Source organism: Poecile atricapillus, chromosome 1 (genome assembly GCF_030490865.1).
Source record: "Poecile atricapillus isolate bPoeAtr1 chromosome 1, bPoeAtr1.hap1, whole genome shotgun sequence".
Lineage (NCBI taxonomy): Eukaryota > Metazoa > Chordata > Aves > Passeriformes > Paridae > Poecile > Poecile atricapillus.
The window spans coordinates 134,102,030-134,172,555 of NC_081249.1; the positions used below are offsets into that span (position 1 = coordinate 134,102,030).

Consider the following 70,526-nt stretch of genomic DNA (forward strand, 5'->3'; position numbering starts at 1 on the left):
CCCAGAGCAGGGCAGCTCGCCAAGTCTGTTTCCTTACATAAATCTCTCCACTTCAAGGTATGCAATTAATCCCGGCTCCAGCCTCCGTTTACCACAGACCTTCTTTGTACACATGATGTATTAATCACCAGAAAGGACTTTTGCACCTCTGCTATCATTCTCACTTTGCAGGCGGCTGCAAAGAACTTTGAGAACCCACAGAGACCAAAGGAGGTGGTGGCAAGGGCGAGTTGCTGATGGCACCTCACAGCAGCCAGCCAGAGGACGTGTGTGGGTACACACACGTGCAGGGGTGTGTACTTCTGCCATACCATGCCGTGCTGCAGCTCCTTTGACGCTGATTTTGCCAGCAAATCCCCTGCTCCACTTTCCCTGGAGACAAGGAACGTTAATCAGTAACAGCTCCCCACCCTGAGTTTTACAGGGCTGCTTACAAGGAGTGCTCATTAAAAAGCCAGGAGGACAGCAGATGCCCATCAGGAAGCCTGATCCTGCAAGAGCCTGCATGTAGTTCTTCATCCCTGGTGTACATAGGCGGCAGCAGTCCTATCTCCTACATCTCTATGGAGGGAGAAGGCATGGCTGGCCCACGGTGGAGCCTGCCCACATCAGGCTGCCAGAGCACCCCCATCCTGGCCCTGTTTTGGCAAGCCCAAAGTGTTTGTCTGCCTAGTCTGAGTTCTGCTGGAACATGACTCTGCAGCCACCAGTGTCCAGCTTGGACCAAGAGCCCAGCTAAGCCAGGCAGCAAGAGCCCTCAGTTTTCCCTTTCACTCCCTGTTTTGCCCTTCATGATGTGTGCTCAGTGTTTAACATCCATTTCAGAACCAGCAGCAACAAGAGCCCTGAAGTTACACACTCACCTGGATCCTGGCACCAGCTCTGATCCACACTTCCCCAAAATCCCTGCAGCAGAGCAGGGCATTTCTTGGAGGCACAAAGCATTAGGATGGGAGCAGATTGAAGCCAAGTAAGAGACATCCAAGTGCCAGCCTTGCTTGTCTGTTTGTCCTGCTATCCTGGCTGTCCATGCTGCCCAGGCTCCCCAGTATGCGTATCCCTCCTCTGTTCTCCTCTTCTTTACCTCCTTCCCAATTGCCTTAGGCAAGGAACCCAGGACCCTGAACTTACCTGGCTCACTGTTGGCAGGTACACCCCTATAAATGTTCACTGTGACAGCAATAGCTGCAGCTTGAATTGGGTTCACTGGGGAGGGATGTGGGGTAAAGCAGAGAGAGAGGGCAGCAGATGGCCATTGTGGTTTAACATGTACATGGAATGCTCCTATCTCCAAGGCCTCATAAAGATTACAGATGTGCTTCTTCAAAGCAACAGAGAACGAAGCATGGGACAGGCAAACACCCACCCTGCTCCCACCAGGGCCATGGGAGCCCGTGGGGATGCCTTTCCTCCCCATCTGCCTGTGAGGGGTCAAGGGCTGAGCCTTCAGCCCCCATGATAAGTGGGGTAGGAGGGAGCCATGAGCAAGGCTGGAGCTCACTGCCAGCTTCCAGCTGCCTTAGCTTGGCTTTTGGCATGGCCAGTGCCATGTCCCTGGCTGGGAATACATGTGCATGAGGAGGCTGAGTCACAGAGCTCCTGCTCCAGAGACTTTACCAAGCGCTTCTCAGCACCCATCTGAAGCCTAGCTGTCACCTGGGGGACACGGGTGGGTACTCAGCACCTATTGCTTGTGGCTCCCCAGCTGCATCCAAGGTTTTTTGGCTGTCAGCAGCCGGTGCCTGGTTTATGCTGAGGAGGCTCTGCAGCGTGCAATTAGCCCCCTTCTGCTGATCCTGTAATGCTGTGCTCCTTCAGGCCACATTGTCCCTTGTCCCAGGGTGCTACCAGCTCCTTATGTCAAGCCATGAATTATTTTATGAGCCTGACCACTCAAAACCTTTCTACTCCTTGTTTTTCTTTGGCTGTAATGTTTGTCCCTAGACGTACTCAGATTATCCACAGGAAGGTAAAAATAGCTACAAGGCTTCCCTGGCCGCTATTTCTTTGTCTGTAGCCTTACTTTCAGGTGAGAGGCAGTCTGCAAGATGCTGGTTCAGAGTCATTTGGTAGGAGCTTGAGCAAAAAAGAAACTTTCCCGTTTGCACAGTGAAGACTTGCCTGCCCCAGCCACAGAGTGTAAGGCACAGTGTGAAGGCAGAGTGCCAACAAAGTAGCCACTCACTCCAAGATAAAGCTGCTGAAGACTGATGTTAATTAAACACAGAATGTTTTTGTTTCAGCATGCTTATTAATTATTATTATGACTATTTGCAGTTTATATTGCAGTAATGCCTACAGGTCTGAATTAGCATGCTGGAGTCACTACTGTCCAGAGAGCAAGCACCCAGAGGCAGAGGCCAGGCCCTGAAAGCTTACCCACAAAGCCAGCAGGACCTCAAGCTAGCTTTTCATCCCAACAAAACTGTCCTTTTCTCCTTGAGGTGCAGCTGAACTGTGCTGTTTTAAGCAGCAGGGATCAGAGGTGTGTCCTGAGGACCATGCTGGACCACCTCCACCATGTGGCCACCAGTGGGGACTCAGGGTGGGGGAGACCTGCAGAGCTCACAGAGTGGCTGGGAACCAGGCCCAGAAAGGACACTGGGTTGCCACATTACCTGTTTTTGTTGCAGTCAGTAACAAAGGTCTCCACGGTGCAGCGTTTTCTCCCTTCAGGCTATTTTTCATTGTTCTGTGATGCAGGCACCACAGACGGGAAGAAGAAGGGAAAAAAGAAAAGAAAAATAAAAACTTAAAGAGGCATGATCTTCTAGGCCCTGGAATAATTTCAAAGTCTGGGAGTCAAGGAATCCTTTTGTCTTTCCAAGCAGGGCCAAGACAGGAGCAGAAAGTGAGAATGGATGTGAGGGCATCACAGCAGTGTGAGTGTGGTCCCCTGTAGTGCCCCATCAGCACTGGCTCCCACACAGAACAGAGCACCAAGGAGAACCTCGCAGGTGAGAAACTGGTGGTGTGGCTCCCTTGCAGAGTAGGATGCTTTTTATTTCTTCTGAGATTAGGAAGGAGAATACAGCTGTCCCTGTGCCCTGGCTTTTGGACACCCCCCCTGCAACTGGGGCACTGCTGAGGATGGAATGGATACTGCATGTATTGTTATCTGGGCTCTCCAGAGGAGGAGGAGGCCAGGCAGGAGCCCCCAGGTTTCCTGGGCACAGGGCTGCTGAGCAGCTCTGTGCTCATTCATTGCACATCCCTGCATCCCCATGTGCCCCTGTGAGACAGAGCTGATCCCAGGGAGGGGCACCCATTGAGATCTGCAGCTGGGGACCCCAGGAACGAGCAGAGTAAGATTATGCCTGTCCTTGCTTTCCTTTGTCTCCCTTTGTCATGCTTACGAGGAAATAGTTCTTTTTTTTTGAAGTCTTCCTCCTCCAGCCCCAAATAAGCTGCCTCATCACCTTGTCCCCCCTCTCCCACCACTTGAGCTTTTCAAGCATGGCTTCCTGAACCATGGCTGGCTCTGGCTCTATATCACCAGCCAGAAGCTCGAGGATCCCTCCTGCTGCTTCTTTTGCACTTCTATCAGGTTCAACCTGTTCAATTAGTGGTGCCCCAGGCGCTGTGGGTTCCAGCTTTCTCTTTCTGCTTCATTTAATTTGAACACACGAACCTCTCCCTCCCTTCTCCTCCCTGCTCACTTCAAGGCCCCAGGCTCTGCACTGTGAAAGGCACAAGGCAGGGCATCACTTACACACCTGGAATATGTTGCAACAAGCCCAACAGCCTTTTACAAGGAAGTCTTGGGCCCAGACGATGAGTTAGAAAGTCCTTTTGCAAAGCCGCCTTTCTTGGGTAACAAAATGCACAGCTAAGACCCATTCACTGATTTCCAGTGTTCCTTGGGGGATTGGTTTTCTGACCTGCTTTCTTCTTTTTTTGGGGGGGTTTAACATTGCCCTGTGCACACGTGGAGAGCCAACCAGCCGTGTACACAAGCGACATACACAATGAGGAAAGGATTAGCTGGAACTGCTCGCTGTCTTTTATTCTGCTTTCAAAAGGAAGCCGCTTTTGGAACACTTCAGTTGCTTTCCTCATCGTGGAGAGCGTTGTAATGGGCACCTCTCTAGCCCTATCCTGACACTGGCATTGCCATGCCCGAAGAAGGTGCAGGATGGCAGATCCCATGTTGTGGGCAGGGTCCCTGCTGTTGTTGCACTGTCACTTAGGGTGTGGAGGAGGCCAAGTCTCATTTTCCTCTGTGTGTGTGTGGACAATGCAGGCTCTGGCACAGGGAGGGATGCTGTGCCTGTCCACAGTGTGTTGGAGTGATGCTCTTCCTGCCAGGGGAAATGTGGTGGCAGTGGGGACAAGCTCTGGGTGCTTTGTGTGAGCAACACAACCTGACAAGCAGCACGCTGCTGCTGGGGACTTGGCTCTGCCACGAGGACCTTCAGGGGCACTGGGCTCTCCAGAGGGGGTGACTTGGAGCATCTGAGCTGTGCAGCAATCCCCCACAAAGGCACAGCCTGCAGTGCTCCAGGGTGGGTAGGAAATGAAACTCAAAGCTAAAAATAAAGAAAAAAATCTGATCCGTGAAATTGCACATTCAGGTGCTGTTGGTGTTCGCAGGGAAGAACTGCAGCTCCAGGAACCTGATGGTGGCTTTGGAGGTCCCTCACTTGCCTACAAGCCCATCTGAGAGCCTCAGCCAAGCAGAGGAGCCCTTTGTAGTCTCCAGGGCAGCTCTTTCGTGGCTGCATTGGCTGCTGGGCAGCTGCCCAGAGCTCATGGGGCATTTGCCCTCACTGCCTGGCTGCTTGGAATATCTCTGCCATGACAAATCTGCCGGAGATGTTGATCCCAGTTCTGTAGGATGAATGGGACAAAGGACTATCAAAATCAGTGCAGTTAGACTTACTTTTGTTAGCAGAAATGCTGACTGCTGTGTGAGGACCACCAGCAGCAGCAGCAGAGAAAGCAACATGACGATAACGAAGGGACAGAAAGTCATTTGGCCTGTCATTTCAAGATGAAGATTTAAACATCTCTCTTACTAAAGAACCAGCTGGAAATGTTGCACCAGTCTGTGTTAAATCTCTTATCTGCTGCCACTATGCTCAGCTGTCCCACTCACGTGTTGGCTGTATACTGCAAAGCATAAAAGCTTGTGTGTCTCATTTTGTGCTGGACAGTTTCTCCACATGGTTTCTCAAAGCCTCGGGATTTTATTCTGCAATATGCCATTTATTTTCCTGCCACCAATCAATTTAAACAGTTGGTTGTTTGCTTGTTGTACAGGCAGAGAAGTATTTGGCCGAGCTATACTGCTGCAACAGTTTAACCAGAGCATTCATCATTGTTTATCCAAACTCAGTGACTGGGTGGAACAAGAGTTCAGCCTGACCACTGCTGCTTGGGAGCCCAGAGGAGGTGCTGAGTGGATGCAGATGCCATTCAAGGTCACCTTCCTCCTCTGAGTGAATGTTAGGGATGCTCACTCAGCATTTAGTGATGGACCCTTTCAGATGGGGAGCTGCTGGAAGCCCCCCTCAGCCCTGCAGGGAGATCACAGGTGGCTGCTGAGCAGAGCCATCCCCAGCATGTGAAGGAAAATTTTGGTGGGGATGAAATCAATGGGAATTTTTATGACAGATTTCAGTTTCAGTGTCAGTTTTCATTAAAAATAAGTAAAAAATAAAAAAAATTAAAAATGAATGCACTGTTGTATTTTGTCTCAATCTTTTGCAACCTTCAAACACTGCCTCAAACCTGTTTCAGCCGCTTTCTGTTTTGAAATGGTGAGGAGAGGACCATAAAGCTCCCTATAGACTGTCTGTCTCACCGGGGTGACTCACTCCAAAATGCCACAGGTCCATGGCGGTGGCTCTGTGGTCCCTGATTTGGGATTTGGAGTGAGGACCAACCAGGGATGGATGGGAGTGTGGAGAGCCCCTGAAGCCTCACCTCCATCTGCCTCCAGCCTCATAGGGGTGATGAGTACAAATGTGCACCCAAGTGAGTGGAATCAAAAGGCAATAAAAAGGTTTAATGCAGGAACTTGTGTGATTCTTTGTTTGTAAATCCCTGGGTTTGCTGTACCTATGCCTCAGGAAGGTGATACAGCCAGCTATCTAATCTTTCATGCATTTTACCATTAAAAGGGCATGTTTTCAAGAGGGCTGGAAGAAAAGAGGCCGTGCTTACTCCATTGACCCCGTGCTATCTCTTTATAAACATGGCTGAAGGATTTCTATGGCTGAGATGGATAACAAAAGGCTCTGCAGAGCCACAGCTGGGATTTTTCATGCTCCAAGGAGAGACGAGCATCTTGCATCCCACCGAGGCCTTCGGCTGGAGCGGCCTCAATTGTTCCCACCTCTTTCACCCGGGACAACCTGCACGGGTGCTCCCGGAGCTGGAGGAGAAGGGGGAGAGGATGAGGATGCTGGGCACCGAGCGAGGGGGAGCAGGAAGGAGAGGAGAGGAGGCAGGGCAGGAGGGGCGAGGAGGGACAGGCAGCCTGAGCGCACGGCGAGGAGAAAGGTGGAAGGCGGGGGTTGGCGGCGAGGCGAGGGCACGGGAGCTGTCCCTTTCCCTTGAAAGCGGCTTTTCAGATGGAAATGGCGGGGTCAGCAGCAGCCCTTGGACAATGGCCCCCTTCGCTCCGCTCCCCGCGGGCACAAAGAAGCGGGAGGACGCTGGCGGGGGAGCCCCGCTCGGCTCCCCCCGGCCCGGGCAGAGCGAGGGGCGGCCCCGCCGGCGCTTCCGCCGCTACCCGGGCGCAGCCGGGCTGCTCGCCCAGGGCCCGCGGGGCACGAAAACTGCCTGGAAGAATGCTAACAAGGTGCGGGGAGCGGGGGGAGGAAAAGAGACGGGGAGAGAGAAAAGCTGAAAGATTTCAACACAAATAATCTTCAAGGAGTGTTCTGTAAACAGAACGGAGGGCAGGGCGCCAGGAGCACCTGCCTCTCCGCATTGACATTAATTGTTCGGGGAAGAAGGGAAAAAAGCCCTCCTGTTGCCGCGCGTGTGCTCGCTGTGTGCCTGTGCCCGAGGGGCTGGGGAGGCGGCGGCGCTGCCTGCTGCTGGCCGATGCTCGGCAGCGCTGGGTGCTGCAGGAAAGGCAGCTCTGGCACCCAAACCCCGCATCTCCCTGCCTGCCTCTACCGCTTCATTCCTGAGCGATGCCTGAGGATCCGAATGCTTGCTAAAGCCATCGGTGGTTTAAGCCTCTTAGTGTCTTATATCACCCTTGGTTCCTGCTATTGTTTTCTCTCCCTGTTCCGTGTGTAATCCCTTGCCGGGCGCTGCCAGGCTCCTGACCTCGCAGCTCCCCTGCATCGCCGAGTTCCTCAGGCACAAGTTTTGTCCTGTTCTGGAGGTGGGTATAAAGGAGCTGGAAGGCTGCTGCACCCACACAAGCAGTGGAGAAGGATTAGACCGTGCACGAACAAGTCCCTAATCATACAGTTTGGCAATCTCACGGTAAACCACCTCACCCCTCCCAGCAGGGAGTTAATCTCCGGGTCTCAAGTGAGTGGCACCTCCCGCAAAGCAGCATCCGCGCATGCAGGGGATCAGGGCAGGATGATGCTGTGGCAGCTCTGGTGCCATTCCCCTCTACCCCTTCCCAGCCTGCAGCCTGTGCCAGCCTCGGCTGAAGAGCTCTCTGCCTCTCATGAGCACAGCTGCAAGGACCTAAAGCATTGACACACAAGTACACACACATTTTAGTTTGGGATCTTAAGGGTACCCATTATGCACGGCATCTGCAAACAACAATTACCTGGGACCCCTTCTTCCCTTATAGCCATGAAGGACATCAAAGCACACAGGGTTATTCGATGGTGCTGGGGATGTGGGTGGGCTGGACACGATGCAAATGCAGATGGGACACAAGGCTGAATCCTTGTTTGGTGCTTGGAGTGTAACTGAGGCTGCCAGAGCTGCCTCCGGGGCACCTCCTGTCTCCCTGCTTAAACAAATAATGCTTGCCTGAGGCACACAGCAGGCCCAAGCAAAGCAATCCAGAAATCATCCGCCGGTGCTGATGGATTTGTTAGCTGGTGTAAAGGGTATACTGGTTTCATCTGAACACCACAAGGCTGATTGCAACTTGCTAAAGAGCTTTCCCGGCTGTTGCATGCAAAGATCTTCCTACAGATGCAGCTAATATCAGCAGAGGGCTGTCGGCTAATGTTTGTTTGCTGCTCTGCCTTGGAGCAACATGGCACGACCAAATGTTGCAGGCATTGCTCAATTACCATGAAACAGCATGTCAAAACTTCTGCATTTGCTCACTTTACCCGTGCAGAAGAGTCTGGATAGCAGTGTCACCAGAGGTGACTCTCCAGTTCAGCAACACAAGCTGGAAAATGACCAGCCAAGGCTCTGTGATGGGGAGCAGCTCTTACAGTGCTTCCTCAAGGGACAGAAATCTGCAGCAAAGTTGTGTTTGTCGTAGCATCACCCATTTTAAATGAGGGTTATGTGGGTGCAGCAGAGCACTGGGAGCAATGTGGTGCTCTGTTGGTGCTGCATTACTCCAATATTTTGGCATTGACCAGGTCTCCAAAGCTGGATGAGTTCTGCTGGAAAGCACTGGTGACGTCAAGTATCTCCTGTTCCTTGCTTTTACCTAGGTTTTGTTATTTGATGCCCAAGCTTTCATTTTTCTGTCTCCAGCTTTCTTCTCTTGATAGTCAGCATTCCTTACTTGGAGCACTCTTCTGCTCCGGCTTCAGACTGACTTTACTTTTTTTCTCTCCTGCCTAATGTCCTCCTCAGTACATCCTAGAAGTACCTCTCTGCCCCATTACTCCTCTTTTAGGGATGGCCATCCCACCTTAGATCCTGGCCCTGGATGCTTCCCAGGGAATTGCACATCCCCAAGCAGTCAGACCATGCTTGGTGTCCCCAGCTGACATCAGGCACCCAGGCAGAGTTTCAAGCCCCCACAATGCATGGGGAAACCTGCAGGTTTGGGGACAGGAAAAGAAAGAGGCTGCCCCTGGCCAATGTCTCTTTCCCCCCATCCTGCCCTCTCCCAGTTTAACCATTAACAGGCTGGTTGGCCCTGCCGAGACAATGGTCTGTTTGTTTAGCATGGGGGGAGCTCATATCGGGGGCCTGGCAGATTTATCAAAGCAGAGTGATTAGCTCTATTAGAGAAGGGATTTGTGTAAACAAAAAGACAGGTGCAAAGAGACGATTCCAGCTGGCAAGGGCTTCACAGAGCATGAAGCATTTCAGTGGCAATAAAACTTCTTCCAGGAAACAAGAGTCAGACTGGAGAGATCATGTGTGGTTTTAGCCTACCTGACTGTCTCTCCTGACCACCCCACCGACCCTCCCAACCATTCATCCTCTCTGCCCCAGGCAAGGGGGATGTGGCCTTTGGTGAGCCTGTGTCTCTCACTGCTCCCCTGAATTTTCTCCTGTGGATGGGTTGCAGTGTTGGCACGTGGTAGTGGAAGTTGTCCCTTGGGGATGTGCTACATGTAACCCCTGAGCCATATAGAGGGCTCCAATTGACAGGGGGAAAGTTAAACCCTGTCCTGCCATCCCAGTGGTCTTCCTTCCTTCAGCCTTGCCCTGCTGGAGTGATGCTGGACCACCGTGCTCCCACCAATTGTCAGCAAAGGTGTTTGTCATTTACCAACAAATGTGGCTTGGTGCAAGCCTGGTGACAGCCTCTGCAGGTAGAGACAAAGGCTGAATCCCCAAAATGGCCCAGACCTTGACCTATTTTGAGAGCTTTCTTTAGAAACAGAAGAGGAAAGCCCTATTGACAGCATTCATACCATAATCTACTCAATTTAAAACACCTTTGTTCACTGCATTTACTAATTTATCCCAATAGTTGCTTTGTGAAATTAGTATTCAGTTTAAGCTACGCCAAGACCAGAATAAGCATGATTTTCACCCCACTGCAAGTGACCAAGCTTTGTCACAACAAACACTTAAAAGCAGAGCACACAGCTCTCCCGGCCCACTTCTTCAGAGCATTGCTGAGCAGAAAGTGAAGTTTTGATTGTGAAAGGTCATGTAAGTGAAGCAAATCAAGGAAACAGGAGGAAGCTCACCATCGGCTGTGGTTTAGTTTCTCTGATTTGAGATCTCGCCAAATATGACCCAGGAAAAGAGAAATTTTTCACCCCCAGCTGCAGTTCATTGTCACAGCAGAGGACTGGTAACAATAGTCTGTCATGTTTTTCTTCTGCAATAACCTTTCCTGCAATAGCATATATGTTTTATGCTTCCCTTGCTACCTGTGTCCTTAAATGATCTCTTCAAATGAGATATACTGGATGCTGTAACATTTTACTGAATGTAACATGCATTAAACTCTTTTTTCAGACTTGCTACGTTGGCCAAGAATGTATTAGCAGTGCTGGCTGAGGGCTGGGGTTTGTAGATGATTCAGACCCATGAGGCACCTAAGCACCTACTGAGCTTTTTAGAAGCATTCTAGATTATAGTCTGCATTTCTAGATACTGACTTATTTGAGTCTTTAGGTACCTGCCAATGCTTGACTTATTTCTCTCTATTATTATTATTTTCATTTTATTACAATTTAGTATTATTATTGTTATATTTTGGTTCAATTATTAAGCTGTTCTTATTCTAACCCATGAGTTTTCTCACTTTACCCTTCCAGTTCTCTTCCTCCCATCCCACTGGTTGGGGGAGTAAGTGAGCAGCTCTGTAGTGCTCATATTCCAGCTGAGGTTAAACCACAGCAGGCACCCAGAGAAAAATCCAGTCCTCTGGGTCCTCGGTCCTGAGTCCTCTCAGTCCTGAGATCTCTTTTGTGCACAGGTCACTGGTGTACCCAAAGGCTGCAGCCAACGTGCCACTGCACACCACTGATTTCTGCACAGCCTGTGGAACTTCAATCCACCTTGCCCTTCCTTGGTTTGTTTTTTTTTTTTATTGGTCTCTGTTTGCAAAGTATGAAAGATTCCATGAGCTATTGCTCTGCTTGCAGCTGGCCATGTGTGTAACTGCATTCTTTGACTGTTTGGATGTACTGGTTATCACTGAAGGTAGCTATAAAGTTAAGCCCTGGGGCTATGTCTTCAGAAACAGGTGCCTCAAGTGTGGGCCCAAAACATGCACATCCTCAAGGAGAGCTGTGCAGCAAGCACTGGGCCCTGTGCATACACTACCCATGTTTCTTGGACAGAACATGTTTCAACTGCCCAAAGTCTGGTGCCACTTAAAGTTATCCAGCTTTGCGTAGTTTTGATGATGTTACTGTACTGAGAAATCCAACAGCTCACTCATCACATCCGTGCCTTTGCTGCTCTCGCTGTGTGTATAGCCTGTGTGTTTGGCCCCTGCATGAGGATGATTGTCATTTGTCCTGCTATGTTCCCTCCCACCCTGCAGTTGTGACCTGCTAGCGTTCTGCTCCATGCTGTTTCTCTGTGTGTGGGACATGTGGGCTAATGATGACACAGATGCTACAAACAACTCCCTAAGCCTGAGCAGTCCCAGCATGTGAGTTCCCTCTTATCAGGTTTGCAGCGGTGCCTTTTGCCCCTTCCTTCCTGCTAACACTGTTTCACCACCAGGAGCGTGCATGTCCTCTCTCCTTCTCCGTTGCTGTCTTGCTGGTTTATGACCATTTGTTGTTGTTCATCTCAGGTGAAAACAAAAGAGCAGGAAAAGATGTGTGTGTGTGTGTGTGTGTGTGTGTGTGTGTGTGTGTGTGTGTGAAATCAGAGGTTCAGTGGGAGCAGAGCTGGTGTCAAACCACAGTAGGACCTAAGCAGAGCCCTAAGCACTACACCTGATTTCTCATATTTGTGCTTTCCTCACAGCAAACAAAACTCTGTGCTGCTTAGAGCTAAAACCTTTCTGGTTGAAGTGCTCCTGTTTTACCAGTATCACATAATTTGCATTGAGGGTCAGTTCCACTTTCTCTTGGTATTTTGTAGCTTTTGAAAAGAGACATCTCAGAGGCTCTGCTCTTGCCTCAGACTTCAAGGAACAGAGCATATTTCACCCCATTAATGTGAAAGCATCAATTCCCTTGTGCATTCAAATGGCAAAATAGATCCATCAGTGTGACAGAACTGTCTGAGGGATCTTCATTTATGCCTTTTCCCCAAGGGTCAAACAGTGGACATAGGCGAGAGTGGAAAGAAAACCAGGCTCATGAAAATTCATGCAATTATTTCTTGGCAAGTCATCACTACCATTTTGCTTTTGGGTCAGGAGGGTGTAGAAATGCTGGTGGCTGGACAGAGATCCCGTGAACCTGGCCTGCCTGCTGCCTTGCACACCACAAGGAGCCTGAGCACAGCACACTGTGGTGAAGAAATAATGAACCTGTGATTTCCCTTGCTTCGTGCTCCTCCTGGGCTACGCTTTGCCAAGGGTGCCTTTTGCTGCACCGTCACTCCAATTTAGTTTGCACATAGGCAGGAAGTGAATGAGAGGAGAGGCAAATGAGACGTTCTGCCCCTGGCTTCTTAACAGAAGGGCTCCAGTCTACTTTGCCACATAATCAAATGCATGCAAATGCTGGGTGTCAGCAATGTCTAATGGTGGCTGTTTCAGAGAAGGACAAGGTAGTGGTGTTCACTGAAACCCGTGACAGCACCTGTATGTTGTGACCAACAGATGACCTGCTGACAGCCCCAAAAGGTGTACAAAAGGTGTGTTTTGGATTGCCTGGATGTCACAGATCCCGGTGCTTTGAGGAAAGGACATCGGGAGTCCTGCATGTGAGTCACGGCCGTCATTGCTTAGGGTGACCTGGGCTAGCTGAGAAGGTGCCAGTGGCCCTGTGCAGCCTGTGCCTGATACCCAGCATGTCACATACTGGTTGGTCACGTATTGGCCAGCTACAGAGACAGGGCTAGAGACCCCTCACTCTCACTGCAGTCAGAGGCCTTCCAGCTCAGGACACCCCTTGTCTCAGATAGCTCTGCTGCCATGCGTTATGCCTTTCACCCTCCCAGTGCCAGGCAGCAGCGAAGATTGGCACCGTTTCTAGGAATGAACAGTGTAAGCCTACAGATGCCTTATTTCTGGGTGCCCTATTTGTATTTTAGCCCTCCTTAGGCAAGGGCAAACAACAGAGCTGGAAATGAGCCTGATGCAGCCTCTCCTTGAAACTTGTCTCAGTGCTTCCCAACAGCACGGAAGTGCAGCAAGACTCCCAGAGCCCTGCACACCTCTTGTCTGGAATATATACTTGTGTGGAGAGGTACAAGTGCTTCCTATTTGGTAAGTGCTCTTAAGAGCTGTTTACAGCTTGCAGACACCAGCAGAAATCCCTGGGAGGATGGAAAGGGAGCTGCCACCAGAACCCCTTCTACTTGGGATTAATTCGTGCTTCACAGCATGTTTCCCTGATGGAGCAGCAGTGCCCCCAGGGATTATTCCTGTGCTAACCAACCCACTGGCTGGCCCCAGCCCCACTCCTCCTGCAGGCAGCACTGCCTCTCAACAGAAGGTCTTGCCCCGGGTTGCTCCACGGCCCCCAGATCTGGGTTTCTATCAGAAAGGATCATCTGTGATGTGTGGGCTGCGGGCAGGCAACACAGAAAATTAATACCCTTTTCTTCACTGGCTCAGAGGAGGGAGAGTTTCCTGCCATCCGAATCGTGCCATCAGGATTTGCTATAAGAAAACAAAACTAATAATACCAACAGCAACAAAAGCATATCTAAACAAGTGCATATCTAAAGGAGACTCGACAGCGAGGATCATGCGTTATGACAGCTCTCAAGAACAGCCCTAGACCTCAACCATCTCTGGGGACATTCGTGGTTCTCCTTCTGGGAGGACAGCCTGGGTACCAAAGGGCACCAGCACTGCAGTTCTGTGACAGAGAGGTGCTGGGCTGCTCTGAAACCCTCCTCCCAGGCACTCAGCACCCTTAGTGGCCATGGAAAGACATGCTCAAGCCATGACAATTAGGAAAAAAATACCTTCAAAGAAAGGCTTGAATACATGGAAGAACACAGAAGTTGCAAAGGCTTCCTTCACTATCTTTAATGTGCTGACTTATGAGTCTGGGTGGCTGTCGAGATAGTTTGAAGTGGGGGAGCATCAATGATTGCAGTGGCTGCTGCTGGCCTTGATAAAACCCCAACTTTAGATCATGAGTCTCTGTCCTTGCCTTTCAGAGAATCCCAGAATGGGTCAGGTTGGAAGGGACCACAGGGAGTCATCTGGTCCAACCTCCCTGTTCAAGCAGGGCCATCCCAGAGCACGTGGCACAGGACTGTGTCCAGATGGTTCTTGAATATCTCCAGTAAGGGAGGGTCCACAAATTCTCTGGGCAATCTGTTCCAGTGTATAGTCACCTATACAATAAAGTTCTTCTTCCTTTCCCTTTCCCTTTCCCTTTCCCTTTCCCTTTCCCTTTCCCTTTCCCTTTCCCTTTCCCTTTCCCTTTCCCTTTCCCTTTCCCTTTCCCTTTCCCTTTCCCTTTCCCTTTCCCTTTCCCTTTCCCTTTCCCTTTCCCTTTCCCTTTCCCTTCCCCTTCCCCTTTCCCTTCCCCTTTCCCCTCCCCTCCCTTCCCCCTTCCCCCTTCCCCCTTCCCTTTCCTCCTACATAGCAGCAGCAAAGCTGCAGGGAAGGATTTAAAAGAGGAGTGCTGCAGCCTGGTGAGTTAATCTGCAGTAGACTGGCAATATTCCTTATGCCTGCTGGTGCAGCAGAGCACAGCTCTTCAGAGGGGGCAGGTTCCCAAGCTCCTTTTCCATGCCAGGAAATCCCAGTTATTCCCAGTGCTTGCTGGAGGCCAGACTGGAGGGCCAGGGCTAATGAGCAGAGGCAGCAGCCCCAGGGCTGAAGGCCACCGGGGAAGAGGGTGCGCGATGGTGGTGGAGACAGTGGCCGCACAGCTCTGCCCTCGTGGCTGTAAAGGTGTCTGGCTGAAGCGCTGGCCCTCGCTGAGACAGCAGCCAGCTCCTCCTTGCTCTGCAGCCTCTGACCAGCTTCCTCATCCTCAGCGACCCTGAAACCCCTGTGTGTCCTTCCACCTCTGTCCTGCCATATGTGGCTGATAATCCTTCTCCTACACATCTGCCATTGGCTTACCAGCCTTTTTTTGGTTTTATTTTATTTTAGTTCAGTTTAGTTTTGTTTTGTTTTTGCTTTATTTATTTTATTTTATTTTATTTTATTTTAGTTTAGTTTAGTTTAGTTTAGTTTAGTTTAGTTTAGTTTAGTTTAGTTTTGTTTTGTTTTGTTTTGTTTTGTTTTGCTTTCTTTTGTTTTATTTTATTTTATTTTGGGTGTTTTTTGCTTTATTTTTGCTTTATTTATTTTATTTTGTTTTATTTATTTTATTTATTTTATTTTGTTTTATTTTATTTTATTTTATTTTATTTTATTTTATTTTATTTTATTTTATTTTATTTTATTTTATTTTATTTTATTTTATTTTATTTTATTTTATTTTATTTTATTTCATTTTATTTATTTTATTTTTTATTCCAGGTAGCTCCCCTATGGTTTGGCAGTATTTGCAGTGAACCCTGGCCCATGCTAGGGCAGGGGGCACCTGTCTGCTGCTGTCTTTGCTGGGGACCAGCGCCGTGCTGCCGGTGGAGCGCTCCTGATGCAGCCTTTGCACAGAGGTGTGCATGCCTTTTGTTGCCTGCCGGGGAAGCGGAGGAACAGGATTGCTCAATTAACATCTATGTACCTTGGCAGGGCACCAGCCCGAATCGCTGGCTCCACCCGGCCTTCCCTTCCCCGTAGCCATATCGTTTCCCCCCCTCCTCTGGCATACCATTCCTCCTCGCTATCTGGGCTAATCTTCATCAGTCATTGCCCTGATGCTCTCCTGCTCTGACATGCTCCGAGTTTCAGTACAATTCCTGCGGCAGGTCGTGTCACGTCCTGTCACGCCGGCTGCTTTACATGGATCCCCGCTGAGGCACCGCACAGCCTTGAGCAAGACTTCTTCTGCTTGCAGTAATTTAGGGTGTCTTTCTTTATTGCTGGCTGTGCAGCTCCCCGGGAGGAGGAGCCCAGGCTTTCAGCTCGCTTTGGAGAGTTGGCTAAAACGCTGCACAGGGCAGAAACCAGCCAGCGTGTTCCAGCTTGAGCTCCCGCCTGTGTGATTTAGACACTGAGGGATGCAGATTTGTTATTTCTGGAATGTCAGTGAGTTTCACTTGGGGTGGTTTTTTGTTTGTTTTCTAGTAGGGCCAGACTGATACCCTGTTTATGGCCAGCACGCTGTGCTCTTTTAAGGAAAATGGGTCTGCTTCTGCAGGGCTCTTTGCCACACCTGTGCTGCTGCAGGAGATGCACCACTTCCCTCACCAGCCCCCGTGTGTGAACACAGAAAGCAAGGTTCTAACAAGGGAAGGAGTCGGTCTGTGCCATTCATCCCCCCCTGAAATTCCTATGGCCTGTGCTTCCCTGCCCACCTCAGTGCTGTCCTTCATCTCTCCAGGCCACACGAACCCCTTTTCCCATCCCTCACTTGCACTCTCTGTTTCCGTACATCCCTCCCTGTTTGCTCCTGATTTTTGCAGGGTTGTGCTTTATAGTGTGAGATGACACCTTTTCTTTCCACCTCGCAACTCAACTGTGCAGTCCTCGGCATGGCACATAGAGGGGTGCCACTCTTTTCGGTAAGAGCTCTGTGAAATCTCCCTCCTTTGGTCCCCTTGGGCCATGTCTTGCTGCTGCAGGTGGGTTTTGCAAGGCACCAAGCAGTGCATTTCAGTGAGGACTCACTGATGGGGAAAATCTTGGTAGTTTTGATTGTGCAGATGAAGAAGAAGCATACCTGAACTACTCTAAGGATAAGCCTGGAGGAGACAGAGGTGAAACATCTCCAAGTATGGGCCACAGGAGCAAAGCAGGAGGCTCAGTGAAACCAAGGCAGTGCTCCTGTGTCCCTGATTGCCCAGCCTGCTCAGTTAACATGCAAAAGAGATCGTGCAGCTTTCGAGTTTACTTCTGGTATTGCTTCCCTGGGCAAGTCACAGGGCTGTGCAATGGGTTGTGATCCGTGGTCCCCGTGCTTTGTTAGATAGTGGTTACATGAGCTGATATTGCAGGGTACTTTGAATACTAATTAGGTGTTTGCATGTTATCTTTTGCCCTAAGTAATTGCCACAGATGAGATGTGGTGAGAGAAGGCTGTGTCAGAGAGAGGACACAAGGCATGGAGAGGGGTGAGGCCATGGAGACTGGGGCATATCCTTACATCTTGGTGAGTTCCCAAAGGAAGTTTAGAGTCAAGCTGAGAAATGCAATCAAACCAAGTTATAAATATACCTGACTATAGCAATCCCACTTTGAGTTTCCAGGCATTTCTCTCTCAGTGTTGTTACTGCTGCTGGGTAGCAAATAAACTCATGGAAATGTGAGAAATCCTCTTTCATGAAGGACTCTGGGCTTCCCAAATCTGTGTCCTTTCTAACATGGTGCTGTTCTCCCTGAGATCCTTTTAGCTTGGCTGAAACACTCCACATTTATACTCTTTAGGACTGTATCTCTCCAGTGACATGTAAAACTTCAAACTGAACAAGGTGGAGCAGCCCCTGAGCCCTGGTGTCCCTGGCTGTATCACCTTCTCCATCAGGGGAGGGAAGGACCAGAGCAAGGAGGGAGAGAACACCCACCCATGATGGGCATCATGTAGTGCCTTCCTCTCTTATTTCCATCATGGCAAACAGCTGTTGCTTTTATTTTAATTAACAATAAATAAGGAAGAAGGAAGTTCTGAATTCAAGCGTATGGAAATGCTTGGCCAAAAAGCAGAAAGCAGAGAGAAATCCATTTGAGGTACTAATTTCCTTTCACTGTGACAGTTTTATCCCCTCCTGAAAAGAAAAAGGCAGGAGTGAAACATGTCTGGTGTAACCGCTAAACCACTAAAAAGGCCAACAAAAATGGGTTGCTTAACAATTGATCTTCAAATAAAGGTGGAACAGAGCTGTGCTTATTGCAGGCCTGTTCCCGATCTTTGCTCCCCATGACTAAGACATTTACCACGTGCTGGACCAGGGCAAGTTATTGCACTGCATAAGCAGATGACACCAAATCTGGAGGCACGCTGCAGTGGTGTCTTCAGAGGTGCTGTGCCAAAGCCAGGCTGGTGTAGCTGCTCAGCTCAGGCTCACCAGACAGCCCTGAATACCTTTAGGCACCCACTCTGTCCTGGGCTGCAGTCCTGATGGCAAGGGACCAGTTGAGTCCTGCTACCCTTCGTGCCTGCTTGAGTTTTGGCCGTGCCTGGGCAGCCTGGCTCTGCCTCCAGCCCCTCTGCTCCCCCTCCTGTTCCACCAGCCACGGCCTGGCCCCCCAGAGAATGGGAAGGAGGGCATTAGGCAAATATCCCTGGCTTCTTAAGATTCCTGCTTAATGAGCACACTTGCTCTGTGCCACATTGCCCCTCTATCAGTAATCTTATCAGGCTGAGCCTGCCTCTGCCACCTGCGAGCAGAGATATCAGAGTGGGGGGGGGGGGGGGGGGAGGGTGGGGGGGTGGGCGGCACAAACCAGTTTGTTTTAAGTTCCTAGACACTGAAGTCAAGAAGGAGTTCCAAAGTGAACTTATAACTTTATTTTTTGTCATAAAACAAAACAAAAAAAACCAAACCCAAAAACAAAAGAAAAAAAAAAAAGAGAAAAAGAAAAAAGAAAAAAAAAAGAAAAAAGGGAAAAGGGAAAAGGAAAAAAAGGGATAAAACTTGACCAGCTTGCTTTATGATTCACTGGTTGCAGATGTTTCCTGGTTTCCTGTCAGGTGGTGGCGGTGCTTGGCTTTCTGTTTGTTGCTTCCGAAAGGTGAAGGTGCTTGGCACCATTTGGAGCATGTGTTGAGCCACCAAGCCATACAAACTGCCTCCCCAGGAGGTGCCAGGTCCGAGGGCTTCGAGTCTCTACGTGCCTGAGCCTGTGCCAAAGGACTTTCATATCTGTTCTTGGGCTAAAAACACAATTCCAGGAGGAGGGACTTGCTGAAGAAAGCAAGGTGTGGTAATGGGTAATTGCCCACTGCCATTTCAAGTGGGTTTTAAAGTTTCTTCTGGACAACTGCTCAGACATCTTACTCATACCAGGTTCGGGTCGGGTGTTGAGCAGCAAACAGGTGGAGAATTACACCTGACCTGACCTGTGACCTTACCAAATCCTGCAGCCTGGGTGCCTGGACACTCTCCAGGGGTTCAGCACTGGCCCACTCCTGACTGCATTCACCTTGGAGCCTGGCACAGGCTTTATCACACCCAGGCACAAAGCTATACACAGCCACTATCTTCATCATTAAGGAACAGAACAAAACATAAATCCCCTATTTCTACAAATGTATTACAAATATATAGGACTTCAAGTATTTGAAAGTAGTTTTGACTATGTCAAGATGAAAATTCTGTTCTATTAAGAAAGTTTTGAAGCCTCATCATTTTTTTGAGTGAGAAGTTGCATCAAAAATCTCAGAGATCCTGAGTAGCAGAAATCCCAGAAAAGATGTGCTGGACACAGCACTGCTGCCAGGAAAAAAGTGATTTATCTCTCTTTTGACTCTTTATCTTATAGATGCCAAGAGCATGGTAGCCCACCTCCCTCATTAGCCATGCCACGACTGCACCAAGGTGTAAATACAGGGTTTATGGAAACAGTGAGCATTTCCAGGGTGTGTTTGGATGAACAGCGATGCTCAGCATCCTTCCAGTGAAGCAACAATGCGTATGCTGTGTTGCCATCGATGGCTGTCTGCTGTAAGGACATCCTTAGGGCTCTGTCTGAGGGTGAGCGGTGGCAGGGGCGTGCAAAGACAGATGATGAAGCAAGAAGGGCATTTTCCAAATCCAGCCCTGGCTGCTGGCCTGTGCCTGTGCCCAGCCAGGTGTGCTGGTGCCGAGAGCTGGGCTGTGGCTACGCCAGAGCACTCTCAGCCCTGCAGCTTTGTGTGCACAGGTTGCTGACATGGATCAGGGTGGGAGATGCCAGCCTTTTTCTGGAGATAGGGAAAGAGCCTTTTCATCTCAGGGATGGCTGTGAGCAGCCTTCACACGTGGGCTGAGGTCTGAGGGCAAAGCCCTCAGATAAACAGGGTGCTGAACACAACACTGAGCCCTCTCAGAGCCTGCATCCAAATGCCATATTGGTGCTTTTTGGAAGGGCAAAAAACCCACCCTGAGCAAAATGTAGAGGCTCTAAGAGTTATCTTCCCCCTCTTTCTCCCCTGCTGAGCCATGAGGATACAGGGTAGCCGGAGGCATAGCTTGCTCGGGGTCTGTCAGCTCCCCAGCCCTACCCTGTGCTTTAAACAGGATAAACAGGTTATGACATTAAAGTTTCAAAACCTGGGGAGGGTACCTCACAAGGGAGAGGTTAATGCAGGGGCACTCTAGGCCCCTAGAGAAGGGGAGGGGATGCTTTGAGGCTTGAAATGCAGACACAACTTTTCCAAAATTGGAGCTGGCTCAGAAGAAAACCAAGCTCACTCTCCCCTCCCACTCTCTCCTCAGGCAGCTCTGTGAAGCCTGTACCTTGGCAGGCAGAGGCTCAAAAACACATTGCCCCAGGCAAGGCTGTATCTCACTCACCCTGATCAGAGCAGCCCAGGGCCAGGATCCCTGCACTGGCTGTAGAACTCCTCAGCATCCAGTTGCCAACCAGCTGAGCACCAACTGTGCTCCCCTGCCTAAACACCAACCTGAAACAGCCCAGCCATACCCAAAGATCAATAGCCTCAAACCCAGAGCCTGTGCAGATGCTGCTGGTGAGGTCTCTGTCCCGTTTCCATCACCATGCTGGAAGTGAAGCTGGAAGAAAAAGGACACAAGTGGGTCTTGGGTTTATTACTCTAACAGGCATGTTGGCATGGGAATGCTGTGGGCAACCCATAAGATTGTGAGATGTGGGAAATTAACAGGGGAAATCTAAAAGGATCAAGGGGAAAACTTGCCCTTTGATGAAAGGGGAGGAAAGCTCTTGTCCCTGGGCATAAGATCTTTTCCCTGCCATGCCCTGAGTTCCTTGCACAACCAGCACTTTAGGGAGAGTGAAAGGAAGAAAAACTTTTTGGTTGCCCCATGGCCTGGAGACCCCCTGTGTTGTGGCCTTGCCTCCTCACTGTGTGTGCTGAAGCCCTAAAATTAGGCTGCAGCCCCCACCATCACAGTACAGAGCTGCCCAGGCAGGGTCAACAAGCAGAAGTTGGGCATCAAAGCACCTCTGTGCAGGGCCCATCCCTGTGCCCGCCCCAGCCACTCCAGAGCAGCCTACAAAAGAGACAAAATCTTGGTAAAAGGTGAGAAAAGCCTCAGAGGACTCAGAAAATTTTCTTTCGAGCTACTAACTGAACCGCAGGTTGGGCAATATACCTTAGTGTTGCTGTAGTGGGAAGGACCTCTTTGGGGTCCAAAACACTCTCTAAGGGTCACTCCAGGAATAGTGGGAGCAAGCAGCCAGCTGGTGTTAGCACAGGTTCTGGGGCTCAGGAGCTGCCTGTGCTGCCTGTGAGGGAGAAGGAGAAAAAGCAGCTTTTTGGGACAGGAGTAACCACTAAAGTATACTCAAGAAATATTTGTTATACTTCAGCAGCATCCATGCTGTCCTTTGTTTCCTCAAAACTGCTAGGAGCCCTCCCATGGGATTTAATACACCATTTTTACAAGTGGACAAGTTGCATCCACCCACTTACAGTGCAAAGGTGAGTGGCATCAGGAACGTAACTGGTGTGCCTGGTCCCAGGGCTGTTTGGTGCTCAGGCCTGGGGACTTGAGTGGGAAAACCTCCAGGGACTCATCACAGGAGCTCCAGAGGCTGACCATTGACCTGGGCTCCCTCCCAGTTCCAGCACAGCTCCATGAGGTCCCCTTCTGTGCTCTTTCCTAAGAGATGGTGTGGCAGAGAGGGAGGTGCTGTATGTGGGTGTCCCTTGGCTCAGCTGGGCTGTCCTTGTCCTTAGGGATGCACTGGCTGAGCACCCCAGCTGCTCTTTGAGTACTGTAGAGGAAGGGGCAAGCAGAGAGAAGGCTCCACACTGCTTGAGCTCCCCCCACTGCATCTGCTCCCATGATGGGCTGACGGGTCCCCAGACCCTGGGAGAGTGACACCCTGACATTTCCCTTCTCCTTCTGTCTCTGAGTGTCATTTCTCAGCACAGCCAAGCTCTGTCCCCTGCGGTGCTGTGAAGGGCACCCGCTGCAGTCGCTGCATCCAGCAGGAGGCAGGAAAAGGGAGGGGGGCAGCGGAATGCAGATGAAAACACTTGGGAACACCCCCCCATCTGCCAGAGGGTCAAGGTTTCACTCCCAGCTGTTGTGGGAACTTCCTCATGGATCCATATACTATTTTTTTTTTTTTTAAATAATTTATTCTACTTTCTGAAGCCCTCCAGTGACAAGCTGTCATTTTGCTCTTTTAATCGTATTTTGTGCCTGTGCTGCTCTCTAGGCGAGTCTCCGAGCTGCTTCCTATCTCTCCCAACACTTAACCATTTACAGCCTGAAAGACATGCAGAAATGTTTTTCCCATTTCTGGAGGATGAATCCATCCCCCCTTACACCTTCCTTTCAGCAGCTGCTGGAGCTGGTGTTGCAGTTGCAGTTTATTTGCAGTAAGATCCCTATGAAGGAGGAAGGAGAGTACTTGGAGAAGAAAAGGATGGCAGTCTTCAAGGAAACCCCTTTGTGACTCCTTGTTTAGCTCAGATCTAGGTCCAAGGGAAGTAAAAACTAAATATTCTTCATTATTTGCTATTCACCACAGCTCTTTGAAGGGAGCCAAGGGCTGAAAAATTGATGCGGAAGAGAAAGCTACTATGGGTTCAGTAATGCAATTTTCTGTTTGGCAGGCAGCACTTACCAGGAGCCCTGAGAAGAGGTGCCCAACCCCTGGTATCCCTGTGCTCCTCTGGCTGGGTTTGCTCTGGTGCAAGCTGTACATTAGCAGCAGAAATTCTTAAAGCCCAAATGTCTGCCAGATCACCTGGAAGCCTGAACCCTTCCCAACAAGCCTGGAGGCAAGGAAACAGGATGCTATTCTAACATAGAAGACACTTTTACACACAGCATCTGCTTGAGCAATCTACAGAAGTGGCACTCATCTTCCCTGGCAACTTTGCAAGTGCCAGGAAAAATCCACCAAGAGATATCCACAGAAATATTTTTAAATGGTGGAAGAATTACCTCTTTACAGATGAAAAGCAGGTAAGGAGGTGGCCCTGCTGCCCTCATCTTTTGTGCAAGTAAGTGGCTGGCAGGGCATCAGAGGACCTCTAAACCCCCTGCTTTGTGTATCCACGGGGACCCTTGTGACTGAAGAGAAGCAGGAGCTGAAGCTCCTCTGGAGCTGTTGGGAAGCAAAGCTTCCCACATCAGTGACGCCTGTGGTCACCATTTATATGCCGCAGAAAGAGGACTCTCAGGGACTTTAAGGGAACTGCTGCAGTGCCTGGGAGGGTTTTGGTGGGAATTGTACCTCCCTCACCTTCCCCCACTCTCACCCTGCCCTTTTTTCAGCTGTGGGTCCCCTCTGCAGAGCAGTGTCTGCCAAGGGGCTCCTGTGAAACAAGAAGCCTTGCTGCACCTGGCTGTCAAAGTCCCCTCCACTGGCTGTGGCAGCAGTGACATTTAGTGCTCCCCAGCCTTGCAAAGACAACACCTTCGAGATTCAGCCCACCACATGGATCGAGCAGTGGGCTTGCACTGCCATAAGCAGGGGACAGATGGTGATGACGAGCGTGTTGCTCAGGTATACACAACAGCAGGAGGTGATAAGAAAGGTTGTGTGCGGCTGCTGAGGGAAACCTGCTACAAGCTATTGTCTGTAAAAAGTCCTGTGAGACCCAGGAGGATTTTGCAAGGTTGATAGATTAATAATATTCTCCCTCATGGGACAGGAATTTGCCCCATGGCAGATCTCAGCCTCCAGCTCTGCAAGATGCACATGCATCTGGCTGTGGAAAATGTAGCTGGATCTCATCCATGCTCGGGTCAGCAGCAGGGTTGGGGCAAATTCCTGGAGCCCCTCACTGTCACACAGTCTCTGCCATGGAGCATCACTGCAGCTTCTGCTGCCTTCCCACCTCTCTTAGGTGTACCCCACATCTTCTCTGTGAACCTGAAAACTTTGCCTGCCCCTCCAACTCTGAAGTGAACAATTTATTCTTCATTTTCGTAGTTAATGCTATTCCTATTATTAAGGGCTACCATGAATCTGCCTTTGAGGGATGTATTAAAGGAGATGATGGCTAAATATGTGGGACTGGACAGGCCCTACCCTACAGGCTTGATAGCCAGTGGTGTCCATCTTGGAGATATGCCGATTGCAGTTCTGATTGATTACAGGTGCCTGTTTGGTAACAGTTACTGAACACAGCATGTTCCTCCTTTCAGATTCTGATTCCCACTTGCCTGAATAAGTCACAGATGAGATGACCTTGCCAATGCTTGCCTGACAGTTTCCAAACCTGTTTGTTCTGATCTCTTCCTGGTCATCCCAGGAAAGCGCTGCTGGGATGGAGATACTCTATGTGCAAACCCATACAACGTGAGCAGAGCAAGGGCAATGACTGCCTTTAGACCTCAGCCTCCTGTTTTCCTGTGCTGGAGCTCTTTGCTCCCCACAGAAAAGCTAAGAGAAAGGAGTGGGTGCCGGGGCAGGCGTGGGGGGATGATGGTGTGGTGGAGATCCTCAGCCACTCTTCCCTGAGGAGATGCACACTCAGCAGCTGGAGCTGATGCCAAGGGGGAAACATTTGTCCCCTCTCCCAGCTGTGTGACAAGGGACCCACAGGCAAAAAAGGACTGTGACACCTTATCATTGATGTAATTTTTCCTTCCTCAATTCCCCTCCTTCCCTCACCTACCCACCTCACCTACCTGCAAGTCACCTCAGGAGAGGGGCTGCATCCCTCCCACAGCTCAGCAGCAGAAATGCAGAGACAGAGAAGCAGCCTGCACCTGCCACAGCCTGGCGAGATTCCTACAGTCCTCCAAGCACTTAGACTGAAACTGGAAAACTACAACCAACAAGGAGTGGGAGCACATGACACAGTAACACGGGCTGAGAAATGCATCACTGAGTGAGAAAGGTTCTAATCCTGCAGTGGTAACAGTGGTGTGGGACTGACTGAGTACGTGGCTAGATCTGACTGCTGGAGTTGAAATCCAAACACTTAAGACAGCCTTGAAAACTTCTAAGCACCTCTAAAAACCCCAATATTTTTGAAGCCAGCATCATGGCAGTAAAGGTGCCCTCCCGGGCAAGTGCATCTGCTCAGCATGTTTAGAAAGCACCATACAGTTCCTCTGTGCTGGCAGAGGGAGCTCCTGCAGCCACAAAGTCACAAAGAGAGTAGAAACCATGAATATCCATGTCCCAGGCAAAGGCTTCTTTTTCTTGGTATCCAGAGGGTGAAAGAGTGGGTTGCAAAGGGCTGGAAGCACCAAGAGAGGAGAGAGGTAGCATGAGCATGGCTCATGGCTATCACTGACATGTCCTTTGGGGATGTGCCTGGTCAGAAGTGTTCTCCTGTGGCCAGTTAAGGATAAGGTCTTCCTTGGGCCAGTGCTCAACCAGTGTCAAAACAGCAGCAAAAGCAGCTTTACTTCATGGTGAGGGATGTCTGAGGTGTGGCCATGTGTGCCCACCTCCTAAAAACCTGGGCTGCTGATTGTCATGGCTCAATCCCTCAAACCTACCTGGCCCAAGAGAGAGGAGGGAGCCAATGAGATCTGTTCATTGCAAAAAAAGAATCCCATCTTCCATTTCAGGCTAAAGGAGGGGTCACTGAGCATCTAGAGAAAGGACTGCTGCAAATCATCACCCAGATGCCTTCTTGAACATCTTGTCATCTGTGTGCTCCCATGTCCCTGACAGTCTCCAATGATCAGAAGCCATCAGAGCTCAGCAATGGCATGGGGTGCCTGGGCAGGCTGGATGGGAAGCAGAAAGAAAAGAACCAAATTTTGTAGAAATTTTGGTTTAAATAATTTCAGATTAAAATTCCTCAGAGATTTTAAGGCAGATTGTCACAAAACGAAGATAATTTCAACCTCAGGAGTCTGACATAGGAATGCCAAAGCTTTGCATTATATTTTAGAAGTCTGTCACTCCTCAAGTAAGAAGCTCATTCCTTGGGTTGTTCCCCCTGCAAAATATAACTGCAAGTGCAAACCATGTCCTAGGGCATTTCACAGAATCACAGGATAGTTTGGGTTAGTCTTAAAGATCAACTAGTTCCAGCCTCTCTGCCATGGGCAAGGACACCTCCCAGTGGATGAGGTTGCTTAGAGCGAATCCAGCCTGGCCTTGAACACTTCGAGGGATGGGGAGTCCACAACTTCTCTGGGCAACCTGTTCCAGTGCCTCACCACCCTCACAGTAAAGAATATTTTCCTAATAAGTAATCCAAGCCTGCTCTCTTTTAGTTTAAAGCCATTTCCCTCCTTGTCCTCTCATTCTATGCCCTTGTGGAAAGTCCCTCTCCAGCCTTTTTGTAGGCTGCTTTGGGGACTGGGGGGCTGCTCTAGAGTCTTTCTGGAGCTTCCTCTTCTCCAGGCTGAACAATGCCAACTCTCTCAGCCTGTCTCCACTGGAGAGGCACTCCAGCTCTCTAATCATCTTCATGACCCGTTTGCAGCATGTACATTCAAAGGAAAAAAGCCAGGTCATATTTCTTGCAGTAAACCATGAAAGTCTTGGAGTGTGGGCTGCTGTGGGCCTGGAGAGGGGCTTTGCAGCTGTACCCTCCCACTGGCACAAGAGCTGCAGCCCCGAGACACGGAGACCCAGGCCGGGCTGGCACTGACCCTTGCCGCTCTTGGCAGAGGGGCTCCTGTCTGTCCTGCCCATGCTGGTGTCTGCTGCGGGCCAGCAGCGGCTCTGCCTGCAGACACACAGCCGGGGAAGGGGTGCGAGGGGGATGCCGGGGAGCGGGGGGTGCGGGGGCTGGGTGCCGGGGAGCAGGAAGGGTGCGAGGGCTGGATGCTGAGGATCGGGAAGGGTGCGAGGGGGGATGCCGGGGATCAGGAAGGGTGCGAGGGCTGGATGCCGGGGATCGGGAAGGGTGCGAGGGCTGGATGCCGGGGATCAGGAAGGGTCCGAGGGCTGGATGCCGAGGATCGGGAAGGGTGCGAGGGCTGGATGCCCTGGCTGCCGGCGGAGCCGCAGCGCCGCCCGGTGCGCTGCCGCCGCACTGCGCTGCTGCTCCCGCTCCTCACGGCCCCGCCGAGCGCCGACGCCTTCCGGAACCGCATCGCCCAAAACTCCGGCCCCTCCGCTTTCCCCGCGGTGACAGAGCAGCAGAGCAGCCCTCCTTGCCGCTGAGGCACAGCTCCCGCCGTGCCCTGTCTGTCACTGGTTTTGTCTGTGCCCCTGATTTTGTCCAGCATCACCTGGGCAAAGCGTGTGAGGTCCAGGTGGGGATCCAACACATGACGGACTACCCGCACAGCCTCCCTGTGCACACACCAGGCTGGGGATACCCGCCCAGGGAAGCAGCTCACAGGAACAAGACTGTTTTAGTGAGGGTTTCCTCGGTGCTGGGATGGCACCTTCCAACACCTGCTCCTCCTCCCGCACCTTGCAGCCCCCGTGGAAGGGGGGCTCCCCTGCGGAGAAGTCACTTCTTCATCACAGCCCACACTATCCTGATAGCCTCAGACATGCACAGATTATCCCTGTCTTGCACAGGTCATCTATTTCGTCTGTTTTACGCCTTAAAGCACTACACAGAAAACTACAGATCGCTCCACATTCACTGCATCCCTGGGTCGTTCCTATCTGTAAAGTTTATCAGCCATCACCATTTTCTTCCAGACCCATGGTTAAGAGATCAAATTAAAGGTTAAGATATCAAACTGCCTTGGTCAGAGAGGATGCTGTCCTCTCTTTTAACAAGGGTGCTTTCTTTAGGGCTAGTTTTCCATGGTTTTTAACTGCACAACTAACTCCTCTTTGCATTTTAACTGCTCATGTCCCTAAACAGAAAAGCTTTCAGTCTGTAATTTCGGGTGCTTTCAATTAAGACTACATTATTTGAGAGGGATTTACCACGGAACTGTCCCAAACCATCTTGGATGCACTGCTACCCCCCAAGGTGATGGTACCATCAAGACCTGCCTTTGCACTGGCAAAAAACCCACAACTTTTTCCCCATAAAGAGATCACGTCCTGCTATTTTCTTGTGCCTCCCAATTCCACCTGCCTCCGGAGTCACAACAAAGCACAACCAAAAATCTATACTTCTTCAATAGCCTGTGCCTTGCCGAGGACAGTGCTAATAGGAGAGGCAGACCACTTGAGAGGCCGATCAATAGCCCTGCCTGGGTTTGATGGCAGATGTCTCACGGAGCCAAGCGCTGTCTAAACCCTCAATTACCCTTCCCTCGCCTCTCCCTGCCTCCTGACAACCACAGTGGTTAAGCCCTCTTCAGCACCCACAAGTGGACTGCTGCCTAATAAAGGCTGCAAAATGCCAGCACATCTCTGAGCCACTTCAGCAGGTCACTGTTTAATGCTGAAAAGAAATGCAGTGAAACAAAACTGACCCATGCCTCCACTTAGAAGAAAAGTAGTAACAGCAGAGAAAAGAAGGGAAAAGAAGGCTTAAAAAATGCATCACAAGGGAAGGGGTTTAAGGAATTTTAGAAACAGTTTCAGATTAAGCCTGTGGCCCTGTTTTTCACAGCAGACAGATAATTTTTCAAAGGTTACCCAAGTGTCCAGCTTTTCCAAAAATCGGGCCCAGAATACTGGGGTCTGAACTGAAACCTGTTTGGGTGGCATGGGTTTTGAGTGTGGAGAATGGGAGACGGGAAGCGGCAAGCCCTGCCCTGCGGGGCCATGGAACATGCTCATCTTTGGAGCTGTTCCCTGTCTGCTGTCAGGATATATCCCCGGGCTGCAGGTGGGGCTGATGGGGAAGGAGAAGCAGATGCCCATTCCCAGAGATTATTGACAGTCACCCTGAAGTGAAGCAGGATCCCATGGGAAGTGTGAAATCGAGGGTGAAAGAGGGTGAGCAAACATGCTGTCATGAGAAGACGAGGGACAGGAGGGTTCTGTGGGCTGGGGCTGTGCGTCCAGCTGGACTCAGCATGCTTGGCTTCCTGGAAATTCAATGGGAATGAGATTTCAGGCTCCCTCATGCCCATCTCCAATCATTAAACAAATGAATGTTTACTGAAAGGCAGAAAGCTGTTCCAAGTCCCTCTTGTTTCAGGAAACCACTTCTTTAGGGACATCTCCTGAGTTGGTAAGAACCATCTGTCAGTAGAAAGGACAGGAGCATGCCTGAGTGCTGTCAAAGTTTTGCAATCTTCCTTTGATGTGTCCCCCCATCAAAGCAGAGCTTGTCTGTCTTGCCTGGCCTGAGTGCCTTCAGGAGCAGCTCCAGCTTTCTGCCTCCCAGTTCAAGCCCTGGCTGACCACCAGCAACCTGGGGCAGAAGGGAGGCTTCAGAGAGAGGGTGAGGAGAAACTTGCAACATCAGGAACATTTTTGACCAATTCCTTTTGTGGATGGTGAGTCAGGGGAGCTGAGAGGATGGTTTGGATTTCAATTCCTCCTGGATGCATCTCTGATTACATCTCCTTGAGATCTAACAGAATTTTGATAGCACTAACCAAAAGGCAGGGTGGAGATGGCTGTGGGACTTTGTATCTGATTTGCATACAGAATAAACACAGAAACATCAGATTTCGCTCCTATTTTAAGGCAAGTTGGCCCTCAGAAGGGGATTTCAGGTTTAAGACCATCTTGCAGACTTGTCCAGGTCGCCAGTTCTCAAGAAACACCAGAATGGAGTTTCTTTCAGCCATGCAGGTGGGGGTGTGAGCAGGAATTTACACACAGCACAGCTGTGTACTCTGGGAGAAGCTGGTCTGCTTTTCAGGCCTTACTAGCAAGAGTAAGGAGCCCAGGGACTGACCCACCCATGGTCAATCCTACCACCTACAGTGAGAGAGGAGAATAACAGGGATCACGAGAGCTGGTGAGGCACCACTGGGAAACTCAGCCCATTTTTCTTACCCTGTGTTGGAGGCATGACAGAACAGCCATTATGGGAGACAGAGAAGGGAGCAGTGTGTGGTGTCATGATTACAGAGGAGCCTTAGAAAGGATGTGAATATGACTTTTTATGTTACCATTGAGCAGAAATGCAACACCTTCCTGCTCTGGGAACTCCAAAGCCCTTAAAGTGATGGACAAATAACAGCCACCTTCTGAAGAATCCATGAGCCACCATTTGTCCTGGTCCCCCTGTGCTAACAGCAGCTGGAGGATGTGGGGGAAGATTCCCTGGCTGTGAGGAAGGTTCTCTGGCTGTGACTCAGTGTGGGGCCAGCCTGGAGCACTGAGTCACTCTGTGCCAGTGGAGATGGCAGCAGGCACGTCACAAGCAGCAGCCAGTCACCTGTTCCCATGCTCTGGGCCCTGCCAGGAGTCCATCTCCACAGCTCATGACCTCCCCACAGGCATCAGGGACCCAGCAGGGCTGAGTACAGAGCCCCATGGTTGATCTGGAAGAGGCTGCAATGTGCCATGGCAATCAGAAGAAGGTAGTGAGGTGTTATATTATTAACAAGGGCACTAAGTGCTCCTTACATAAAATTTTTCCCAGCAAACTGAAAAGTGTGTTGACCATCTGGAGGGAAGGAGACTTTCTATTTTCATTCTTTTATTTTGCTAGCTTTTGGGCTTTTTAAATTTTTGGGGGAGGGGTTGTTTCAGGTGAGCTTTTGAAGAAGATTTTTTTTCAAGTGCTGTTATATTCCTTGTTTTGTACCCTCTCCATTGATGATCCCACAATGGCAGAATGGTTGAAGTTGGAAGGGATGTCAAGATTGTCCTGTTCCATTCCCTGCTTAGGCAGAGCAGCTGCATGGGACTGCCAGCTGGGCCCAGCAGTACCCCTAGGGCCTTTTGTGCAAAGCTGCTTTCCAGCCAGTTGGCTCCCAGTGTGTCCTGGTGTGTGGGATTATTCCCCTGCAGGGGCAGGACTTTGCACTGTCACTTGCTGGAGCTGACCACTTCTTCAGCCTGTGAAGGTCCTTAGGAAGGGCACCACGGCCATCTGGCCATCCAGTGTGTCACATGTTACCTGGGGAATGGAGAATAACCTCATTTCAATTCTAGTTTTTAAGCCCTTCCTGGGAATGAGGAGTCCTCCAGGCCTGTAGAGGTCTGCAGAGGTGATCAAAAAGAGACCAGTGGGAACTACCCACAAAATGTTTTCCGTCTTGGAGCATGGATTTCTCTGACAGAGAAGTTCTAAACACCTTCTCACCTGACCAGCCCTGAGCATGCTCTAAGAGCTGCTTGCACAGAAGCCTTTCAAATAGATCTGGACCAGACAGAGAGGCTAATTTGTGAAAACAAGAAGTTAGGAAGGATAATCTAAGGATAACCAATCTCGTCCTAGCACTCATTATAGCACTGTGCCTGAGCTTCACTCCTGTGACTGTGGTTTGGTGTCTGCCTGCTGCTCTCTAGGTGGGAGAATAGTGCCAGGAGAGGAGGTCTTGTGCACAGCCAGTGCACAGCTATATCCCACTGCTGAGTCCCCAGGCTGGGCTGGAAGAGAAGAGCACTCCTTCTCTGGAATTTTATCCTCAAGGTGTAAACCAGGGAGCAGCATTTTATTTCAGCCATGATCTCCAGTGCCTGGAAGTTGCAAATTGCCATGGAGGCACCCCATGACTGGAAAAGGGTGCTCAAGCTGGGGGGGACCACGAGAAGGAGACCAGGTTCTGTCCATCCAAGGTGTGGCATGGAATATATTGCTCCTCCTGCCCTGGATGGTGTCCCTGAGTCCATGTGATAAAGGTCTGGCACTTGGGGAGGGGGGCACACAGGTTGGGATGGTGACCCAAAACAGGCAGTGGAGCCACACCAGCTCTTCAGCATTTTCTCATTTAAGATGCCCCAAGTTATCCTCCTGCAGCAGGGAGGCATTCCAAATAGTGCTGGTCCTGATCAAACAGAGGCTTAACAGAGGCCTCCTCCAGGAGCTGCTGGGGTAGAAAAGCAGCCCTGCATCATGAAACATGGGGAAAAGCAGGCAGCTGTCCCTGCTCCTGACCCGCACTGCTTATCGGCGGCGCAGTGGGAACAGCTCCATTTAGGGATGTTTGCTCTGTCTGACTGTGGCACTGTGATAGGGAACGTGCTGAGACATCAGGGCCCCTGCTGCTCCCCACTGCCCCTGCCAGTGCTATGGACAGCGTGTGCAAAGGCAGATCCTCGCTCCCATCCTCAGCCTCACTGGGTCCAGACCATGGCCATGTGCCCACCTCATCCATGATTTCAAACACACCTGCACTGCTTAAATTTGTCCAGTCCAGCCCACCCTAGCCTCCACAATGGGTTGTGGGGAAGCCCCCTCCCCACCTCCTAACCTCTTAATCTCTTTGATAAAGCAGAAAGGACCACTCATCTTTTGCTCAGTTATTTGCAAAACCCCCGTACAAGGGAAGGAAGCTGGTCCTGCATGTGGTGCTGAGATTGCACCCAGCTCTAGACCCCCTCTGAGCTCCCCTTGGTTCCTACTCACCTCATCCTCACCAGTTTCTCAGCCAATTTCAGGAATAAACCTCTGGCTAATGGCAGGGGACTCTGACTCAGTGTATGCCTTAATAACAGGTTATCAGCCACACTGATCCTGCTCCCATTTCTGAGTGCTGCAGAGGAAGCTGCAGCTCTCCTGCAGCTCCAAGAGAATGATCCCTGTTTCAGCCTTCTGGAGCCTGTGTAGCCCAGAGCATCCTTTAGGACATGGAGACCTTTCTTGGGATGATGGGGACTCTTGGAAGAACTTGGGCTGGCTGTGTCTTTTGTGCTGTCATGAAGGGGACCAACTTTCTACATTTCAGACACAATTTTTAAGCATCGAAATGGGGGCTGGATGGGGTATTACGTACTTGCTGTGCTGTCCCTTGCCTGCCAGGTAATTCCTGAACTGATGGAGAGCTCTCATTAGTGCATGCTCTCTCCTAGTGATGCTGCACTTGTGTCTCTCAAAAAGTGCCCTACACTTTCTTTGAGGTTCTTTTGTGGAGATGCTTCTCAGCATCCCTGTGAAATGAAATCTATTCTAGTGGACAGAAAGCTGCTATAAGTTGGAATGTTTGTGGATCTGGAGGGATGTTAGGTGCAGTTGTGCTGAAGCCAATGGGATGAGTCCTTTTACACCCAAAACTTCAGGTATGCTAAAGCAGCTCACTCTGGAGAAAAATTTGGAAAATCCAGGGAAAGATCCTTGTTTTTTATGACAGGAGCCTTTGATCATCTTAGTTATGCCAAATGAGTGACTTGGGAAGCAGAGGTTTGGTTACAGTCCTGAAGAGTATGGGATCTGTAACAGCCAAACCAACCTTAGGAAAGTGTTAAACTAACCTTCTGCCATCCCATTATCAAAAAAAGGAAAAGAATAAAAAAGGAGATAATCCTTGTTTAAATATCACAAGCAGCAGCTGAGTCAGTGGGAGCTTTAGACTGGAAATGTCAGGGAGGAATTTAGATTTTCAGAGCAGTCGCTGCTCTGCAATTATCATAAGGCACTTACAAGGACCCCTTGTCTTTTGTTGCCCTCAACACGGATCTGCAGGGAGGGGAAGCAGAGAAAAAACACATGGCCCTACGGGGGACAGATAAGGAAAACCAAACTCCATCCCACTAAAGGCACAAGGCAAATCCCTTCAGGCTATGGTCAGGCTTCTGCTGCTGTTCAGGTCAAATGTAGGTAGGGAGGAAGGGAAGGGGGAGGTGGGGGAAGGCAAACCCACAGGAGAGGCAGGGAAGCAATATGAGAAAGAGGAGAAAATCACATCCTGCCTCCTTCTATAAGATATTTATTTGCTTTTGGTGATGTTTCGGAAGTAGGAATGAGAAGGGAGAAAGAACAATGAAGATCTGGGGAGTTTTCAGCCTCTTCTCTGTAGTGCTTTTCCTCCTGGACCATCCCACCTCGTTGCCATCCAGCATGTCCCTGATGTAAATTAAATAAATGAAAGTACTATTAAACCTCCTGATGCAGGCACTGCCAGCACCAAAGGGAAAGGGGAAAGGATGAGCACTCAAACTACGTAATTTCTACCACATTAAGTGACGCAGAGAGATGAATTTTCCTAGCTGGTACACAGGGAAAGGCCAAAAACTTCCTCTGCTGAGCTGATGTATTCTTACCTGGCTTTTCTCACGAAAAAGGCAAGGTTTCTGAGACCAGTCTTGACAAGGTGGAAGGACCTCAGCCATGCAGTGCCAGTGGGTCTTGGGAGGGGTCTACCTTGCCTTCCTGGGGCTTCCTGGCTGGGGACAGTAGGTGCTCCTGTCCCAGCTTTGTGCCTTGGGGGTCATTACAGCTGGATCTCCTCCTGCACAGCACACAGGCTGTCCACTCCCATTAGTCCTACCCTGTCCTGTCTCGGACAAAACCTTCAAGTGAGATGCCTATTCTGGTTTGGACAGCTCAGGCAAGGTGGAACATGGCATTCCCAATGCCCGTTTGGCTTGCTTGCCATCACTATTAAAAACATACTGCCTACTGCTGACTTGAACCTTTCCTCTTTGCCTAACTTTCAGCTATTGATCTTTTTCTCTTCTCCACTAAGACCTGTATGAATCTAAAGATCCCTAGGGATCCATATGTGTAACCAACAGTCCCACCATTTCGGAGGATATGAAAAAAAATCTCCTAAATGCTTTTCCATGGTGTCATCCCAGCAGCTTAATGGCAGAAGTACTGAAGTCAGGCTTATTGTTCCAGACTCTTTTCTTTCTTTACTTTCCATGACTGTGAATCAATAAAACATTGTTGATACACCTTGAAGATCCAGAAGAGAAGCACAGGGCTTTGATGAGTCATCCCCTTAAGCCTGCTGGGTGGAATGAACCTTGCCATGGATGATGCATTTACATTCATCCTCTGAAAAGGAGAGGAAAATATTTTCTCATGCTCTTTTTCATGTGTTTATTTACTTGATGACTACCTGTTAGGAATAACAGATGAGATCCCAAGCAGATGTGAATCAGTAGGAAAGCACTGACTTCGCTGTGAAATGATGGTGATAGTTTTCAGTAGAGAACTGGTGGTGTCTTCGTAATAAATCTCACTGTTTTATGTTGAATGCAAAACGTTTTTCTGTGTATAAACAGAACGATGAGCAAACGTTTGTATGAAGTCAATATGGTGACATTTTCATAGGTCTGAGACCCTTTGTGCGACACATAATGCTAGAATCACATCAGACCTTTTGTTTGACAGGTGGGTGGTTTTTATCTTGCAGTGCCTGAGGAGAGAGGGAACTGACTGGGTAAGAAATGGATGATTTGCTGTTCACATGGAAGTAACACTGAGCTGCATTTCACTGGTCCACCCTGGTGACCTGAGCTGTTGCCACAGAAGATGAGAAAAGGGGTAAGTGGAGGGGGAGGAAGATGTATATATGTCAAAGGAGTTACATGTTCATGAAAATGGAGTGTGTTGGGCAAACACCAACAAAGGGCTGATGGAAAACCCTTGTCTTCTTCTAGCATCATTTGCTTCCAGAGCTGGAACAGCTGGGATGGGTGCCCAGGAAACTGAGGGGAAAACAACATTCATAGGAAAGGACCAAGAGTAGATATGGTGCCAAGACCCATCCAGCCACACCGTGCAGCCCTGCAGTCAGGTCCTAAGTCACAGGTGATCATGGCCTGAAGTCCCTTCAGGTCCCATGTCATCATGGTTTGGCCACACTCAGACCAGTCTGACACAGTAAAGGACACTGGAAAGGCAGAGGGAACTTGCCTTGGTACCTCACCAAGGCTCATCTTTCTCCTTTCTGATGCTGCTTTGAGTTACATAATTTCTGTCTTACTCCATGGCATGGGTGAATAAGCAAGAAGGTTAAATATGCCAGACACCATGGTCACCAGCCATGAAGAGACTAAATTCCCCAAAACCAGCTTCCAGGAAAGAATACAGCAGGACTGGGACTTAATGAACTTGGCAATAAAATGGGGACACGTCCTTAATTTTCTTTTTTCATCTACAGGAAGAGTTGAAGAATTGAGGTCACTGAAAACCTCTTGGTGCTGGGACTTCCAAGGGTCTGGAGGAAAATAAGCAGTAGCAGGAATCTCTTTTCCACATGTATTCATGCAAAGACCTAATGGACTATCAGACATCAGGTGAGAGGAGGTGAGAGACAAATATTTCTATTGATTTCTGCATCTCTTGCCCACCATTAACTGGTTCTTCACAGCTGAAGGTCACAGCAATTACCAGCCTGGTGGCAGAAGGCAGGAAACGAAGCAGTGAGTCAAATGACTTGCCCACGGCCATGAGTTGAGCTGTCAGAAAGGCAGCCCCTGTTTTCTGTGTTTGTGGTTGGCAATAGAATTAGCTGTGGACATTTGATTCTTCTTGTCATAATGTTTTGGATGTTTTCTGGCTGCTCTTTAGCTGCACAATCTTTTTTTTTTTTTTTTTTTTTTTTTTTTTTTTTTTTTTTTCCAAAAAACAAAATTTATTGTGAAACTCAATGTTCAAAAATTCTTTGCCAGACCTCCATATGATAATTGCTGTTGCTTGAAAGTTTTTCCACCTCTCTGAGAGCTCATAGAATTCTTTTCAGTCTTTCCTCACTTCTCAAAACAGTTGAATTTAAATTTTTTTTTGAAAAAGAAAGTAAACTCCAGGAACTGGGAGTAAAATATTTGGTGTCACAGACTTATATAAAATCAGGAGTACTGGTGGTGCAGAAAATCTGTTGCAATACACATAAACTACCTTTCTGCTCAAAGATGACATTCCCTGATGACCTTGTTAAAGAAATTATCCACAAGTTGAAATATAATGGGGCAGAGGTCTCAGCTATTAATTTTACAACACCACTAAATGGCACGTTCCAAGAGGTGTGCATTATATTCCTTCACCTGCTCCTGACTCTCTGCTTGCTGGCCACATTTCCAAAGAGAAAATTGCTCCTAAGTGCTTCCCCATTGATCTGAGACAAGACGGTTGTTTTGGATTCTGCAGTGGCAGGTGAACTATCAATACAATATTTCTGAATTTTCACTCTCCTGTTCCAGGTCCATGTGCTGAAAGAGAGAGCTGGGTTTGCTTCTGAAAACTCGGGGATAAATTCTCAGTTCCTGGGAAGAGCCTGTTTTCTCCCTCCATCCAGGTAGCCTCCAGTCCCTTTGAAAACCCTTTCCCTAAACCCTTTTCCTTTTTTCCTGGAAATCAGGTTATTTTCCTCTGAAAAGTTGATTGCTGCAAAAATCCCAGAATTCTACTTTCACTGTTTTTTAGTGAGTGGAGATTCAATGGGTTTTGAGGCAAGATTTGATCAACATGAATACAGACTTTTGTGTCTGAATGTGAAGATGAAAACAGAATTATGAAACCAGCTGGACCCATGCTTCAAAATAGGGGGCAGAAGGATATTTTGTGTGGGTTGTAGAATATTCTCAGGTTTAGCTAAAGGCTAATCTGGCTTTCTGAAATACAGAATCTCTGGCATGGATGTTTGCATTCAGCTGGCCTTGGTCCTTAAACAATTGGTTGGCATCTTTGGAGCAGATCTCACCTGTACATTGTGAAAATGTATGGGCACACACTGAGACAAAATGTCATTGGAGGAGGCTGCATAGCCCTACTCCATCATCTCTAAAAAAGTGCATGTTTTGCTTTTTGTTTGTTTTTTTGTTTTTTTTAAACATGGTTGGCTGTTTTGATTTTCCTTTGGAAGAACAACCCCTGCATGGAGACACATCGTGTCCCACAGGTTGCCCCTGCACTGGAGGGAATGGCAGAGCTTTTCTCCCAGGGTGGCACAAAGCACCTCGCTGCCCTGACTGGAGAGTTAGCACATCTCTGCTGCTTGCAGCCCCCCTTCCCCAGGGCCCATCTCTCGTGAGACAGCGTGAGCACAAAAGTCCATGTCTTCTAGATAATAGGAGGCTGCGAAGTTAAGAGGGAGGTGAGGATTTTAATTATCTCTTTTATTTTTTTTGCCTCCCAGTGCTGGCCCAGTCTTAGGGAGGATGCAATGATGTGAAGTCCTGAGGTGTCATTATGGGTTATTAAACTCCTTTGTGGCACTTGGGGATGTTGAATGGAGCTGTGAAGGGAGAAGAGGAAAAAACATCTCCTGATGGAGCTGGCTCACCCCCTATAATTGCTTCAAAATTACAGCAGACTGTAATTATTCATGCTGTGGAGGGGAAGAGGGAGAGAGAGCAGGTGGGTGGAAGGGAGAGCAGCGAGGGGGCCCGGGTGCCCCTCATGGCTTCCAGGGCTGCCTTGGCTGTGATGGGAGATGTCAGCTCGCCCTCACATCAGAGTACACCGTTGCTTTCTTTGCGCCTTGCTGAGGGACTGCCACAGCATGAACCCTGTTCCTGCAGCTCCCTGACCCACCAGAGAGACCCCCACCCTTGCCCAGTGCCTTTGCCCCTGCTTCACCCTGGGACTTTGTCCTGGATTAGGGCAAATTTGTGAGAAAACCCCCAGGGCAGACTTTCATCAAGACTATAGGTTGGTTCATGGAGATCTCTCCCGCTCCCACAATTAGAGGTGGATGATTGGCAGGTGGGGTTTCTCCTTGGCCCCCTATCCCTGAGGTGCCCAGAAATGGTGATTACTGTAAACAGTGCTTGAGGGTGCACAAACGGACTGCAGGGATCCAGCCTCAGATATGATCATCTTGTTTCTATCTCTGCACCACCAATCCTGCATTCAGTGGCAGGTGAAAAGAGCTTCGACAGCACCAGCACTGCTTTGCACATTAATGCCATTCCTGGATGGTTTTTGGGTCTGCTTCACCCTCGAGGTGAAGCACAGTGAGAGCATCCCAGCTTATGGACTTTTCTGTCTGGGGACAAGTGCAGCAAAACAGTGTCCAACTGTGTTTGCTGTAGCTGCTTTATGTCGGATTAATCCCTTGAAACACACAGCTGGATACACATGGCACCCACACACATTCAGGGATGGTCATGTGGTTGGAGTATGAGAAACAAAGCAGTGATGAAGACCCATCCATCTGTCGTATTTCCTTTGTAAAGCTTCCTAAAGGCTCCTCTTCCCTATTAGCAAATCTGGTAATTAGTCAAACATGACAAAAGCTGAGACAAACCTGTCTTGGTTTAACCAAATAGGCTTACACCCCCCCAAAAGACATGTCTGATATCAGCAGAACTTAAACATGGACCCAGGCAGGTGGTTTATGGAGATGTGGACACACAAAGAGATGAAAAATTCTAAGATGTGGCTGGTTCCCAGAAAGATGGGAATTTGCCTGTGAAGGTAAAAAGGTGGAAAATGTGTTGAACAGCTTTGCTCTGGGCTGTCTGGGAAAAAGTAATGCCTGTCCTCTTGCAGCCGTGCTGATAATTGCTCCGAAGGACATCCACCCACTTTGCTGCTCAAAAGGAGGACCTGCTGCCACATGGTTTCTCTCAGCTTCCCTCCTGTGCCAGCTCCTCCAGAACAGGAGATCCAACCTGATTTTCCACTCTTATCAGAGACTGAAGTTTTTACCATGGGAATTCCTGCGTGGCATGCTGGATGTTTTGCCCTTGGTTGCATGGAAAGCAGCTCCATGCTGGACAGCATTTCCATACAATGCAGGACTGTCATCATCAGACAGGCATGGGGCGGGCAGATTAGCAGGGTTTAAAGAAGTAGAGAGTTGTATGCCTAATTTGCCAACAGTAGCAAGACAAGGGATTAAAAATAGAGGGCTTTGCGATGAGATAACTGAGTAGAAGGATTGATCATCGTGAATAACGTACTGAATTTCACAAGGGAAGTAACAACATGTAACGAGACAAAAGGAAAACAGAAAATATATTTGGAGAAATTCCATCGAGTCATACAATAATCTTGAAAACTTGTCTGATGTTATCAGTGCATTTTAAAGCTTCTGCTTGTCAGAAGAACTTTCATATGTGATCTCTGAATAGGTTACAGTCTGCAAGAAGGCTGAGTGGCTCATTCTGTTCCCATTTTTATTATTTTGAAAATTTTCTCAATTCTTTACATGAACTGACATTTTAAGCCTATCCTCTTAGCAAATTTATTACAGATTTGGGTAACTGGAACTTGCTGTGATGGCTGATTTTAGGTTTATCAGCACAGGCAAATACTTCTTTAAAGAGACCTTTAAACTAAGTCAGTTTCCAGAAATAATAGGTCTAACAAAATTATTTCTCTTTCTGACTTTAAGGTAAGAAAACAGCATGAAGGAAAAGGGATTAAATTAATCAATTGATTTAAATTTTTTCTTTGTTCTTAAATTGAACTGAAAACTTAAAATGAATAATGTTGTAATCCCATATTCTACATGTTGTTTTAAAAGGTAGTGCAAGCCAGAATAATTCATCCACAGTTGAAACTTGATTTGGTAAATATATTCAAACGCAATTCTTGTAATCCTCCTCCTACCCAAGTCCCTTTTTCCTTTCCAAATGAAATCCCAGCAAAGCTGGTCCAGTCTTGGCAAGGCCCTTCATTGACAATGCTTCTTTTTTGACGGGGTATTTCACTAGCGAAGTCTCTGAATAGTTTTAACTAAATATTTCTGGAGTACCTAGCATAACTATAGCTTTTCATCTTCAATACCTCTGCGGGTTCATCCTAGATTTTGAGGAAGAGCCGTGTTCTCTGCCCTCTTTATATGTTAACTTTACTGCCATTAATGGTGTTACAGAATCCCCACTGAGGTCTCTTTGCTGATGCCTACCACACAAGATGCTTGAGAGTTATTTTTGTTGCCTCTTTTGGAGTGGTTTCTTTTTTCCTTACAGTCTTCAGAGCCTTGTCCCCAGCATCCCAGCCTGTCCAGCAACCTTGGTTCACCTCAGCCAGTGACACAAAAATAAGGCAACCACAGCATTGTGCTAATTTGTACCCCACAGCAGACAGCAGGTGAGTGGGCCTGCAGTACTGCTCCTTGACTACCTTCTGGGCAGTGGAATGCCTTGGAACCTGCTCCCAAAATGTTTTCCGAGAAAATCTTGCAACACCAGGTAGCATTACCCTCCATCAGTTTGGTGGGGTTTTATCTTCTGTTTTGAGCATCCAGGGTTTAGCAGAGAGCAAGTAGACACTTTAGGAGACCCAGAGGGGATTAGGGATGAAATTAAAGCAAAAGCAAGGGCTGTTGTCAGTGTGTGAGGTGATACCACATGGGAGGACACAGAAGCTGGGGATAGATGAGCCATGATAGTTGCTTAACATCTTCCTCTGGTTTTTACTGTGCTGAACAGCAGAGCACCCTCAGCACCCACAGTAGGAGAAGGTACTCCACATGACTTAAAATCAATTTTGTCTCACTACTGCACCAATCTTTAGCTGCTGCAAACTGCTTACTTCAGCTTCAGCTCCTACCAGTGAGCTTCCCAAGCTGCCTTGGTGGGGCTGGCAGTGTTGGTCACGCTGTCTGCTCCCTGGTTTTAGTAAACATCAACAGCTTTGCACCCTCAAGGAGGCCAATGGGTTGTTGGTCCTGCGCAGCTTTTGGCACTGCAGAAGTCATCAGCAGGCTGGGATGAATTCAGCTGTCCTGCAGAGTGCAGGATGGACCACTAACCCTACTAGATGCCAGTGCCATGGCCAGCAATAGGGCAATCAGCTGGTGAAAGACCACCAGCTTCCCTGCCCCAGGGATTTGTGCCTGCCAGTGGCCTGTCACCAGGATGGAGGTGGCTCACAGAAAGCATGGCCATGCTTTCCTGCAGCACCTGTTTGTGTGGCACAGCTGCTGCAAACCTAACCAGAGGAAAATGCCAGTTTTACTCACAACAGGGCAGAGACTGTGGGATGGGTCTGACCTGTCACACACTGTCACAGCCCCAGCTGTACTCGAGCATTTGGTCTCTTAGGAATTACTGCAAGAGGAGCAAAGCACTTTAGAAGGCAGGAATGAGAGGGTTTTCCCAGGTTATTTCCTCTAAAGCCTTTTTCATTTCTGAGGAGTCAGATTCTGCCCTTCTGCTGCCAGAGTGACATGGCCAAATCAAGCTCCGAGGTGGTGGGGGAGCCCTGGAAAGCACAGCGCTGTCAGTAGCCGGGCACCGGGAGATGCACACATGAGAACAGCATCCAGTCCCGCAGCTGCCTTGCGGGAATCAGTGTTATTTTCCTATTACTTTATTGCCTCCATGACAAGGCAAACAAGGGGGAAAAAAGGCTGGGGAGGGCTAAATCTCTCCCTTCCTTTTATTTCATCCTTTCACAGATCAAAATCCTTTCACGCAATTCCCAGGCTGGGGACGTAAATGTGTCGGACTGAACCATGCAATGAGAGTGAACTCCATCCAGAAGTGGGGGGGGAGGGGGAAAGGAGAGAAGGGGTAAATCTGAGAAGAAATCTTTTGGATGCAGGCAAACAGGTTGGGGATTGTCTGGTCTGTGAAGGCAGGGTGTCTGCAATCTTTGTAGCGATTAGATTTAATGGGACAGACACGTTTCTCTCCTTCATATCCCCTCCTCCTCTCAGCCCGAGGGGGAGAAAGGAGGGAGGTGGTGATGGGGAGGTGGCAGGGGAAGAGAAGATTTGAAAGAGTCTTTGACGTCAGCCCTGCCCTATAAAAAGCTGGCAAGGAGCTGAAAAGCAGACAGCAGAGCTCGTGGAAGAGCAAAGATGCCAACCCCGAACATCTCCACCTCTGCAGCCAAAGGCTTCCGCAGGGCGGTGTCAGAGCTGGACTCCAAGCAAGCCGAGGCCATCATGGTAAGACAACCCTACCCCACTTCTTTCCCTCCCCCTCCAAAAACCACAGCCTCTTCCACAGCTATAGGCAGAAGCAGGCAGGGATAGATGGAGCAACACTTTGTGGGACTTCCCCGACATGGGCACATCTGGGCTCAAGACTGGCAAAGGGAAATTACTCCAACAGTTCTCTCTACATACTGATATGTGTGAAATGAAAACATTTAAGGGGGTGAAAACTTGAAATAATGAGACCACCTCAACCAAAAGTAAGATGAATAACCCACAGGCCTAAGGCAAGAATAGCAAGGAATCACCCTGTAAAAGGCAATTTGAAGATCTTAAGGATTTACAGGTTTCAAGGCATTAAACTGCAGAGATTTCATCTGTTCTAGAATAACAAAAAAAGGGGGGCTGTCATTTCAGACAACAACAAGGCACAGGCAGTTTAACTTGTTTGTTCATGGCTGCTGTATCCAGTTTATCTCCCAGAACATCCTTCCCCCATTTCTGTTCCCAGTCTTCCTTGGTGTGTTCTCAGCCCTGTATTTAGCCCAGGGAAAGTCTCTGCACACACCAGATCTGAATGTGTCAGGAAAGGGAGAGGAAAACTTCCCCCTGAGCTGTCAAGTGTCTTTAGAAAGCCAAGCCTGGCCAACACATCAGACTTGCTGTAGGGACAGGGACATTTCAGCTCTTAACTTCAAAGCGTGCCAGGCAAGATGAGCTTGAAGACTCCCAATACTGGATGGTCCTGTGGGGCAAAGATGTGGATAGGCAGCAGGTGACAATGCAGGAGTCTGAGCAGCCAGTGGCAATGGCTGCACCAGGAGGGGACCCCTTGGGATGCTTGGCAGGAGGAAAGTTAGGAATAGAGATGGGTTAGGTAGCAGATATATTTGGCAGATCTGACTCCAACAGATCACTTCTAGACCTCCCCATTTCTCTCCCTTATACCTGTTTCCCTTTTCACCCACTCTCCTCTTTACCCTGTGCAATGCTCTGCCTTACTAAAATCAACCACTACATTGGCAGAAAGGTATTTTGGAGAATGGAGTTTGCAGAAAAGAAGGGAAACATTTGGGAAACAAAAGAGGTTGCTTTCCCTAATAAATGGAAATCAGGGGAGGCTTCCCTCTCACACAGTGCTTTTCATTCTGGCAAAATAATGAACACTTGAGTGGCCCTTGAAAACCTGAAATTTTTCAGGCAGCTTGTAAAACCAGTCTTTAAGAAGCTCAGTGTCTGAAGAAGTGAAGAGTGTTTGGTTATTACACCTTCTGGGATGCTGCTCTGTGTTTTCAGAAAAAATGGGCCACTGAGCATAGGGGCCAGGGGAGTTCAGATTCAGCAGGTGGGCTGACAGGACTGAGGCAACCTGCTTGGGGCAAGTGGCTCCTCCAGCCTGGAGGGTACATAAAACCTTATCCTGTGTTTGTTTTTGAATGAAAATTTTGAGAAAAGGGAAAACAAATAAAATTAAAACTTTGCCCTGTGAGGATCGCTCTGAGAGTTGGATGCATGAAAAGCTTTTCTTTTTGCTTTCACCTAGCACAGAAGAATTCCACAACCCTGGCTTCTACCAGGCAAGAGGCATGACTCTGCATTTGTGTGTGACATCACATGTCCCTGGCCCTCGTGCTGTGACTGTGGGGGATCTGTCACACAGCTGTCACCCACCACCACATCACCTCCAGCAGGTCTGAGGTGTTCCCTTGCCAGGGAAAACTGCAAACTGGGGGGAAAACCCAGACCTTTGCAACCCCAGAACTCCTCTACACCAGCAGGTATATTACTGTCAGCTGGGCCAGCCAAACATCAAACTCCATACAAAAATCTTTCGTTACATATTAACTTTTTCTGCTGCTAATAGTTTTTGCAGGAGACCCTGGGGCTGTAGCTGGGGCAGAGTTTGGTTACAAAGCCAGGCAAGAGACAGCAATTGGAGCCAAAAAAGCAGGAAAAAGCACCCAGGAAAGCAGGGGTGGGGCATTAATGTCCCCAGTCTTTACAACCCTTCCTGATTGCTGCAAATAATGCACCGGGGAAAAAAATCAACAAAATAGCTCCGAACACAGTATTTTTAATGACAACATGCAGGCTGGGCAGCAAACTCGAGGAAGGAAAAATGAACAAACCCTTCATAAGAGGTGCAAACTAGCCTTCAGAAGAGGTGAATGGGTCAGGCCCTGGTTAGGAAAATAAATGCTTTGCAAAATCAAATTACAGTTCTCACTGTAGCCAGATATGCACTCAGGGAGCAAGTCTGCAAAGCAATTCAGAAATACCATGTAATGGTGCCTTTGGAAGGAAGGAAGGCATTTATCATTAGGTCATTTTGGTTATTATATATGCCACATTCCTAATTTCCAGCAAATGGAGTTAATAGCCCAATGAGCATAAATGTGAGGGGCAGAGTTGAGGACAGTGAGGTGGGGCACATGCAGCCAGGCAGCCTCCACCTGGCAGAGGAGGCAGAAGGGAGGCAGACCCCTCCCAGCCCTCTTCTCACAAGCAAAATTCAGCCTTTTTCTGCTTTGTTTTGATTTTTTTTTTTTTTTCAATTTACCTGCTTAAAGTATGCCATTGTTCAGCTAAGAAACTTCCAGGACTCCTCAACAGGGACCAAAGCCCCCACTCCTGCCTGCCAGGGTCCACAGCACATGTGTGGGACTGATAGAGTCTGCTTCTCCTGGTGCAGCTTTCCAGTCACCCAGCTCTGGCATTTTAAACTCCACCCAGCTGGATTTCAACCTGATTTACAGCTTAAATAGCGAGGTCTAATTTCTCTCCTCTCCCCTTCTCCAAAGTAAAATCCTGCTGCACCTCAGGGCACAGTGTGACAAAGCACCCTTAGGTAAGGCACTGCCTGGTTTGGGATGGCTGTGGAGGTCATTTTCTGTGGCTGGCACAGGGCTGTTTGCCCTGCTTATTGCAGGCACTTTAAGGTAAACACCTGCTGAGCTAAAAACACTGCAGTGATAAAAAACACACACTTAAAGCCGAGCACATGCTCACAAGGTTTTTATAGTTCAGACTGTGGTCACTTGTTAGATGTCTGCTCTCTTTGGGCATGAAAACCAAGTTAGACAAGTCACAGCATGCACTTGTTTGTTAGAAGGTGTTTTTCTGTGCCCTGAGGAGTAAAGTGTGGATCAGGAAAAGTAATTTCAGAGGGGCATCTTTACTGAAACTGGACCAGATAGAGGTGCATGGGCTGGTGACTCGATGTGCTGAGTTCTTGAGGCTGTGTTTAAAATGTCAGCTTTACACTGCTAAAGCATCCAAGAGGATTCTCCTAGGAAACATAAATTTCTGATAGTGACTTTGAAAATCAGAGAGAAAATAAACTTAGTAGTCAATCAGGATGTCTTTTTAAAAGGAAAACACTCTTAATTTTCACAAGGTAGGGAAAGCACTGCTTAGTTAGCATGTATCCCTTTTCTAAATATCTTCAATGTAATCACAGGGAAAACTGCAGCCAGTCCCACTCTATATCCTTCTTCAGTGCTGCCCCAGGTTTCTTTTAGCAAGCTCTGGAGGTTTGTCATCTGGTTTGAACACAGAAAACCGGAACCAGATGGGTTGCCTCAAAATAGAAAACTGGTTGTAAAAAGACCAAGAACAAATAAGTTGGAATACGAGCTATTTGTATAACAAAAGAAACAGCAGTGATTGAAATAGTTTGTAGTTCACTATAAATACAAACAGGTGTCCTAACATGACCTCAGGCACAGAGTTACATTTTAGGTTCAATTCCAAGTAACAGAGATCTGCAGGAGTTTGTTGAGACAAAACAAATCTACAGATAAGTGGGAGGAATTTATTTTCTGGAGTATATGGTTGTGGTTTCAATTACACTTCAATGGATAAGCATCCACTTAATGTCAAAAGTAAATGTCATATTGGATCCTGGGAGCAGTTTTGCTAAGCTGCCCCACTAATACACCTGCAAACAGTTCATGTTTCCTGGCCAGGCCACAGCTGTGAGCTTCACCTGTCCCTCACAAAGTATCTTTTCTCAGATAACTTCAGGTTTATCTGATGTCTCTCCACTTGAGTTCATCTGACACCTGAAGACCACATAAGATTGTTTTTGGGGGGTTTTTTTGGAGGATATTGAAAATTGTTGCTAGGGGAGGTGAGGGGAGAAGCCCACTCTCCAGTTATGCTAGAAAGATATTTTACACAGGTTTGGGTTTTTTTTTTTTAACCCAAAGCCCCACATTTCTGAAAGTTCAATTCTAAAGCCTCAGTCCTCATGAGGAGATCTTCCTCTACAAAGCCAGGCGAGTCAGTCCAGCCTTTCCCTGCTTCCTCATACCACATACCAGTGGTATTTCTCATGACACATACCAGTCACATCTCATCCCAGGTACTGGGAATGCCTGTGATCTCCTACCTCTCTGTGAGAAGTGTTATTTATTTCTGTTCTGCCCTCAGTCTCCACGGTTCGTTGGAAGACGTCAAAGCCTCATTGAAGATGCCAGGAAGGAAAGAGAGGCTGCGGCTGCAGCCACTGATGCCGCAGAGTCTACAGAGACCATTGTGTTTGAGGAGAAGGATGGGAGAGCCATGCTGAACCTCTTCTTCATGCTCAAGGGAGCCAAGACTTCACCACTGTCCCGTGTCCTTAAGGTATTTGAGGTGAGTACCCAACCTGTTGTGTGGCACTCAAGGAACACACTTCAGGTTTCATGACTGGGCTGTGAGAAACATCACTTGAGTGTAATAAAGAAGACTCAGACTTGGTCTGCCTATGTCAAATTATCAGTTAATTTTCTGGTATCTCTGAAGTCAAGGTTTGCTCATGCCCCAGTGTGTTCTCACTTATCATCACTAAGAGGGAGGCATACCTCTGCCTTGCAGTGCTTTTAAGCTCTGGCCTTTATTTTTTTGCATTATTTTCAGTTTTGCACTCTAGTCCACACCTTTATGGTTTGTAGTGTACTCTGATAGCCCTCCCTGCTGCTCAGCACTTCAGGCATAGGGCTCTGATACCACATTCAAAGCAAGCTGTGTGCCCTGCCTGTCTACAGACCAAACTCACCTCATTTCTGGGTCATTACCACACTGGTCCTCAGTCAAATATTTACAGAAACAACTCTGCACTGGGTGTAAAACTGGCATGTTGATTTCAAAATTATCTCTCTACTTCAAAGATTATTCTAATTCACATGTTAAAAGTTCTGTTGGTTCCCCTCAGAGATGCATCCCATCTATGCCTTTAATACCAAGGAAAACTGGTAACTGAGTTTTTTCCCCCTGGCCACCAATGTACTGTTTCATTATATAGGATCTCAGTGCCATGAATGGAAAGACTGAGATAAGTGCTGTCTATTTAAACAGTAATTCAAGCATGACAGCTTGCATTCGTGTAGTGCGTTTTCATCCAGAATGATTCAAAAGTGTTTTGCAAACTGAGGTTTTATCTGTGGTAGTTTAATTTCATTGACTTCAGCAATGAGAGAAGAGGACAATCTGTTCCTATTAATTGGTCACGTGGTTCGTAAGGGGCCTCTGGAGGTCTCTGGTCCAGCCTGCTCAGAACAGGTCCAGTCACAGCAGGTTGTTTGGGGCTGTGTACTGTATGTAAACCTGCTGCTTAAAAACTGTAAACATACCAAAAGTGTGTTTGGGGGATAAGTATTTCCTTGAAATTGTAGGTCATTCTAGTTATTCATTGCCCATTTAGTATTACCTCTGATAATCTTATGAAAAACATTTAGATCTTCAGCAAATACAATTCCTCTACGAGGACTGTTGCAAGAAAAGCTGTTTTCTGGGGACATATAGTTTTTGTCTCAAGACTGAAAGAACCTTTATGACAAACTTTTCAGACAAAACCCATGTGTTGTGATGACTGGGGTCTCCTTCCCAGAAGCACACAGATGCCAGTCAAAGAATGGCAAATCCAGCAGTGTAACATTCAACAGCTGCTCAGTGGGTATGAAACAGATGTGTAAGCTCTTGGTAGATTTTATGTTATACTGTGTTCAAATTCTGTAATTTAAACAATTTTTAAAACATCAAATGAGAAGCTGCGGCAGCTTATGTTCAAATATTGTTTGTTTCTTCCTGGAGCTAAAAAGCTCTTTGAGCTTGCCACAGAGAGAGCTTTAAATATAATAAAAAGACAAGCATGTCAAGTCCCAACAGAGGAAGATTCATTTCCCAGATCCCTCTGGCAATGCAGGTACAAGATATGAAAGCAGACGGGCATAATGACATTTGCCTCATCATGAACCAGGCTGCAGGGAAGCTGGTTTCACTCTTCTGTATGTGTTACATGCAGCTGAAGCATAGGTAATGCAATCACGACTGTCAGATTAATGCAAAGGTATCGATTGTTGAGGGGACAATGTAATAGTGAAGTTGGTAGGTACATTAAAAAACACCGCCCTAAATTTAATTTACCTGTGGCATCACATCTGTTCCTTCTCATCTTTTTTCCTCTGATTAACAAAAGAAATCGTGTCCCTTCCTCTGTCAAAAGTCTTGCGGGAACTTTGGGAGGGTTGGGTCATTGCCTAGGGCCTTGGGCTTGCACTGCCAGTTTTCAGTGAGCTAAAGAAAATATTCACAGATTTACCAGGGCCCTTTTGGAGACTACAGGCATCGTTTTGTCTCCTTATTCCCTGGGGGGTTCAGTTCCGATAGCGAGCCCAAATGACACCGGTGCTGGTAGCGAGTCCAGAAGAGCGCTGGGGCGGGCGGGCCGCCGCAGCCCTGGCGTTCAGCACCACGGCTAGCGCCGCTCCTGCGGCCGGCCCGGGCAGGGCCAGCCCCGCGGGACCCGGCCGGACCCACGGGACCCCGCCGGACCCACGGGACCCGGCCGGACCCACGGGACCCCGCCGGACCCACGGGACCCCGCCGGACCCACGGGACCCGGTCAGACCCACGGGACCCGGCCAGACCCACGGGACCCCGCCGGACCCACGGGACCCCGCCGGACCCACGGGACCCAGTCAGACCGATGGGACCCCCCCCAGACCCCACCCATCACAGACCCCACCAACACACTCCTCGGGAGTGGCTGGGACGGGAAAACGAAACGTGGCACTGTGCCACATCGACTGCTTCTCTTGGTCTTCACCCTGGTGGAAGTCTTCTGTTGGTAGTTTTTGAGCATCCTCAGTGTTGGTGCAGGAGGAAAAAAAAAGTGGAATCAATGGGTAAGTGTGTTTTATGGGAGGGAGGTGGAGGCATGAAGAAAACAACAAGTAGGAATCCATCCCAGACTGGGATTGTTCATCCTGGAGAAGGGAAGGCTTCTTGGTGACCTAATTGCAGCCTCCTAGTAACTGAAGGGGGTCTAGGGGAAAGACAGAGAGAGACTTTCTACAAAAGCACATAGTGTCAGGACAGAGGGGATGGATTCAAACTGAAAGAGAGTAGGTTTAGGTCAGATAGTAGGAAAAAGTTCTTTACTCTGAGGGTAAAGATGAGGCACTGAAATAGGCTGTCCAGAGCTGTGGATGCCCCATCCCTGGGAGTGTTAAAGGTCTGGCTGGATGGAGCTCTGAGCAACCTGGTCTAGTGAAAGTTGTCCCTGTCCATAGCAGGGAGGTTGGAATGAGATGGGTTTAAGGTCCCTTCCAGCCCAAACCATCCCATAGTTCTGTGTCCATATAGACATCTTTGGTAGTAGCAGATGTTTCAAATGTTGCTTAATGCTTTCTTTTTTCTTCCTTTCTGTGTCTCAAAAGACATTTGAAGCTAAAATTCACCACCTGGAGACCAGGCTTAGCCGAAAGCCCCGTGAAGGGACCGCTGAACTGGAATACTTTGTGCGCTGTGAAGTCTACAGCTCTGACCTCAATACTTTCATTAGCTCCATCAAGAGGGTAGCAGAAGATGTGAGGACCACTAAGGAAGACAAATGTAAGGAACTTACAAACATTTTCACTTGAGCAGAGAGGCTGAGCTCTCCCTGTAGAAACAGAGTAGAGACTGTTAATCCCAGTAAAGGGAAAGGGCTGATGTGTGCTGAATTTGAGCAAACCAGAAGGGACTGCCTACGAGATACTTAAATCCTGAAAGTAATTTCCCTCCTTGCCCTGTTCTCAATAGATTCCATTGTTCATAGTCTATTCTTCTGGTGAAAGATTGAAAAAAAATACAAATAGGTGGTTGAATTTCATGCTTTGCTCACACCTCTCCTAATGAGTTCTCCATCCCTACTCCGGCATTTTATATTATAAATGCAAGGTAGTTTCCTATCTACATGTTAGGACCTCTGTACAGATTCCAGCACTAATCTACAAGACACTTCCTGTGCCATCCTGTTCTGAATATAGGATAATTATTGTAGAACAATATTGTAGGAAAATATCCCTAGACACCTATGAACAGCAGCTTCTCTGGGTGTTTTTTAACATGAATCATTCAGTAAAACTTAATTTTATTCTTTATTATATTCTTCTTTAATTTTGTCACAAAAAACTCTGCTGAGAGATGGGCAAGGAAGTCATGCACTGGAGATCATGTCCATAGACAGGATCTAGGGAAAGAGCCTTGAGATTGTGAAACTACTGCCTAGAATTAGCTGTGCCATTTGTATGTGTGCATTTGGTACACCAGATCGGGTGTATCTTATTCAGCCTCAGAGCCCCTTCTCTTCAGGGGATCTTCACTTCCACAGACAGACTGTCACTTTCTCTTTCCCTGTAGTTCACTGGTTTCCCAGAAAAATCTGTGAGTTGGACAAGTGCCACCATTTGGTCACCAAGTTTGACCCTGACTTGGATCTGGATCACCCGGTGAGTCAGTCTGTGTGTGCACCCTCCACGCTGAACTCCAGAGCCATCCCACAGAAGCAGGGAGCTGAGAACACCTATTAGTGCAGCTGATCAGGGGACTGGAGTGCCATTGCAGCCTTAAGAGATGTCTCTCCAGCCAGTGTTGAATTTTCCAGGGTGAGAAACTTTAGTAACTGATTAAAAGTCCTGTCTCTGTTCCCATTTGTCACCACAGGGCTACTCTGACCAAGTATATCGCCAGAGAAGGAAATCAATAGCAGAGATTGCTTTTCACTATAAGCAGTAAGTCTCCTTCCTAACATTCATGAGTCAATGAACCTGTTGGGAAGTCATTGTGCTACCTGTATGACACTTCTCTCCCTTTATGTTTTGTCTCCCCATTCAGCCTTTCCAGCTCCTTTGTGTCTCCTCCCTTTACATTCCAGTCTCTCTTGAATCAAAAAATATCTGCTGTCATTAATTCATACATTGGTAAGAGTATAGTAAGAATAAACCTCCTGCATAACAAAAGCCAGATATATATCTATCAGACCTCAAACTTCATTTGGAAATGTCGCATCTCTTTAGAATGGCATCTAGTTTTGACTTCAGTGTGTCAAGTACTGAAAAAGCTGCCCCATGCCCAGAAAATTTGTTCCAAGGGTTCATTATGCTGGTCACGAAAAAAATGTGTGTTTCATTTCTAAGCTAGACTTCAACAGCTTTAGCTATTACCCAGTGTAGCACACATGCTTTTCATCTACTAGACAAAATATTGCTATCAGACCTTTTTTTTTTTTTGTATGAGGGTATTTATAGGCTAAATGATTCACCTCCTAACTCTGCTAAATTAAATAGATTCCAGTAATGTTCTCATCATCATCTTGCATAGATTTAGCCTATGCCTTGTACTGTTACTTAATACTTCTATTCTGATATATGCAGTGATAGCACTCAGTGTGTTCACTACAACATCAGACTCTAATACTCAGTTAGGTTTGAAAAATATTCCCGAGATCTCATTCGGTGCCGCTGCCTTTTGCTGTAGAATTCTCTCTCTGAGCAGGACTTTAAGTGCTGAAAGCAGACTACAGAAATTATATGGGTCAGCTGTCCGAGTTACCCCTGCAACTGGTGTGATCCCAGAAAGGGTTTCTGCTGTTGATTTTCATGTACTCTGCCAATTTGAAGTCCAGAATATGGACACTGTTGTTTTTATCCTGTTCAAATGCTAAATGCACAGAAAGTCACAGTGTCAGAGAAGAGTCCCAAGTGACACAGGGATAAATTCTGTCCTAAGATGAGGCATCAGTTTAGGAGGTCTTGTCTAACATCTCACCTGCAGGTTAGCATTTATGAGCCACTGTGTAGCATCCTTCAGGCAACCCTTCAGGAACTGTGTTCTACAATATGTGAATATCTCATTTGTCCAAACACAAAAAAGAAAGATTCAGGAAATACAATTAATAACTATGATGAGAAAAAGCAAAATTGTCAGTCTTCTTTCATCAATGCCTATTTATATCAATTTTCCTGCCATCCTTAATCTTACTGACAATATATTTTCCTGCAGGTCAAATGTGTTTAGTTTTCCTTATTAGCTGCTTTTATTTCCCAGCCACTGGTTCATTCTCGGAGCCATCAGCTCCCTGAAGTTCAGACATATTAAATAAGTTTATTTTCACACACAAAGTTTTTTCAATTTTTCCAGTGAAAACAATTTCTTTTCCTGGTGAATATTATGCCTGCTAATAAACTCTTGCTCTTCCCTTGTTCATTCATAATCTCTGACTAGATTCATGCTTTTCTTTGTGTCTATGTATTTCTTGCACCTGTGCAAGTGGGCCGGTACTAAGGCTTTGTCTTTCCTGTCACCCCCTTGTTTGGTTTTTAAAGAAGATTGCTGAATGTCATGCAGAGCTTCTCCAAAGTGCTTCCTTCTCAGAGAGAAGAGCCTGGCTGGGGCTCTGCTCAGTAATGGTGCCTTTTCCTTGCAGTGGGGACCCGATCCCTCACGTGGAGTACACGGCGGAGGAGAGAGCTACCTGGTGAGTGCTGATTTCATTATTAGTGCTGATTTCACTATTAGTGCTTCACCACTAGAAGCTGGAAATAAACACCCAAACGTTTAAGGCACGACCTCTTGAAAAATGCAATCAAAATGCAAGTCAGGAGTGCAAGCATCCTACTCAATGGCTTGGGGTAAAAAACACTTTCATGCTGCAGCCAACAGGACTTTCCTCCAATGGAGCCTCCTGACAGAAGAAGGTAGATAATTTGGAGTCCCACCTCTCTAGGGGTCCTGACTCAGTAGCAGCCTCAAAGAGCAGTTATCATAGCTGCAGGAAGTATAAGGCCCATGATGAATATCTGTGTGGTGCCTCATGGGCCTCACTTAGGAAAGCACTCCCTTTGAACAAGAATTTTTCCAGGAGTGTTGCTGCAGGAGTGTTTCTGAAAACAAGGCCAGCTCATATGACCTGAGTACACAGGCTTCTCAACAAGGTCATCTCCTGGTTCTATTGACTGCCTTCACAGTGCAACTTCAGGAATTAACCTACTGGGAATATTTTAATTCCAGTTAATACTTTTTATACAGTCTTCTGACCTCCAAGTGAGAAACAGGTTTGCACAGACACAGCTGCTGCCTTTGTAGATTAATTTGAATGTGTGTCTGTATGTTTACATACCTCTATCAATATGCAGAGACATAGACTTAGGTGGAGAAAGGCAAAAGGACACGGAGCCTAGAGACATGAGTCCCTGATAGTGCATAGCCAGAGCGCAGGAGAGGACTGGACACATTAACCACTGAATGTCTGCCACCTCTCCTCCTGAAGGAAGGAGGTGTACAGCACCCTGAAGAGCTTGTACCCCACCCATGCCTGCAAGGAGTACCTTGAAGCTTTCAGTCTACTGGAGAAATTCTGTGGCTACAATGAGAACAACATCCCTCAGCTGGAGGAGGTTTCCCGCTTCCTGAAAGGTGGGTACGAGCCCGGGGGACCCAGGCCCGGGGTCTGCCAGATGGGAAGCCTGAACCCAAAGGAGTAGTGTGTGAGCGGGGATTTAGGAGGGGAGCTGGTGGTTTGTGCATTGCCCACAGAGGACAGAGGCAGAGCCCAAGCGGTGGGGACTGCAGCTAAACACAGCGGGCTGTGACTGAAGGGCAAGCCCGGGGTCAAACCATCCCGCTGAGCAGCTGCAGAGCAGGTGTTGTTCCCTAGCAGGAGCAGGTAGATTAGGCTGGTGTAGCCCTGTAGCTCCCAGTGCTGGGAGCAGCGGCACAGCCCGTGGGCCGTGCAGCTCGCACAGAGGGTGTGTGCTGTTTCAGAGAGGACCGGCTTCCAGCTCCGGCCGGTGGCTGGCCTGCTGTCAGCACGGGACTTCCTGGCCAGCCTGGCCTTCCGCGTCTTCCAGTGCACGCAGTACATCCGCCACGCGTCCTCACCCATGCACTCCCCCGAGCCGTGAGTATCGCCCGGCCCCATGGCCTCCCTGCCCACAGAGTCCCAGCTGGCCAGCACTCGCCCTTTTTCCCCAACAGATGCACTCTATCTGCTGCTGACTGTGTTTTCTTCCTTTCCCCCCTCCCATCGGGCAGGGATTGCTGTCACGAGCTGCTGGGGCACGTCCCGATGCTGGCTGATAAGACATTTGCCCAGTTCTCTCAGGTAAGGCGGTTATCTGCTTCCTCCTCCTTGAGACCTAGGAATCCAAACCCCGGTGTTGCCATCTCAATCTTTCTTGCTTTTATTAATTATGATGTTCTAGAGTTCTGGTGATGGACCAAGACCTTAATACACTCGCTGCAACAAAGTGGTTTTAGTCTGAGCATGATGAAGTCCCAGCAGATGCCTGGCACTGCTGGGCAGCAATATGTGTGGTCTTCAGGCAATAAAACAGAGCAATCAATGTCTAAGGCCCTCAGACCAAACCTGTCCTGATGTTTGCCCCTTCCCTTCTCTTCCTAGGACATTGGGCTGGCATCTCTGGGGGCAACTGATGAAGAAATTGAGAAACTAGCAACAGTAAGTTTTTCCCTTTGCTGGATGGGGGGCACAACACCTCCAGCAGTTCTTCTGTGGTATTAAGGGGACTGGTCCAGCCTGGTATTCCAAGATTTGCAGGCTCAGAACTCCCACCCAAGCTGCCCCAGCCCTGCTCTTTTCATGATGACTGTGCAGAACAGAGATCAGTTAAAAAGCAGAGCTCGCTTGCACATTAACCCAATTTTCTCGGGCACCAGTAGTATCATCAAGCATCGTATTTCCAACAGCAGCACTGCTGGGACTCTTTGGGATGGGATTAAATGACATCTGCTTCCTTTGGCTCTCCCTCAGCAAGGTGACCCGTCCTGCTCCAAGGACACCAAACAGCAGCATTTCACAACAGATGGAACAAGCCCAGGAACACAGACTCTGTCCTGGTGCAGCAGCAACTTAGTTTAGCACTTTTCTCTGAAAGCAAAGTGTGGAGAGGGGAAAAAAAGCAGGTTGTTTAAATAACCCCACACCCGGGCCATGATGCAAGGGCTCAGAAGTGACAGGGAGATTAAAATGGGGAGCTGTGTCTCTCAGGAATTTTTCTTTTTCTTTTCACAGCTTTACTGGTTTACAGTGGAGTTTGGGCTCTGCAGACAGAATGGAATAGTCAAAGCCTACGGAGCTGGGCTACTCTCTTCCTATGGGGAGCTCATAGTAAGTCATACCATAACTTCCCTCTGCTCTAGACTGTAGAGAAAAACACTTTCTGCTTCTGCACAATGACTTTACTCAATCTGTTCTCCACCTTTGCCTACCCCATATGTGCTCTCCAATCCCCTTTGTCTCATGCTGGATCTTTTCTGCTGTGCTCACAGCACTCCTTGTCAGATGAACCAGAGGTGCGGGACTTCGACCCTGATGCTGCAGCTGTTCAGCCCTACCAGGACCAGAACTACCAGCCTGTTTATTTTGTGTCTGAGAGCTTCAGTGATGCCAAAAATAAATTGAGGTAGGGCTGGGCAATAAGAGAGACCCAAACAACAGGAGATTAAGATGTTTGATATTGAAATAGGGCTTGACATTATGGCTGCTTTCAGTCCAAGTTCTCAGAAGTGCGCTGAAAACTTTGACCAGGTCTTCCGAAGTAAAGCAGTTCTCCAGTTCTTACGGGGAACACGCTTGACATGAATAAATCTGTCCAGGGGGAAAAATGACCTTTTCCCTCCTAGGCTGGTGTGTTAGTGGACCCCAGACACTATCCCACCAGGTAACTGTGGGATAAGGGTAAGGGCAAGGGTCAGCTCTACCCACAGACATCTGTTCAGAAGAGCATTTTCTTGGTCATACCCAGAACTGCCCACAGGAGGAAAGCTCAGTCCTTGGATTGCTTTGATTGACAGAAGAAAACTTTGCCTACACCGTTTTTATCTTCACTTAGGAAAGAGACAGGTTGAGGTGAACATGACGTACATGACTTTACAGTTCCTGCAAGAGGGGTATTTAATATAAATAAGGTGGTGAGGACTGCTATATTTCAACTTCTGCTTTTATTACCCTCAGTTGCCCTGTTCTTACAGCCTGGAGTCCAGCTGTTCAAAAGCAAGCACCGGCGGAGCCTGGGCTCACACACACACTAGGCTGCTTTAAAAAAACCCCAACTGCTGCCTAATGAGTCATTTCCTTGCATTTAAAAGGGGGAAAATACACCGAATACACAGCCAAGGTTAGGCTAGAAGGTCTTGACTGTGACAAGTAATGTCCTCTTTAAAGAGCTCAGAGACCACACAGATGCTACTCTGTGAGGTGAAAACATTCAAGCATGGTCTCTTTTGCACTACTGGCGGCTGCCACCACGGGTCTGGCTATCAGTGTTACGCCTGGAGAAAAGCCTCTTTTCTCAGAAAGGGTACACTCCCCCAGTGTCCTTCCAAGCATCCATGCTGTACCTATATGCTTCAAAAGGTGTCCAAGTGAGTACACCCATTTTGGAGGACAGGTTTCTAGCCATTAGCAGCTGCACTATGAGCCGTCGCTGTGGCTGATGACATTAACAAGAGGGGTGAGCAGGACTTTGCCTGGTAGAATTGAGAGGAATCACATCTTTTAGGAGGAAGATAATGTGAGTATGCAGCAACCTCCTTTGTTTACACTTTTTTTCGTTGTTTTCCTGCAATGGCATGGCAGCTCCCTGCCAGGGCCAGCTTGTGCCATGTTTCCCCTTGGCCCTCTGTGCTGTGTTTTCCTCCAGATCCTTCCAATTCCGGCCTAGGCCTGAAGTACCAGCTGTAGGAACATCTGTCTCCATCTGGGAAAGGGCTGTGTTTCCCCGAGCCCTGCGCCAGAGCAGACCTGCGGTAGCCACAAGAGGGTAGCCTAAGCTCAGCAATTCAGGAGCGAAAGGGTGAAGCCTCGGCAGAGGAGAGGAGCATGCCTCTTGTTAGCGCTGCTTGTCCTCTCATGTTCCCGAGCCTTTCCAGCATGGGACTGCGGCCACAAGCACCTAACTATAGATTTTCAGCTCTGTATTCACACAACACCCAAATGAAAAAAAAACCCTACCTTGTCAAGTATACAAATCTTAGAGCTAGAAGTGAGTGTGGGCAACTTAGGGAAAACCCTACCCTTGATTTGCTTTCACTTGAGCACATACTTCTCCTTTAGAAAAGCAGCAACCAGGTCTTTCTCTTGAGAGAAATCAGGCAAAGTCAAGCTCATCACTGAGATTTAGGCTGCATTTGGCTTTGGGTACAGCAGTGCAGCTTTGCTGAAGCACAAGGCTCTGGTGACACTGTTATCATCCTCTGGCTCAGGTCTGAGACACTGCCTGTCAAGTCTACCCTTAATACGCCACACAGCTAGCTCCCCCCTCCCCAAGCAGAGATTAGTCAATAAATGCATGTCAGAAAGGATTTAGCAATATAATACGATAATACCACGGGCTTTCCCTGCAATTAGCTTCTAAATCTCCTTGGCATTTTTTGAAAAAGGAATTGCAGTAGAGGATACCTGGCACTGGCCATGGGGATGACCAATTTGATGTACCCTCCTGTTTGGTACAGCCCACAGAAAGCCACAGTCAAACTCACAGTGTTCCTTGACAAACAGGGGATCTCAGCTACTGCTACAGTGGGGCTGGAAAGGTGGAAACTCTGCCTAAGAGAGGCATTAACCTCTGGTGATCTTCCTGGGTTAATGGTGATGAGTAGGAGGGAGACTCAGGACCCATCTCTTGTACCCAGCCTCCTGCGCCCTTCCCTTGCAGGAGCTACGCGGCGCACATCAAGCGGCCCTTCTCGGTGAAATACGAGCCCTACACCCACAGCATCGAGCTCCTGGACAGCCCTCAGATGATCTGCCACTCCCTGGAGAGCGTAAGGGATGAGCTTCACTCGCTGATTAACGCGCTCAATGTTATCAGTTAATACAAGAACTGAGCGATTCCCGTCCCCTGCCAGCCCCCAGCGTGCCTGCCCTGCCCTCACCTAGCTCCCGGCTGATAATTCCTGTCTGTCTTCTCCCAGCATTGGCACCTCTGCCTGTCACCACGCGACCCCAACAGCTTTCCACTTTTGTATGTAGGGCCAGCTCGGAGGAGGGCAGCGGGAAGCACCCAAGGCTTTTGGGGTAGCTTTTCTATTGACTGCTGGAAGAGGCTTAGCAGAGACAAAAAGCATGGCCAAGCTAAAAAGTTGAAGTCAAGAGTGCTAGGGTTCTGAGTGCGAGGAAGAGGAGAAAATCTACTTTATTTAAAAAGAAAAAAAAAAAGAAAAAAAGAAAAATAAGAGAGAATTTTTTTTAAATTTCAATTTGAGGCAAAAATTTAATCTGCCTTTTTTTATTTCCAAAACAACTCCATGAGTCCTGTTCTTAGTTATCCTAATATTACTATTACCTGATGCAGCTCAGGTGTGTGAGAAATGCTATTGCTGGCCATTTCCAAGGAAGGTACACGTCTGGTTTGGATGCTCAAACTCAGTTTCATGCAGTTTTCAGTGTAGATATTAATGGCTTGATCTGACCCAAAGCTCTCGGTTTTCCTCCCCCTGCTTTTGCCCTTCTTATCTTCTTTCAGGCTGTCTCATAACTTAGCGGTTTGCTCAGAAGTTTGGCCCAAGGTTATGCAGCTGTGCAGTATCAGAGCTGGGCTTGGGATGTGTGGAGGCTGCTAAACAGCTGTGGGGGACAGCGAAGGGGAGAATTACACAGAGTTGTTTGCATGATCATTTATAACATTTCTGTGTCAGCTTTTGCCATCCTTATCCACGATATATGATTTTTATAATTTCCTCTTTAAAGAACTGCAAGACTTGGCAGTGAAGTTTTGGCTATTAACACAGCTAACATTGTTCTCCAGTTTTACTTCTACTGTGGCTCAGTCATAATAGTTTACAATCCGTTACTCTTTATCCCATTTCAGACCTCCACATATATGGGCTTAACCCCCAGTTCTCTCAAATTTTAACTCCTTAGCTATTGACGGCACTTAGTCTCCTGCCTGCTTCAATCTCTCCTTTCTGTTTCTTTTCTTATTTGACCCTTCCTCCTAAATTCCTCCTAAATTGCTTAAAAGGCCATTACTGAAATCAGCAGTTCGACAGCAGGGCTAGCTGCTTTTCCTCAAGCTGTTCCTTCTCTTCAGATTTTCCTGTAAACCGATAAAACTACTGAGTTCATTCAGTTATTGTCATTTTAGAGCACTTTTTCCAAAGCTGCAGCTATGATTTCCCAATCTGGGTGGATCCAGATCATGAGCTGTAACTCTCAAGGCTCCCTTAAGAGCTGTAACAATTTTTCATTTGGGTTCTTCAGATATTAGTATTAGATTAAGTAGCTGGAGCAAGCTATGCAAGACTAAGGCAGGCTAGGCCATAGTTCAGCTATCTAGCTGTGAAAATCCTACTGGCAACTTCAGTAAAACAGACTAAAACAAGAAAACAAAACAAAAACCAACCAAAAAAAACCAACAAAAAAAAGAGAGAAAACAGGCAAACTAGAAGAATTAAGTCTGTACAATTAATGCACAGGTTATGACCTTGTTAACAAGAGCAGTGCCACTCTACTGGTCTGCAGGTTGCTGTTTCTCCTCTCCTTTGGTAGTGTCCAGCTCCTGGGCTGCTGCCTGTGAGAGCAGCAGGGATGCTCCAAACCCTGCAGCAATGCCAGGCTCCTGATCAGGACCAGGCAGGGAATCTCTGTGGAGGCATTTGCTTTCTGGTCTGGCCTCCAGAACAGTAAAGGTCTGAGGTCTCTAGGTCTCCAGAGAACTTCACAGTCATTATCTGCCTTCATAAATATCAAAAAATATAATGCAATTTGTAAAAAGACCAAATATATTAACATGGAGTGAAAAGCCGATGTAGAAATCCTTGCAGTTGCAGGAGACTTCAGCTCCTCTGCCTTGCCTTGCATTGCTGCTCCCTGAGTATGTCAGCTGCTGCTTTTGTGAGGAGCTGTAGCAAAATCTGCTGTCCTGCAAAAAAAAAGCAAATAAGCAAAACTTGCAGCCTAACCCAGCACCACAAGTATGTAAGCACACAAACAGATGTGCTGCAGCTGGGGGAAGGTGAGCACCAGGAGGGTTGCACTCCCTTGCTTGTGGGACAGGAGGCTGAGCTGGGGCAGGCTCTGAGTGTGGAGGCTCTGGCTGCACAGGCGCCAGAGGTCCCTCTTTGGGCCATTTTTGATGTCTCTGTTCTTGACAAATTCATGACAGATTCCAGAATTTTTTGGCCCCTTAGGGAGACATCTGCGAAACATGAACCTGCTTGTATTTATTATTGCCCTCATCTATTTAATATCTTAGAGGATTTATCTTATTAGTAACTTAATAGGTCCCCTTTCACTTTGTCTCTAAGCCTTGTTCCTTTTCATCTGTTTTCAAATACATTACTTGGCTCCTTATTTAATAAGCCATTTATAAATTGGATCCTTGCTCTCTCATTTTACACATTTTCCTCATGCTGCTTCTTCTACTGCAGAATTGCTTTCTTCTTTATCTTGCCATAATATTTTAGGCTCTTAGACACAGGGCCACTAACAGACAGGCTACCCAAACAAAATGTGAGTAGAGTTGTAAACCAGTCCCTAATCTATCACTGCTTTTAAAGCTACTGATGGCAAGGTTAACTTTTTAGCCCATCATTTTGGATATTGTCCTACAATTGTCTTTAGATACTTTTTAATAGTCCAACTCATTTCTTTCTACCATTCTGAATGATTGCAGGTGGTTATACAGTCCTCACTTAATCCCCAGGATAGTTACTAAGACTTGAATTCTTCACTTAAAACCTCCCCCTTCCCAACCCTCCCCTCTGTTCATCTCATCCTGTCTCAGGTGCTGTTCCACACCTGTGAACAATTTTACAGCATTGTTACAGTTCCAGCAGTTGTATTCTTTTTAGGTGGAAGAACCTCAGCCTGCCCAGGCAAGATATTTATTGTGGCAAACAGATACTGATACCCTTCTTTAGCTTGTGACCATTGATGGTGATCCCTTAGCAGTATTTGTCACAGCCTTTAGTTTATCCAATGCAGTGGAGTTGGCAGCTTTCTTTTACTAATCCACTTTTGCACACCTTAAGCAATTTTTATTTATGTCCTATGTTTCCTACTTCATTTGAGGCCAAGTATAAACTCTTCACGCTCTTTTCAGAGCACCCTACACATTTTTATGTAGCTCATTATGACAATTACCTTAGACTGTCATAACAAGCTATATAAAGAAATGTAGGATATTCTTATTCAGTTGGCCACACTCATCACCCCATATTTTTTAGCTGACACCTGGTTGGGGCTGCAGTAAACAAAGCCTGAGTTAATCCATCTACTTGCTCACTAAATTATTTCTCAGTATTGCTTGTAGTCTTCACATTACTGTAACATCTTTTACATATATTTTACTCCCACTTTCCCTCTAAGCTTGTAAAATAGAACTCCTATATTCTTCATAGGTGTCCCACCATGTGCTTGCAGTTGTTTTCCTCCCCATTACACAACCAGTATTTTGTTCTACTACCAGATAGTAGCTGTTTGTGGAGAGATGTTTGTAGAAGGGTTTGTCTTCTACTCCCAGCCTGTAAGCTCCTTGGCAAGATCTTTTCTCTAGTGTACCCACTATTTATTCCTTGTTCCACTGTTAGGAGTGTCTTGGGTTGTTTTTCCTCTTTGTTCATGTGTAGCACACACATGAGTGTGCAGTACCTTTGGTTCATTCCTGATTTCCACTCAAGGATATCCACATTAATATCCCTTTCTTCCCTTTGTGTGTAGGAGCAGAGTTATGAGCAGACGGGGGTACAACTGCACTATCGAGGGGAAAAGCCTCAAACTCCATCACAGCCCAGAATGCCCCTAACCAGATTTTCTCATGGTCAGGGAAATTTTGGTCCAGCCACTGGAGAGGACTCATATGCTGCTGGTACCCATTTCCCTCCACCCTTTCGGTAATAGCACTGCTCCCACAGTATCAGCTTGTGTTGAAATTCTTGTTATGAATAATTTTCCTTTAACTGGGAATTCGAGTGCAGAAGCTTTTCAAGCAGCTTCTTTCATGTCAGATAAAGCAATGCCTTGGTCTTTGCTCCAGCTCCCTCCCTGATTCTTCTGCTGTCATTTCCATAACGCTCTGCTGGTATTAGCAAAGATGGATACACTACCGTAAGATACTAGCACAGCTATAGATATGCTGCCATAAGAAATTAAATTCTCCCAGCACTCTTCAGAGTTGGGATTGATTAGTAGGAGTCTTTATTTCACTGGAAGCTTAACCTTTCTAGCCCTTATCCATCTTCTTGTTTTCACCAGTTTCAGAGTCCAGGCATTTAACTTGAGGTTGTTTTAATTGTGCCATATTTGAGTTGACATTGAATCCCGTTTGGTCTATCAGTTTTAAAACTCAGCTACATCTCTCTTGTTCTCCTCTTCTGTAGCTGCAGTTCCGTGAATATCATCCCATAAGGCAATCTCTTTTCTTTGTCCCCTGCACACATCATTCAAGCCCTTTGCTCACACAAGCAGGTGCAGCAGGGCAGGTGCTCAGCCCTGTGGGATGCAAATAAAGGTATATTGTTTGCCTCTTAATGTGAAAGCAACTCTGTCAATTGCTTCTTCCCCTGCATTTTGCCATATGGAAGCTTAGTGTGAATCGTGGGGGTGCATTTGTGCCACTGCCTCTCTGAATTCATCGCTGTCCAAGGAGCCTGACTCAGCCTCAGGGCTGCCAGGGACCGTGGAGGCACCTGTGCTCCACTGGGAGTGGGTGGGGCCTCCATGGTATCATGTCCTGCTGCTCATGTCCACGATGTTCAAGCAACTCCCTATCAGTTTATTAAACTCTGAATCTTCCTCAAGCTTATGGACTGGCAGAGATTGTGCCAATTGGATCCTTGTCTTATCATCCTGCTGGGCAATTTGATTAAATGCCCATGATGGCAAGATTAAAGGTTTATCAAGGAGGTGCCTGATGTACAACGGATAAAAGCTGGTGGAGCATGTGGTCTAATCAATTTACCACTTAATCCCCATTTAATTCTAAATATAAGCAGTTTCTCTACTGTTGTGATTCCTTTCACTGGCTTCATATCTGCAGCTACCTGCCTTGGGGTAACTTTTCTTTTTCATTTTAACAGCTACAGCAGTTTGATCTGCCATATCCATCTACCCTGGGATAGCATTTGGAGTCTTTGTGGGATAGGCTGCTATTCTCAACTTCTCTTTCTTTTCCCATTTGCCCGTATCATCCTTGCAATCATCTTCCTATGATGGCTCCCGATCCAGTTCTCTACACCACTTTCTGGAACTCCAGCAGTTATTTTTAATTTTTGCATCCCAATCTGCTTTTGCAAGTGTTTAATTTTAGCTTTGCATTTACTATGATCAGGTCCCTTTTGAGCTCTCCCTTGCTCCAGGGCGAATCACTGCACTATATATGTTAATCACCCTCCTTACTTCTGTAGTTTTTCCTTCTCTTTCTCTAAATTCATCTGATTCTCTAATTGCCATTGCACATCCTTATTGCCTTTTTGGGCCACTAGATGGTATTCCTTTTCTAAAGACAAGCTTACTTCAAGTCACTGGATAGACCCTTTCCAAACACAATTTTCCCATTGAAGCAGCTGATGGTCTGGTGTTGCCTTGGTATAGATTATTGCTGTTTCCAGTAGCAGTCCCACTAATAGAAGCGGTGAATCCTTGAGTCTCTTTTCATCCACTCTCTCTTGTCGAGAAACATTTGGTCTCTATCACCCATCGGCTTCCTGTGGGCTACAGAGGCGCCCACAGCCCCTGCTGTAATCTCTGATATTGTGGGGATTTCCTGCAGCCCTCCAGTATTCCTGGTTTTAGGCTTTTTCCTGAGTTGTCTTAGATTTTTCCCATGCTTTTAATTTTGTCTTAAGGTCTCCCTCAAGTATTGTGCACAAAGCTGGTTAGGTTTGTAGAGTTGCCTTGAACGAGATCATGGAAGCACAGGGTGGTTTGGGTTCCAACCCCGTGGCGCAGGCAGGGAGCCTTCCACTAGACCAGGTTACTCAGAGCTCCATACAGCTTGGCCTTGAGATCACGCAGAGAAAAAGACTTTGAGGATCTACCCAGTCACACCCTTCACCAAAAGATGTTATGAATTCCCTTTTCCTAACCGTGGAGAAGATTTGTAGGATTGTGTGGCTGCTTAAAGCTAAGCACGAGCTCGTGTCCCTTGGGTGGGTCATGGGATTCTTCGCACCACTCCCCCAGACCTCACCAAATGTGACTGCAAGCTCTATAAAAAGTGACTGGGGAAAAGCAAAGTGATGGGTCAGCCCAGGTTAAACCCTCCCCTAGATGGGGCATGGGCTGGCAAGGGAGGAAGAAAGGGGAAAAAGCCTTCCTCAGAGCCAGGCCCCACCACCCCCTCTGGTGTGTGCCTGTCTCAGTGCCTCGCTGAGCGGTCTCACTGTTGTTGCTGCTGCTGCTGCTGCTGTGGGTGGATCTGTCTGTCTGTCTGTCTGTCTCTCTGTGTAAAGAAATATGAAACAGAATTATTTTTCATTTTGTAATCGTGCTGCTGCTCACATGATATTAAGAATAAAAAAAATATATTTCTGGTCTAGCATCCTGAGTTTGCCTCTTGCTTCCTTCTGCTGTCCAGATTCAGGTCAGCTGCCTTGCCTGTGGGCAGTATGCAAAATCCAGCCTGGGGCACATTATGGTGGAAGACCTGAAACTTGCACTCGTGCAAAATGTTTATTTGGAGGTGGAAAATGCTTAGCAGATGAGATGATCTAAGCCATTCTTTGGCAGGATATTACCAATTGCACAATTATGCATGAAACAGTAGTTGGGAGGTCTCTTTTAAACAGTAAAACACCAGGGGACTTGCCTTCACCAAATACATTTTCTCCCAGCATTTCTCACTATTTCTGTGTCTGCTGCATCCAAGTGGATGGGGTACAGGATGCCCAGGAATTGGGAGACCAGAAGATACACCCAATCACATAAGTGTTTCCTGCTCCGGAGTTATCCTCGTGTTGAAGGAAACTAATTCCAGTCACTGCTGCAAGCTTGGGTTTTACATGAAAGCCAGACCCCTTCTCTTGTTAAAATCCCTTCCAGAATCATGCACAGAGGTGGATTAATGTATTGCTGGCACAGATCAGGGCCATGCATCCAGGCACCGTAGCCCACTCTGAGACGGAGTTTCCCAATTTAGGACTTGTAAGGATACCCTGTATCTTCAGAATGCTCGTTAAAGTGTTACAGCTGTAATGAATTCATCTTCATTACATGTTTGGGAGGTAGAGGAGTACTCCTGTCCCTGTAAAAAGCTGACAGATAAAAGGAGGCAGAGAATCAGAGACTTAGACCAGGCACAGAGCCGGAAAAGTAATTACATGCCTAAACAGCTTTGGGAAGAAGCGTCTAAGTGGCAGATCTGGGGCTTGAACCTCTGTCAGCCCCCTCAGGACCAAATCTTTCTTCCTGTGCCGTGGTGGTAGGGATCAGAAGAACTCAATTATTTACAAATCCTATAGCCGCAGGTATGTGCACACACACGCACCGCCTCCCCGGAGAGGGGAATTGATTCGGATAAGGCTGCGGCTGACCTGAGCTGTCATTCCTGCTGCTAATCCAGCTCAAATCAGACTTGGTTTTTTTCCCCAGGGACCAGAATGGGTACTGCACTTTCCACTGCATAGAATTTGTTTTCAGTTTTCCGACACTTGTTCATTACAGTGTTTGGAAGAACGCTAGGTTTTCTAGGTGGAAAGATGATATTTTGACATTGTTCTGGCACAGCTGAAAGCAGAAAGTATCTGAAATGCCTTGAAAACTGATCAGGAGGGGGTTTTGGGTGGTGATTTTTTTTTTTTTTTTTCTGGTTTTGTTGTTTTTAACTGAATAGAGATGTTTGCAAAGATTAGGTAAGGGATTGACAAACCCCACGTGTCTGCACCCCAGATGTGCTACTGTAACCTTGCAGCACTCTCACTGTGCAGCTGGTGGGGCTGGCGGTGACAGGTCAATAAAAAAAGCGTTTGGAGATTAGATGTTTTCCAGTCTAGCAAGTGCTGTGCTCCAAATGGATGAGGATTTCTTCCTGTGTCTCTTAACCAATTCACTTTGAACATCTTGTGTAAGGTGAGGATCACTCAGGGGCAGCTGTAGCACATGCACATGTTTACTTCTGTACACAGCAAATCTCCCAAAACCCATGCACATCCCAACAGGGATGGGTGGGACCCACATAGACTCCTTGTGCATCCCCTGAATGCTTTACCTTGAGGCTGTAGAGAGTTTGAGTCCCCATCTGAATTTTCCCAAATCCAACTTTATCCAGCTCCAACCAGCCACTGTATATGTGTTTCTGTATATTATGTTCAGAGGTTTATCTTTAGTTGCTTGGGATGAAGAAACTGCTTTTCAAACTTGTGATACAAAGATTTGAATTGAACCTGAACTATAGCAGTGCAAGACTGAACAGGCTAAGTGGTGAACTCCATTCTCTGATGGATTCAAGGCCCATTCTCACTGATTTTCTGGAAGAATAACGATTATTTTTTTTTTTTTAAACTCCTGACATTAGTTCTACTTGGTGTCTTTGTGATTATTTTCTCTGGGCACAGCAGGGTGAATTGATCTACCAAATATTTTCAGGGATGGTGGAGGATTAAGTATCTTGCACAGATACTTCAATGCAACAGTTGTCACCCAGGACTGTGAGAGAATAACAGGGTGGGGTAAGGGAGTTGTTCATTTTCCTTCCACTAAGGTCAGCCTTAAATAACTCTCCCACCTCCCTCGGAGACTGAGACAAGATAATACGACAAAAATGTCAGAGCAAAGCACGGGGCCCCTCTATTTACAGCAAAGGCCAAATCGCTAACCAACAGATCGGAGCTTGCTTTCTAAACACCGATAAGCGGCAACTTTGAATTAACAGCCCCGGTTCCTCTGCTGCTGTAAATCAGCCTGACCCCGACTGCCCGCAGCACCCCAGTGCCTCCCCCCAGCCAGGGGCTCTCCAGCAGGAGGAGGGGGCTGCAGCAGTGGGCTTAACCCTCCCGGCCCCAGAGATCCCTGTGCCTGGCTCCAAACACCCCCCTTTCTTCCCCTCCCCAGCCCCCTATCACTAACAAGCCTTATCAGCAGGATTTACACCTCCTTGTCTAGGAACCCATAGGAAAGTCTATGGACTAGTTACCGATGTGCATCCAAATCCCCAAAGTAGCTTTAAGTGCTCAAAACAATCCACTTAGCCAGCGATAATTAATGGTATCAGACCTGGGAGTTCCCGTTCCCTGGCAGGGGAGATCAGAACACTCCGCAGTGGGGTCCTGCTGACCACGAGCAGGAAAAGGGGCAGCCCTTCTGCGAGTCCTGGGCACCTCCTGGCCCACTGGAGCATCCTGGGAGTGAGGGATGACAATGCCAGGAAGATGGATGCCTGGGAGCAACCACAGCTCATAAGAGCAATGGTGAGCTGGGTTTGTTTTCACTGCCAGTGTTAGCAAAGGTGCTTTGGCACAGAGCTGCACCAGTAGGCAAAGCACCAAATGCCACGTGGATGATGCTGTAGGAGTGATGGGGAAGGAAGAAAACAATTACAGCTCCTGTCTCAGTCCCAGCCCAGCTGGAGGAGCCTGAAGTGCTGAAGCTCAGTGTATACCCTTTGAAGGTGAAGGAGTGAGCAGCACCTCCAGAAGTCACGGAGAAAAATGGGGTTTCAGGTCAATTTGCAGTGGAGAAAAATACAAGTATGTGACACAATGATTTATTTTCAATCCATGAGACCACTTTTCAGTTGAGACAGATCCAGTCTGAGCCAGTGAAAAACATTCCTTTTTCTTTTGGAATTTCCCTCCTTAACTGCTTGCTGCTTTGACTGCTCATAGCACCCAGTTTTAGCACCCAGCACTTTCTGCTGTGTCTGCCCATCCTTTCCAGCACCACGACCAAGGATCAGCTCATCCACTTTTACCAAAGGCTTCTCCCTTGTCCAAGGGGTAGCTGTGATACCACCTGCTGTGGAAGCCACGGTGGTGGCACTATGAGACTAGTGCCTACAATTTTGGACACAGGCAATAACGCCCTGGCAGACTCAGTGGTCCCTCTCGTGGCTGTTTCCTGAGGACTGGGTCGAGATCCTCTCTGTTTGTTCTCATGGACTCGATGACACAAAGGACAGACGTGATATCAGTGCTAAAAACGGGTATTTTTAGATTGGTGCTGATCAGGCTACTTTTCCAGAGCTCCTCCACTCAGTGGAAATTATTTGTTACTTTTGTTTCTCAGTACTTGTCCTCTGGCAGGGTGTCATCACCTCTTCTAATGTTTCTCCATCTTCACCAAGGATTACTTTTGGGCCATTAATAGCCACAGATTTAATCTTCTCCTCATTGATAAACAAACTAATTTGTTCTGCTGTGTCTGCTAATAGCTGTTTCTAGGAACTAATAACAGCTCTTAGGTGCTATTTTCTTCTTTACCTTAAAAAAAACCAAACATGTGGCTGTTAATATTTTCATAGGGTTAAAAGAAGCATAGCTGTTTTTTCCATCTCTATTTATAACCTTGCGTATGCTCTTCCCAGAGTGGACAGGAAAGATTTTGGGAGCTTTACTCTGGAGATCATTAAATTTGGTCAAGCTCACTTGGGTAGCAGCACTTGGGGGGAGGTTTGAGCCTGCAGAGGCCAGGGGAACTTGAGCAAGGTGCAGCCAAACTAATTTGCAAACTCTGTGGTCCCTGGTGAGCTGGCCTTGCCAAAGGTTACCATTTCCCTGTGAGAGGCATTACGTACTCAGAACAGGTGGCCAGAGGGTTTGAGCCTCAGGAGGTTTTCTCAGTGCTGCAGCACACCTGGGAGCGTCCCTTGTTCTCTGAGGAAAGTTACTGGCTCTTTGGAATTGCTCCCTGAAGCATCTTCTGCCAGTGAGCTGCATCTCCAGGGGTGTGCCTGTACTCATAGCCCTCTCTGCTCTTTGCAGACAACCCAGAGCTGATGGGAACTGATGGGAACTGATGGCTCAGACCTGCTTGGTTACACTGAGTTTCGGGATACCCCCTGCTGTTTTATACCCCCCCCCCCCCCCCCCCCACCCCATCCTTTGTGCTCTAAGCAGCTAGTGTCCCTGGCCTGGGAGAGCCGGGAAAATGGTGAAGTCCACAGTCCAGCAGGAGCATCTTGCTTGAGCCTGGTGGCCACTGGAGCAATGGGGGTGCCTCACATGCCCTGCAGCCAGGCAACCGCCCGGATTAGATTATGGAAGCAGCTGAGATTACTTCTATCCCAGTGAACATCCCCCTGCCCTGCTTGCACAATGCCCCCTCTGAAGCAAGGGCATTTCTCATTGTGTGGCTCCAGATAAGCCAAAGCCTTACCCTTTGCTATAGCAGCCCCTTCTCTCCCCAAGGCCATGTACCTTCGAGGGCATCTTTGCAAGTATTCTCAGGATTAATTCCCCTCCTCAGTGCCAGGTTCACCTCTCTGTCCCTCATGTCACACCAGTGCCACTGCACATATACTTGGACACCTCAGTGGGAGCAAAGCAGCTGTAAACCACATGGAAACACGGAGCACCAAGGATGCTGGTCACCCCCAAAACCTGCTCTTGGGAACGCAGACCCCTCAGGGTGATTTGGGCTGTGTTCCAGCAGGCTGCTGGCACAGCACAGATGAGCACTGGGGCTATTTGCT

At 47.9% G+C, this 70,526-nt stretch overlaps 1 protein-coding gene across 1 annotated transcript; it reads left to right on the forward strand.

Annotated features, from left to right (window-relative positions):
- Positions 1-42,549: 42,549 nt before the first annotated feature.
- Positions 42,550-58,921, forward strand: TH (tyrosine hydroxylase). The gene is made up of 13 exons (XM_058853337.1): positions 42,550-42,642; positions 47,065-47,268; positions 50,334-50,508; positions 51,298-51,386; positions 51,601-51,668; positions 53,363-53,413; positions 54,206-54,351; positions 54,700-54,835; positions 54,970-55,039; positions 55,340-55,396; positions 55,970-56,065; positions 56,227-56,360; positions 58,614-58,921. Exons 1-13 carry the CDS (start codon positions 42,553-42,555, stop codon positions 58,771-58,773), a joined length of 1,476 nt encoding a protein of 491 aa, XP_058709320.1. The 5' UTR covers positions 42,550-42,552; the 3' UTR covers positions 58,774-58,921.
- Positions 58,922-70,526: the final 11,605 nt, after the last annotated feature.

What these genes read in the sequence shown, in the direction of transcription:
- TH (XM_058853337.1), top strand. Translation starts at nt 42,553, where the DNA reads ATGCCAACCCCGAACATCTCCACCTCTGCAGCCAAAGGCTTCCGCAGG. An exon ending in GCGGAGGAGAGAGCTACCTG is followed by an intron (nt 53,414 to 54,205) that starts GTGAGTGCTGAT and finishes CTCCTCCTGAAG; the next exon opens with GAAGGAGGTGTACAGCACCC. An exon ending in CCCATGCACTCCCCCGAGCC is followed by an intron (nt 54,836 to 54,969) that starts GTGAGTATCGCC and finishes CCCATCGGGCAG; the next exon opens with GGATTGCTGTCACGAGCTGC.